This window comes from Streptopelia decaocto, assembly GCF_964273445.1.
Source record: "Streptopelia decaocto genome assembly, chromosome: Z".
NCBI lineage: Eukaryota > Metazoa > Chordata > Aves > Columbiformes > Columbidae > Streptopelia > Streptopelia decaocto.
In genome coordinates, this window is record NC_138657.1 from 35,514,207 (window position 1) to 35,586,295 (window position 72,089).

The following is a 72,089-nucleotide window of genomic DNA, read 5'->3' on the forward strand; positions in this document are numbered from 1 at the left end:
ATTTGCAAGGTCCCATTACTTCCACAGAAGTTGTTTTTCTAGGATTCAATGGAATTTTAGTTTCAAAACCTTGCCACATGTTACAGGCAATTCAGTTCAGATGCTTTTATGCTTTTTTGTTTTTTTTTTTTTTTACGATTTCAGCTTTCCTCTTTTATTTTCTTTCCTTGACACGGACTAGAGGAAATTACGCTTAGGAGAAATCCCTGAGAGATGACCTGACTTAACTTCTGTGGTTTCAGTTACTGTGTATTTGAATAAATTACTTAGGTAGCTACTACATCTGCTAGAAAATTAAATTTTAAATAAATGGAACTGCACAAGAACAAAGTGATGAAATCTGCAGCAAGCCTTACTGGATGTCTTGATCACAGAAGCAACATTCTGTATTTTGTTCCATGGTGGTTTTTGTTTGTTTGTTTTGTTTTGTCTTCTTTGTCTGTTTGGTTGTGTTTTTTTTGTTGTTGTTGTTTCATTCTTTGTGTTTTTTGTTTGTTAATTTTGTTTTGTTTTGTTTTTGTTTTTGTTTTTTTGCTCCTTTTCTCTTGCATATTTGGGGTCCTCTGCCCTGAAATTACAGTGGAATGCATGTGCCAGTATTCGCATGCTTTTTCTCCATTTTAAGTGTTTGCAGTTTCAAGTATTCATTGAAACGTGGTTAAAAAAAAATAGTGAAAGAAATCCTAACATGCGTCTGAAGAGAGATTTTCAAACTACGAATCTGTACATCAGACAGTATGCTGTGAAGTGTGATTCATTGTTTGATGTAGCTGGTGCATCATAGCACAACTTTCCCATCTGACAAAGGCAGGTAATGCCCTTTTACCACTCTGTCCACGGTCTTTTGTCCTCGGACTCATAAATCCCCTAAATTTTGTCTTTCACGCAGTAGCTAAAGCACAGCAGTACTGGGGAGCACACCTGCCATAGTTCTGCCTGCCTGAGGTGTTTCTCTGGGGCTTCTTCTCTAAACACACACTAGAGGCTTGTGAAATGAAGCCCACAATTTCTAGAGTCCTTTTCTTTTTTCTTTTTAAAAAAGTAGTTGTATTGTTAGTTTGACATTAAGTTGCCATGTTAATTTTTCTTGTACCTAACATGATTACAAACAATTTAATTCCATATTCTGGTGAAACTTTTAGAAGCTGTGAGCTTACCACCTAATGTGTGTGTATCTACAATGTAACCAGAAAGTAGTGCGGGCACATGTGAAGTTCTTACATGATCGTTCTCATTGGAACATTTGAGAGTTTTATAGTTCCCTTATAGGGGAAATTCTCTTCCTTCATTCTCCATAAGGAATGAAAATACAGATAGAAGTCTCTGCAAATCATTGCAGAAGAGTATTTATTTATCTAAGTCCCACTGAATGCCACTGAAATAAAGCAAAAACTGGCAAAATTATACAGATAATTGATCCTAAATCTTTCCGTTCAAAGAACTGTGTGCACATAGTGCAGTCCTAATTATGACTGCAATGACATATAATCAAGTGCAAATTAAATTATTTGCATTTTTATTTCTTTATTTAATCCTCTGCTCCTCCTCAGTCCACATATAATGAGCATTCCTTTCATCTCCACTCTGCACCGCAGATTACAACTAAACAACGAAAATCTGACATATATTTATAGTGGAAAATTGGTGAAAGAACCACATAGTACATTGACTTTTTTTTTACACTAATGCAAAAGCTGTCCCTTATTCCATTTGCTCTTTCTTGTATGAAGTTTAAAGCTCTCATCTTCATTCATATGCTCATTCATTTTGCATTTCATTTATTGGTTTGACAGAAGCCAGCCTCACCTCAGTTACTATTGGGCAACACTGCAGGGTCCAGTGAGACTACTTGTCTGCTTATATTTCCACAATGCATGCTCAGAGGAAATTTACTGAGGAAACAACATGCATAATTAAATACTAGTGACCAAAAAATCTGGCCTAAAATGGAAATTTTTTCAGGGACTATTTCCAGCTAGGTAAGAATTCCTTCTTTGCCCTTTCTCAGTACTATGTTGTTATACAGGAGGTCTCTTCCTTGCTGATCCAGTATAACATGTTGGCCAGACTGCTACAGAAAGTTTACTATATATGTAGCCCTTCAAATCACATCCAAAGGAATTACAGCCTGAAAGCCGTACTCTTTTTTTGCATTGTGACATAGCTAGACAGAGCTAACTGCAAAAAGCGCAGGCTTGTTCCTTCTCCTCAAAAGCACTTGTTTTTCAGGGGCAGACTTTGTGCTGAGTGCCAAAAAACCCTCCAAGAAACTGACTTCAGGTAGGACCTCTGAAAGTGTCAGGAAGAAATCTGAAGCTGAAGATAGCAACCCTCCCAAACAGAAAATGTATAGAATGGCCGACAAATATCTACACAGAAATATCAGTGCTGGCTCGTTTGCCGGTGGACAGCAATGGACCAAAGGTTTTTATCTTAAACACATACTCAGAAGGGGAAGGAAGCAATGGAATGATCTTTTCATTCTTTCCTTTAAGAACTGTCTGGAAAAAGTGCAGAGTACGGTGGAGGTCACAGCCTGATTGTTTTCACTACGACAGTTCTACTGCACAGGGAGCAGAATGACAGAATTTCCATGCTCAGCTATGGAGATGTCTTTCAGCTGGAAAGTGCAGTTTGGGGGCAGCTGAATCAATCTTTGTACAATGCCGCTGCTCTCACAGAACACAGCTGTTACTACTACAGCAGCAGGTGAAACAGTAGAACTGTTTCCATTTTTATGGCCGAATGCAGAGAATACCATCCACCCTCCCAGCTTCTACAGGCTGCAGGTTCACCAGCTGTTTATTTAATCCTGACTAATCCTGGACTCATGCCATAGCCTTTCAGGTAGACGAGATGGGAAGCTGAAGTACATACTGCCAGAAAAAAGAAAAGCATAATTTGAAAAGTAGATGCTTTTACTCCACCATCTGATGCAAAACAGATTATTGGAGTGCTGACTAAATGGAAATATTTGCTTATAATGAGCCAATTATTTAAACTTATTTAAACTTATTTAAGCTTATTGCTATTTATCTAAGTATAAAGATGTGCCCTTCCTGTCTTTCCCTCTCCTCAGATTTAGTCTTGTTGGCAGGAAAAACAAAAGAAGTCACAGGAAAGCTAAACTTTTAAAAAACTGAATACAGCTATCATAAAAGTTTCACTAGTGAAGTCTTCCAACAGAACTAGAGAGATCTGGATAACTACACCACAGGTTTACTCCATACAAGCAGGACATACATTACCCTCAAGGATTACTAGATTTCTCCTAAAGACTTGGTAGCTGCAAAATCCCATCCTCAATACTGAAGTTATGTTGCTATTCCTGCTTGTGTTAAGTACTAATTTCCCATAAAGCCAGATATCAAAGATTTGACAGTCAAACTCCAGAGTTTAGGATTACATTGTTGCAAGCAGTTTGGAAAGAGTTATCTAAGGGAGGGAAGTGGTAGGACTCAGCTCTTCCTGTAAATTGCTCAGCCTTTATTTTTAGTTTTCAATTGTCAATATTTTTTTTCCCTTTTGTAAAGGAAGTGTAAAGAACTGCCAGTACTTTAAGCTAAGTTACTTTATTTACAGGTCTAGTATGATAAAAACAGGACTGATGATGCTATGTAACATTCAGACTAGTTCAGCTCCTTCAACTGGCATGACCGCTAAGAAAAAGAATAGATGCTAATGCTAGATTTATTCACTGAAGTCGCCACAGGTTTCTTGATCTCATATTACCTGAAAAACTGCCTGAGAACTCAGTACCTGGGGAAGGTACAGGCCACTTTTCCAGATTAAACTCTTCATCCTACTTCCAGATCAACTCTTTGCGGAGGGACTTTGTGGCATACAACAGCATTCCCTATTAAAATAGCACCCAAATGCTTCCTTTACCAAAGAGCACAGGACCAGAGAAGGGGATGAATTTGGTACTACTAAATTAGAAAAGCCATGTTGTTTCACCTGAAGACCATAAAGACGTGAACACAAATCCCATCCATGCAAAAAAAAAAAAAAAAGAGTCATAGATTAAATCTATCACTTGTGTTTTATGAACATCAGGCTATAGCAAATGTACTAATACCATGCTTGATCCTTATCCTGAGGTACTCCTTCCAGAATAAAACCTGAAGAAAACCTGTATTTTAAACTGTTAAATAAAGGTGAGGGAAATCTGGTTAGAACAACCCCAAAACTTAATATTTAAACAGGAAATATTTCTTGGTTGTATTTAATGCTTTTGTTAAAACTACAGTGTACACAAGACAACAGTTCATGAAGGAGAACACTGGGGCAGAAGGCTCTAACAGACACATCTATGGTAGGAGATGTCAAAAGCTGAAGTGCTTAGAATTTTCTTAAGTGTAATCATTTAGGTGACATCTGTTCTGCCAAATTGTGTAAGCATGTGACTACCTGAAGCAGACCTGAATCTCAGCTTTACAACACCACGTCCTGCTAAGCAGCACCTCTAGTGTATCTGTACAGGTCAGGAAGGCACCTCTGCACTGTAGCACCCAGTGCTTAGGCCATACTGACCTCTTGGCTACAGCAGCTGAACTAAGGCAGATCTCAACAGGCAGTGAGACTGCTTAATCAGAATTTCCTGCCTGCTGCAAAGGATCTCTACATATTTTTTTGATATAAAACATATTTAAACTACAGTTTAAAGAACTATTACCTTTAAGGCTAATCTTTTAAGACTGATGATGCATTCTTTGGAAGAAAGGCATTTATGTCTGCTCTAAAGTCCTGCAGTTCTAGTAAACTTGAAAAGCTTAATGTGACTGAATCATTTTATTGTGAGCCTATTAAACTACAGTTTCTGTGGTAAGGAATCAACCTTTTTCCCTCCCAAGTCATTATGTGAAGGCCCCTGTAATGTTTTAAACAGTTTCAGCTAACACTTCAATTTTTGTTGGAACAATAAAGGACTCAGCATTCTGATTCAATGTGAATCACGCAAAGCCATTTATTATAGAAACAAGCCTCCTTATATATGCAACTATATTCTAATCACACGTCCACGCTCCAAGCATGGATTCGCTAAATGAGTATCATGGGCTGTCCACGCGCTGGAGTCTCACTGATGATAGGTCTAATGACTCATGCCATGTTGGGGCCCTGCACGCCCCTCTTTCTCACAGCAGATTCTGTTCTCAGCTTCTTGAAGCGGCCTTGAGATTCCTTTGAGCCTGGCTAATTCAACAATAAATCTTTATCTATCAAAACCCCTCCACAAATCTTTGCAGAGGGAACACAACAATACTTTCTGTCCTTTCAACATTATTACTGATATTAATTCAAGAAAATAAAGATATATATGAACGCAAAGCCAGCAGTATCAAGAATAGATTCATAACCAAAGCTAAACAAAATGGAAACAGAAGCTGGGGAGATGATTGGGTACTGGAATGCGAACCAATAAATAAGCATGGAATAAGGGGAAGAGGAACAGTTACTGTCACCAATAGCAAAGAGAAGTCTTTAATCACCAGCTGCTCATTAAGCAAGTTTGTGCATCTTTTAAGGTTGGAAAGGAAAATTTGCAGAAAGCAAACACCTGCCCAGACAGCGACCAACTCTGTGATACTTTTAGGCTCAATTCCTTATTGTGACTTGTATTTATCCTGGTCTGGATACACCCGGATTCCCATTTAAGTTCGTATTGAAACAAGAGCAATAAATAGGGCCATCAGTCTCTTACATTAGTAATCTTTCACGTATCGACTTGATTTTCCTCATCTCAGCAGAGCAAAACTCAGTCTGTCTTTGCTGCCCAGGAATGCACAAGGACCATAAAGATACTACACAAGAGTGTAAGGGGACTTGTTCTGAAGGCCAGTAAATTCTACCAACTTTTTTATTTTCAGCAGTTGTGTACGTTATTGAGGTGACTCATTCTGTATTTTTATTACGAATATTCAAGACGTAGGTAAGAAGGAGCACACAAATGCCTGTCGAATCCCACGCCTGATCCTGTAAATTGACATTTCCACACTATCTTTCTATTCATGTGTTATTTTTTGTTAAAAGTAAAAAGCTGAAACACAAGACAGCAGAACAAACCCAGAGCAATAGTCACATGAAAATAGTTTCTTCACTTGCAGTTTTCTCAAGCATCATACAAAGACCGCCATCTACTGTTGACATCACTAAGTCTTTTGGTACATATTTTGCATGGTAACAGTCAATACTATTCTGCATCGCTACCAAAAGAGTGAAGACCTACCAGGCCTCAGTTCCATGACATCAATTTGAAGGATAAAACCACTAGTACACTAACCCCAGAGCCTAAAGCAATGGGTCTGAGAGATGGATTTCCCCCAAATCCAGCACGCCGTGGGATATAAACCTTAATGGCTGTAAAATTTGCCATTCTTGACAGACACCCACTTAATTATTCTTGCTTAAAAATTAGTCACTTTGCTTGAGGTAATGTTCTGTTTCATTTTCTCCTTACAGCCACAACTACCTTCTATTTTTAATCCCTTGCATACCCATCTCTTACACTCCTTATGAAAAAAAAAAAAAAAGTGGGCAGGCTGCAGAGGGATGGGAAACCAAACAGAATATACCTCGTCCTTAGGGAAGTAAACAATACAAGGCGCCTAGAACAGCACATCCCCTACAGACTAAGATGTTTACACAAACAGCAGAAATTGCACTTATTTAATTCCATCTCTCGTTTGTCTGTTGCCTTCTAGCTACAATGCAGGGAGCTATCAGTGCAATTGAAAGGGGATTCCTGACAACTTAGTTGCTGTTGGCTGCCCTGCCCATGGTAGCCAGAGGAACTAGCTTTAAAGAAAAGAGTTCTTGTTGCACTGACATGCTGTGTGAGGAAGAGACTGGATGCAGGCACTAGTTTTCTGTTTTACTCAGTTGGTAAAGCCATTTCAGAAACCATATGGATACACAATATTGACATATTGGAGGCCTATTAGAAACAAACAGGATAACTGGGACCTGAAACACTGCTTAGAGGTAGTACTAGGCTACCTCACCTCGTGTATGAGGTATTCAGATCCTACTATAGTGCCTGTTATCAATGTCACACAGAGAAAATTCTATGAACAGATCATTGTGATGAATTCTGCAAGAAGCGATTAAGTCTCCTTTAAAAAAACGGAAGTGATAAGGGCTTAGTAAATAAATTCACCATGAATTCACTCTAGGCAAGTCAGATCACTTGCATCTAAGCAACAAGCCTCTTTTATTCGGAAAATGCTTCAGTCAGTCACTCTGTAATCACAAGATAAAACAAAAACCTTAAATTAATAAACCATGTGATCTAAACCGACATTGTTAAGTTAGGTTGTGGCTGGGCTATCTTGTTCTGCCATCATCTAAGAACTCAAATCCTGCCACTCCTGCTCGTTCAAAGGTGTGGGGGAGAATAAAAACACTACACACACTCTCCTATCTGTAAAATCTCAATAATTTATTCAGATAAGCCTTAAGACCTGTCTGAAACATCACAGTATACTAGTGCACAATTAATGACAGCTTCAGAAATCATGCTTTTGATGGTGTCACATTACTTCAAAGCAGCATATGATTGACAATAAACTGATAAATAAATATTATCAGGATTAAGAACTCCATTTAACTAGTATTTGGTTTTGAAAAACTCTGGGTTGCTAGGAAACAATATCTGACAACTGTCATAATTAAAAACATTCCTGGCTGAAATAACACAGTTCACCAGTGTATTTTTAAAAGAACTGTGAGTGTTGAGTTTCTGTGTAAGTATTAGTATCTTCCATAGAAGTGCATGATGATATCACAGCACACAATAACATTGGTGTCTTGGTTTCAGTCCCTCTTTTCCTGGTAACAATACTTAACTGTTTTTAAAATTTAGCTTTAACACAGGTATCCAGAGATCTCCTCACAGTATTTTAACGTTCTGGGGATTCACGCTTTTTTGATGGTTTATCAAAGTAAGGAGTATTGTCTTGTAGAAGATCTTTCCTGGGTATGAGCACTGCAACAGAAAAAAAAAAAAAGCCTATGTTATCTTATGGAAAATACTATTTAAAATTCTAAAGTTGTTTTTAAATTTAAATACAAAAAAAATGAGTTACTACAAAAAAATCAGGTTACTGAGAATCTGAACTTCTGGTAAGTGTACACACATCATGGTACCTACCCAAGACAAAATTATATTAAGATTTTTACCTTCTGTTCGTCAGGCTAATGCCTTCCCCCTTTTCCTTTTAAAAGCACTGAAAATATTTTAATAGCATTAAGAATGCACAAAAAAATAGTAAAGTGTTGCAGTAAATTTTAGCAAGTGAGAAAACAGCAATTTCATTATGCCTGAGCCACATCATCCTTACTTCAAGAGTTCAAAAAATTAATACTAAATTTGACTTAGCCCTCTCTCCCAATAACCTGGAATCTGATCTGTAATACTAATTTTGTCTTACCTATTTTAAAGGCCAACAGGAAAATAAAGCATCAAATGAATATTATGGCCATCATATCACCCCAGAAGTGCAGTGTGCTATGGTTTTCTAATCATACACCATTTTAACCTCTTCCTGACTCTAAGTTCTTGCCATCTAGCTCTTCAGAAACCATCTTGTCCTTTCTTCATGAAGGGAAGGAGAAGCTCGGTCCTGTCAGATTTGCTCCAGCAGCAAAAACTAAAGCACAAACAACTAAAATCATAATGCTGTACTTTGACTAGGTCAGACAACTGTGAAAGGTACAGTAAGCCTGTAAAACTGTGTGTGTTTGTGTGCATGTGTGCATAATGAGTAAGACTGGACTTGGCAGTGTTAGGCTAACGGTTAGGCTTGATGACCTAAAAGTTCTTTTCCAACCAAAATGATCCTGTGATTCTGTGATTATTCTGTCCAACGTGCATTGACATCCCACATTTTATAAGAAAGAAAACTGATTCTCTTGAAGGCGTGTTCCTTTTGCATCTCCGTACTGATACTGACACACTTAATAGGTTTCTAAGAGAACAGGTACGTGAAACAGCAATACCAAAGAAAAACAGAATTGGATATGAAGTACAGAAAAGCAAAAGTCCAAACAAATGAAGACTGAAAGAATTTTAAACCTTCCTTTTCAAAGCTAAGTTTTGAACATACATTACCAACACCCTGAATCAAAATCATCAAACATACTGTACGTGTGGTATATTACTAAAATGTAAGCTCTACTTGAATGAGCTTAATCTGAAATTAAAGCAAAATGTAGAGAAGAGACATTTGTATACTACTGAGTAACAGACTGAAACATGAAAAAAACAAATCAGAAAAACTGTCTAATATGACTAACAAGCTCCTAATTGAAGTTGTCTTCTCTTCTGTAAGAAAACCTCAGCCTAATTTCTTTTCTTTAATTTTTAAAGATTTACCAGTGAATCCCAACATGACTATACCCCACTGCATCTCAAATTATTTTTAAAGGATAACATGGCCCTGTGCACTGCTTCTATGACAACAGAGAATGGTTTCACTTGATTAAGAAAAATGTTCCCCTTACCAACATTTATTCTCACTATCTAAGACAAGTCTTTGGCTTTTTATTTTCAGTTATTAAATAGTTATTTTAGAGATACAGGACTGAAATTAAAAGGAAGAAAAAACACCAGGTGTAGTTAAATTGCATATTTTTAGCTATAACACAAAAAGTTAAGAATCAAAATATTCTGACAGGAACTAGTGAAACTAGTGGCAGCACTAGATTTCTCAAACATTTTACCTAGCTTTGTGGTGTTCTGGTGTTCCCTCTCCCCTCCCTTTCTTTCACACAACATAGTAACCAATCACTTCAATCTTGTTTTGGAGGGTAGAGGCAGCACGATGGCTTGGGAATAAGCAAGGAAATAGTATATTTGGGTTGCATTTAAATTAGTAAGTATTTTACTACATTGTCTTTTTTTTTTTTTTTTTCCCAAATAGGCCAATATACTTTCTATTACAGCAAAATAAATCTTCACCTACAAGGTTTCCAAAACAAACATGTAGCACCTAAGATGAAGCACTATGAAACATAAACTTTTCAACTGAGATTGCTTATTTTTATTTGCCAACAAACAGCAACTATAGCAGCCACGTTAGGGCTACACTTCTACTTTGTTGTTGGTGGTGGTAATAAATCTGTCGCAAGCCTCTCATTTAATACAAGATGATACCATAAAAGCAATGTAATTCTATTGGCACTATACAAGTCAGTGTAGAGCATAAAGATATTGATTTTGATCAGCTAAAACTTCTTTAATCAAGGCTCTACTGGAACTGAATACCCCTTCAATGTTCTAAGCAGACTCATATACCTTATATACCTACACAGGCACTCCCTACAACAAACTTCCTGCGAAAAATTGGCTCCTAGGTGCCAAAAAGCAGATCCACTTGATATTGTCATCATATACAGGCACAAGACGTTTGGAGGGGGGACAGTCGGGACACCTGACCCTGAGTGACCAAAGGGATATTACATACCACATGGCATTGTGCTCAGCAGTAAAAGCTGGAAGAAGAAGGAAGAACGGGGAGGCATTTGCAGTGATGGTGTTTGTCTTCCCAAGTAACCATTTGGTGTGATGGAGCCCGGCTTTCCTGGCTATGGCTGAAGACCTGCCTGCCCATGGGAAGTAGTGAATGAATTTCTTCTTACTTTGCTTCCCTGTGTTTATGGCTTTTGCTTTACCTATTAAACTGGTTTTATCTCAACCCATGAGTTTGCTTACGTTTTTGCTCCCCCATCCTACTGTGAGGAGTGAGCAAGTGGCTGTGTGGGGCGTAGCTGCTGACTGGGGTTAAACTACACCACCACCTAGCCATAGATTCAACTGGAAGCTGAAGCCCCACTTCCAACTTTTTTCGTCATTTTAATCTCAGACAATATTTCTTTATAAACAAGAAAGGATGGGAACAGTAGGGTGAAAGATTCAACAAAGTGAAGCAGTAGTGGAAACCACACCCGTTTATAGGTAAAATTTTACACAATACACTGATGATGCTATTCACCATAAACTGCTATCAAAATGTGCTGACGATTACCTCAACTCCCTAAAAATTCTGAACTTTTAGTTTCAGATATTTTCTAATGGCTTACTCTGTGCTACCTGTGACATTAATACTATATAAAGAGCTATACCAGGACTGCCTAATTCAGAGTGCTATATAAATAATCAAAGCTGGATTCTTAGGAAAGATGCAAACACAGTAGAAGCCTGCTCAAAGAAAGGCACATAGAAATAATGTTCTGTAACTGACCAATTTACAAAAAATATTCATTGCCAGGACCTTTAAGAATTATTCATTGTGTAAACTAAAAAAGTAATTTTTTGGTATTAGCTTTGACTGTAAATTCTAACTTTACTGAATACTCTTTACATTTTAAATTTACCAGGACAAGTAAGAATATCTATCCATTCTATGCATTTTTTTGTATTGTTCAATATTATTCTGTGAACTTCTATCATGATGCTCTGGATTTCTTTTCTAAGCATTCCTAATCTTAAATTGGTGATTCACTACATTATCAAGACAAAATACTTCTCACTTCAATATATATTCCAAACACACAGCTCTCAAACTGAAATGGCTGTTTCAAGATTATTGTATTGTTCTTACTGCAGTAAGATCAATTACAGAGAAGCAAAGCTTATATCTATCTAAAACAGATACAGAAAACAAACAAACCTCCAAAACAAAACAACAAAAAAGAAGGATTGGCAAGAGACTGGATAATGACATCTCTTGCATTCATAAGCAGGCCAAATACACTGTGTGTACAGACATATTCCACATTTTTTGCTGCAGTACAAAATTTTCCTGGTTAGTATCAGACTCTGGAAGACTTCCTTCTGCACAAACCTCACTGCCATCATGTCTCTAAGAAGTCTGTAGAATTAGGTGGTGGCAATTGTATCACTTTTTGTTTATGGTGATTTTAAAGGAGGCAATATTAAAGCTCTGCTACAGTCAAAACGGACAAACACCACTACTCTCCCCTTGTCCACTAAGTCAAGCCATTTCACTGTAAAAGGATATCAGTCAGAGAAGATGTCCCCTTTGAAAATCCTTGCTGACAATTCCCAGTCCCCAAGCCGTTCTTAGAACATTTGGAAACACCTTCCAGGAGTGGCTCAGCCACCTTCCCAGATATCAAGGTGAGGCTGACCAGTTTTCCAGATCTTCTCTCTTGTCCTTATTATAAAAAGAGGAGTGATGTTTGCTTTCTTGCAGTCCTCAGGCAACTCCTCTAATCACCATGACCTTTCAAAGATGATCAAAAGTGTCCTTACAATGACAACGGCCAGCTCCTTCATCACCCATGGGTGCACCACATGAGGTCCTGTGGATTTGTCTAAGGCCCATCTGTTCAAATGTTCCCCAGCCCTTTCCTGCTCTACCAAAAGTAAGTCATCCTCACTCCAGACATTCCCAATGATTCAAAGCCCATGACTCCTGAAGGCAAACCTTAGCAGTAAAGACTGAGGTGAAGAAGGTACCAAGCACCTTGGCCTTTTCCATGGCCTTTATTACCAGTTCCCCTGCCCTATTCAGCTGTGGGCCCATATTTTCCCTCCTCTTCCTTCTGCTACTGATATATCCGTAGAAGCTGTTCTTGTGGTCCTTTACATTCCTTGCCAAGATAAAGTCCAGGTGGGCTCTGGCTGTCCTAACCCCAGCCCTACACACTCACACAGTACTAGAATATAAATCAGTATCTGAACATGAATTCATGGAATTCATGTGGCTTTTGTAAGGGATGTTCTGCACCACAGTCCCTGCTGGAGTTCTCTGAAGACCTCTTGGAGGGCTTCCCCAACGTGCTTGGATTCCCAGAAGTCCCTCAGAAAACGCTTTTAAGAAAACAACAGCCTTATTATGACAGAAGGTCTAGCATGGATAAGTCACTGGTTAAACTGTGGAAAGTGAACAATCAATGGACAGGTATCCCAACGGAGAGATGTCTGAAGTTAAGTTCTACAAGTATTTTTGTTAGTATCTGTGCTGTTTAACAAATTTGGAAAACAACAGTCTTTAATGATCCATCCTGAATAAGAAATACATGTAAGTTGACAAGAACAAGTTCACGAGAGAGAAACCCACTGAGGATAACTGAAACAGAAGCAATCCCTGTCTCAGGAAGTGCTGCCAGGTGTAAACAGCTGGAAAATGCAAAAATTCACTTCCTCTGTTCCTATGTTTCTACTGTCATCTGCCTAGGGTCACTGTGGAAGACTCGACACTGGTTTAGACTTATCTTAGGCCTCAATCCAAATGGCTGTTCTAAAGTTAAATGCTTTACCAAATCTAAACCTGAAAACAGTTAAAAAAACTTAAAGACACCATTAAGAGAAACAAAACAATGTACACAGCTGAAAGTTTTTCCTATCCTCTATCACACAGTTGTATGCCGAACCTACTAATTCTCTTGTGTTTCGCTGTAAGATAAAAGAACTTCTAAACCAGGAACTAAAATTTCACAATTAGATACGCTTTTCATCAAAGCCATAGCTCTGTCATGAATCTTCCAAGGCATTATCTGAAACTTAAATTGTCAGAGTAAGATTTTGGAAAAGAACACAATCCCCAAATAAAAAGGTATGCCATGGAGAGCACAAATAAATACTGTATTTGCTAATTCTCCACAGGCAGCTTCTTCCTACTTGGTAGAGCACGCATTGCAGCTAGGACATTTCGGCACACACAGCAACGGATGAGCCAGTATATGTGTGCTGAATTGCTACATAATTGCTATCGCTCCTAATACTTAAGCTACCAAGTTACAACTTTTTTCTCTCTATGAGGGCATTTAATGCACGCACTGCATGTTTTCTAGCAGTCTCTGTATTTCAAAATATTTGTGTAGAAACTTTGTACCTTTGCAACCTCCACCTGTCCCAGGCAAAGCCATTAGTCAACAGGCTTAAACTAAGGGTTTGAGCAGAGAAATTGCAGATAGACAGACTTCTGTCCTCTCTGTCCCTTTACACCGTTTTCAAGTTTCATATTTATTTAGTGAACTACAAGAGTTTAAAATATATTTTTAGCATGCAGCTTTACTCACATATTTTGTCGGAATCTGTGTGAACTGCCTGAATAACAGAAGTTCTGAGAATCACTTCAACATCTGAAGCTACTTTCAGAAGCTAGTAAAAAGAAAAACACACAACAACAAAAAACAACAGAACAGAATAATTTAAATTATATGAAATTATTCCTGAAGACATTTTCCATACTAGACAGCTATTCAAATAATAAAACCAGTCAGTTCTATTACGCAGTTAGTTATGCACTATCTATACATAGCTTTTACTTTGGGGATCCTGGAATAACTTATAGGTTGATATATAACCTACCTTGACATACAGCGTGAGAAGAAGTAAACTTCTGCTCAGGAACGTACAGCAGTATAAAATATATATACCCAATGAAAACTGCACATCAAGGTGGAACCCAACTATCAAAACAAGTAACTAGCTTCCAATGACCACAGACGTTGGTGAATGCCTCAATATATTCGACTGCGCCTAATGAAAGGCAAATCTTGTTCTTCCAACATTCCTGCTCATTAAATTTGGAGGCAAAAATATGGGCAAAACACGAAAAGAATTAAGAATACTGAAGTTTCACAGAAAAGGAGTATAGGAACAAGGCCCTACCTAAACATTTGAAAAGGCACTAATATTTGGCAAAAGACCTAGGATTCTTTTCCTCATCCAGAGGAGAAGCAGAAGCACTCTTGCTAGTTTTGCTGAGTGATTAAGAGAATCCAAATAGTTTTTTATTTCTGTGTCAGAAATAAATGAAAATGCACAAATGAGACACTTTGGAAGACATGCTTACACTAGGAAGTAGGGTGTACCAACAGAAGTGGATCTTTGCAAGAGTTAGAGCTCAAGACTTGACATCTACACTGAATTTCTCCTCTCCCTTTCCAAGGGTTTGCACCAGTTACCCTATTGAATGTCTATTAGCAGCCAGGCTGCATGCTCCTGGCACACACCTTCTTCTTCAGATTCATCTTAAAGGAATTCTGCTATTTGCTCTGAGACTACTTCACAAACAAGCCAAATCCCAGGGAGTGGCGATAACCAAGATAACTTCAGAAGTGCACTCCTCATCAGAAAATGTTGCAACAGATTCAGGTGACACATCTCACATTCTGATACTGCAGACAGTCACTCCTTCCTGCTGAGGTTACTACATAACTAAATATTTGATGTCATATTAGAGGACATTTCTGACAAAATAAAATGCACATTTGGTTGGTCAATATTCATTTTTTTGGCTGCTGTACAAAGCAGAACACTAACACCCCTGTGTTTATGCAAGTGTACAAATTCCCACAGTCCTGTTTGTAATTTGATCCAGTTCATCTGCCTCTGAGTCTATTCAGTGTGTATATATATATGTTTACATAATAAATATGACAGGTTCTATGATGTTCTAGGGTTCTGTACTTGTGATGAAAGTCTAGAATTTCTTCCACTGACACATTTAATACAGATATCATAGAATGTCCTGAGTTGGAAGGGACTCACAAGGATCATCGAGTCCAGCTCCTGTCCCTGCACAGGACAACCCCACAGTTCACACCACGTGTCTGAGGGCGTTGTCCAGTGTCTTCTTGAACACTGTCAGGCTTGGGGCCATGACACCTCCCTGGGGAGCCTGCTTCAGTGCTCCACCACCCTCTGGGTGAAGAACCTTTTCCTAATGTCCAACCGAAACCTTCCCTGGTACATCTTCCTGCCATTCCCTCGGGTTCTGTCATTGGTCACCAGAGAAAAGAGATCACCATCTGCTCCTCCTCCTCCCCTTGTGAGGAAGCTGTAGCCGCCATGAGGTCTCCCATGAGGTGTCCTCTTCTCCAGGCTGAACAAGCCAAGTGACTTTAGTTGCTCCTCACACGGCTTCCCCTCTAAACCCTTCAGCAAAGCCATAGCCCTCTTCTGGACACTCTCCAGTAGCTTTATATCCTTTTTACCCTGTGTTGCCCAGAACTGCACACAGTGCTCCAGGTGAGGCTGCACCAGTGCAGAGCAGAGTGGAACAATCACCTCCCTCATCCCGCTGGCAATGCTGTGCTTGATGCACCCCAGGACATGGGTGGCCCTCTTGGCTGCCAGGGCACTGTTGGCTCATGTTCAACTTGCCATCGACCAGAATCCCCAGATCCCGCTCTGCAGAGCCGCTTTCCAGCATCTTGTCCCCCAGTCTGTATGTACAGCCAGGGTTGCTATGTCCCAGGTGCAAAATCCAGGACTTGCCCTTGTTGAACTTCATGCAGCTGGTGATTGCCCAGTTCTCTATCTAGATCCCTCTGCAACCTCTATTAACCCATGCTAAAAAGTTACATACGTGTATTTTGCAGGTTGTCATCCCTAACAAATATAGCTTTAAAAATTACAGCAAGGATTTGTTCTGTATATCTACAACAAAAAGAACATACAATTTAATGGCTCAGACACTGGAAACACAAAGACACAAGTACTGCTATAGGGGCCTAACAACAAGCAGAAATGCTATAAAGTCCTACATAAATGCTAAGAGCTATTCATGTTATTGTCCAGTGGATGGTATGATGCAAAGTTTTAGATTTACTTCTGCAAAGGACAGATGGAGGCACTTTCTTCCAATTAGTGCCCAGTGACAATGCAAATAGAATCAGTTAAAAGGCTGAATGACAAGGCCTGAATTATTCACTCTGTATGGATGTTAAGAACTAAAAATATCTAAAATACAGATGTTTCATTTCAGGCCTCAGTAAGCTTTAGAAAAATGACTCAGTAAAAACTGTTAAGATAACAACTGAGCAAAGGTAACTTACACAGTGAGTTAACAGAACATTTTACTCCTTTTAATGCACCATGAGAAAAGAAAAAGCAAAAATCCCAGTAGTATAATTGATACCTCAGTATATACAATAGTCATGATCATTTGGCTTTTTTTTGCCTCCAATGAAAGATGTTGCCTCATTTGTGATCAGGAACCAAAGCAATTCTCATGTCTGCCAGTAATTGAGCAGACTGTTTAATTTTTCTGTACTTTTTGTCTATCCAACAAAACCCAAGCAAATTTAAGTGAACACAGCTCAGATAGACATTATGAGCCAAATATAAAAAATATTTACATGAAAATAGCAACGTATACCATTTTTTCCCATAATTTTATTAGAAGCTTCAAAATAAGCATATTGAACTACCAGAAGACACTTTCTCATTATGTATTTTTGAATGTACAAAATTCTATAACATACTATTAATACCAATGGACATATCAATATATCTATAAACTAAGATCCATGTAAAAGCCTTTTCAAACTCATCTGGCTCTCATAATGTCTCAGTAAGTGCTCACATTGGTTTAGAGACCCTTTAAGTAAATATCTCATATATAAGTACTTCTATGCTAAGTGGAAAAACCAATGAAAACAGGAAGTACCTCATTTATCTTCTCTTCAGATGTCTCATATTGGTTATTCCTGAATTCTTCATTTATCTTCTGTCTTGCAGCTATATAAGGTAAACAAAAAAACCTAAAGTGCAAACAACAACAACAAAATCTATCTTGTCTTTGTCACTGCCTCAAAGGTCAGAATTCTATGTCCTTTATAGAACCTTCCTGGTACACTCTGCCTCAAGTATGTTAATATAAGATTTCTATGGAATTCAGGTGATGTTGTAATTTAAGTTGACTGTTATAGGAACATAATTGCCTATCTAGCATTCTGACCTTAAAAATAACTAACATACAGAAGTCACTACTGCAAGTTGGTTTACTAAAAAAATCAATATTTATCCCCTGAGGAGCAACCGTACATAAAATCAACTCAAATGCTTAGTACATTTAAAAATGCTTTGCTGGGCTGAAGAGAGGAAGTAAAAAAAAAAAGGGGGGGGGAGTGAGGGGAAACCAGGAAGATCACCAAGATTCCAAAAAGATATGTTTTCCTTAAGAAATATACTTTGAGTGCTTGAGTCTCACAACCAGGTTTTTGTTTCAAATTAATGGATGTCTGGTTATGGACACACAAGTTTTCCCAATGATTATGCATAAAATGTGGAAGGCAATAATTTAAAGAATGACTATGTTAAGAATTCTCTGTATTTAGAGAAGGTTCCACAGAAACATAGTAAGCATCCGCCACACAAAAAAATCTCTCTTACCTTCAAGAGCTCTGGTATCATTTTTAAAAACTTCTTGCCGGGTTCTGTGTAGTAATTTAAAAAGCTTCAAAACCTGCCAATACAACATAATAGAATTAGCTTGTTTGCTAGCAGAATTCTTAGTCAAAATGAACATGTAGTTTAAGAGTGTTCTAGTTGATCTTTCAGGTTCTTTCCATTTAGAATAGAACTTGATATGGAATCAGTATCTAAGATATTTTACCTCAGTTTCTGATCAAATAATTTGTAGCCAAAGCAGATGTGAAGAAATCAAAACCCTAGATAGTTCTCTATGCTTCAAATTAATCCAAGATGCTAGAGAGTACTAGCACCACACCCCTAAATAATCATTTGGCATGACAGGAATATAATCCTGAAAATACATTGATGCAAACATGTTTATTTTGCCAATAACAAAAACACATAACAGAATTGGAATAACTCTAAAAGTCAAGTCACCTGAAGGAACTATCAAGGGTAGATCACTGGATATTTTCAGATTGCAAAAAAAAAGGTAGAAATATAAATGGCTGCAGTATTCTCACATTTACAAGCCAACGTAAGAAAAGTGAATTTCAAAAAGATCTCCAACTGTGTATTAACTAATTCAACAATTATTTTTCATGTCTCCTTATAATACCTAGATATAATCTTCTACAGGTGATGTGGCAAAACCAACTTAAACCAAAGTCCTTCCCACACTAAAAATTAGGATTTACAATGTAGAGATAATGCACCTCAGCATGTACATAAAGTAAAACCCCCAAGAATCACAACTCACAGTCATGCTGTTTGGCTATTTATACACGCAGACCATAATGAAATTAAAGAAATCCCAAAGTCCTTATCAGAATTTGTTGATGTTTGTCAGAGATTGAAAAGAATCTGTGACAAGCACAGAAAAAATGAAACCAAACTTGATAACGAGACAAGATACATGTTTAATTATTTCTAGTACTTTCTAGTGTGTTTTTACATCTCTAGAAGGCACAATTCTGGGTAGCTTATGACAATCTTAAATTGTTTTGTCATAATTCATATTCCAAAAATGTCTTAGAAGGATGCAGAGGAAACACAGGGCTGTAACTGAGGAATAACCACCTTCTTCATCAGCATGTGCTGTATTTGTGAGTGGGAAATGCAAAACACTATCCCCTAAAGGTGAAAACCCAATAAAAACACCTCAGCAGTGCCTTGAAAAAAATGTTGCCTGTTTTAAATCTGCTAACGACAGAGAGCAGAACTGCAAGCTTCTCTGAAAGCTACTACTTCCAACAGATGTCAACACACTTTTACATTTTCAAGCTAGATTCTCACCCTCCGCTCAGCTGGTCACTTGGCTACACGTTGAGATAATTAATCCAGAAGTGTACACACACAAAAAGAGAGTTTTGTGGAAGAAGACATAAAACAGTAAGAAGAGGGAACCTTCCAGTCTACTGCTGCTTCTTTAACATAATACTACCACAACTTTAGTGCTATTAAGGGACAACTTGCAAGTATGAACAAATTCAAATCTCACTTCATGTGGATTAGACCATGTCATTGTTTCCACTGTGATTTATGATTTAGCCTCCTGTTGAGTATATGATACTGCACTACAAATGTTTATGGAAAGAGGACAAATCAGTGCATTCTCAATTGCTTGAGAGTCTCAGGAATATTTAAGTAAAAAACGTTTGTCACTTTTACAAGAGTTAGTATGTCACCTGACAATCAGTTAAATCAGCCTGAGCAGAGACATATAGAAGAGAACATGGACTCTGGTAATTCCTTTTCAGCTTCTGTGTCTTTAATAATTAGCAACTGAACAGAATAATGTTGCCTCTAATTGCAGCATTCCCCAAATGGCTGAATCTGTGGAAAGTAAACCAACAGAATTAAAACCCAGCAAATACATTTCTTGTTCTGTAGACCTATTTTAAGAGATTTGACTAAATTATTTAGACAGGACATCCTGAAGTATTTCTACCCCACAGTATTTTTTCCATCTTCGCAAACAGTAAAATTAATATTACAAATGGTTTTGAAAGACATATGTTGTGAAACCTGTAGGAGTGTTTTACGGTTATTCTGAACTCTTTGATCAACAATTTTCTGGCGTCTTCCTCTGTTATTTGCAAATTTCTGCAGACCCCTCCTGGAAAGTTCTTCACCACATTGGAGTAGATGACTTTGAAACAAGATATATTAATGCAGGCTCCCTTGAGCTCTACAGTCACCTGAAGAAACATAGAATTCCCCTAATACATCAGTGTATTAGTATCCCAAATACTAAGCTTTAGAACACTTCTAAAACAGGGGCTCAACTCCCCCCACCAAGTACTCTATATTGCAAAGATTAAAGGTTTAAATAAGTCCCGTCTTTGCTTTTCTCCATCTTCTCATCACAATTCATTCTCTTTATGTATATTAACTTCCACTTGTAGTCTCTCAACGTGTTCCTTTTTCCACGACAGACTTTGCATGCAAAACTCCATGTTCAATTACCCAGTGTCATGTCCTTTTTGGCCTGAAAGCCCCTGCCTGTTAACGCTCAGAATAAATGCCAGTAACTGCTAAGAAAAACGTTCCTGCCCTCCAACGGCATACAAGGAAAAACTCCCCTGGGTATATAATGTGTCTAGTTATCATTTACACGCTAGTGTTGTAAATTTGAGAGGGAACACAGGTCGGCGCTGCATGCACTACCACCAGCTCCAAGCACGGCGGCCACCAGGCAGCGCAGGAGGGACTAAAACCCGGGACACGGCGGCAATCACCCGCCTGTGGCACGCTGCGGAAGGAGAGACTGCCCGCTTCACGCAGGGCGCAGGCCGCACGGGGTGGGCAGGGTCGGCCCCGCGGTCGCTGCGAGGAGGGGGCCAGCAACCACCGCCGCCGCCTCAAACGGGACCGGCCCCGCGCGGGCGCTCCCCGACTCCAAGTCACTCGAGGCGACCCCCGAACACCGCGAAGGCCCCGCTCTCCCCCGACAGCCTCGGAAGACATGGCCAAGATGTCGCCGCACCAGGACACACCGAGTCCCCCGCCTCTCCCCGCCGCGCATGCGCGCCAGGCTCACCTGCCCGCGGCTCGCCATGGCGACCGCCGTTCTCTTCCGGCCCGAGGGAGCGGGGAAGTGACGAATGAACACGTTCCAGCCCCTCCTCCTCCCGCGCCGCCACGCTACCGGTGCCGCCGCCAACGGTGCCCCGCCGGGCGACACTCGCCGCCGCCCGTGTTCCGGGCACTCTCTGCCCCGCCGCGGGCGCTCCGGGGCGGCCAATCGAACCCCTGCTGCCTTCGCTGGTGGCTCTGCCAGGCATAAAATAAATAACGTGTTTGCACCTGCTTCCCTCTGAAGAAAGATGTCATAGATTCAAACGCGTGACTGGAAAGCCATCAGTTTGTGGCCAACACATTATTTCGCACCGCTGGCCATTACTTCCCAGAAGCACTTGATTGAATTTTAATTCCTTCTTCTTCTTCTTCTTTTTTTTTTTAAAAAAAAAAAAAAAAAAAAAGAAGCTGATATGGAGGTAACCAACGATTATTTACCAGAACTGATTGAACCATTTGATATCCTGCTTGATCATCTTTTCTCTTGGAGAGAATACTCTGATGGGGGCTGTATGGGGATATAGCGGAAGATTTGGCGAGGAGATTAGTTAAATGTAAATACGCTCATTTTTAATTTTTTCCAACTTGTAAGTCTCTCTCCCTTTTCCTCCTTTTACCTTTCCTAGTGGGAAGGCTGGGTGGCTTAACAGAGAAGGTCTGCCATGATTTATTGTCACCCTGCAGTAAAAGGCGACAGCTGCAAGTGCACATTGCTGGCTCATGTCCAATCTTTCATTCACCAGTACCCCCAAGTCCTTCTCTGCAAGGCTGCTCTCAATGCCTCCATCCCCCAGCCTGTATTGATACTGGAGGTTGCCCAAGCCCAGCTGCAGGACCTTGCACTTGGCCTTGCTGAACCTCATGAGGTTCACATGGGCCCACTTCTCAAGCTTTTCCAGGTCCCTCTGGGTGGCATCCTGTCCCTCAGGAGTGTCAACTGCACCACTCAGCTTTGTGCTACCCACAAACTTGCTGAGGTTGCACTTGTTCCCAATGTTTGTGTCATTGATGAAGGTATTAAATAATACTGGTCCCAGTATGGACCCCTGAGTCACATCACTTGTTACGGTGTCCATCCAGACATTGTGCCATTGACCACCACACTCTGGGTGCAACCATCCGGCCAGTTCCTCATCCACCAAACAGTCCACCCACCAAATCCACACCTCTCCAATTTAGAGAGAGGATGTTGTATGGCACCACATCAAATGTTTTATAGAAATCCAGACAGACAACATCAGTAGCCCTTCTGTATGGGGATATAGCGGAAGATTTGGCAAGGAGATTAGTTAAATGTAAATACGCTCAAGTGACTTGCACCTGTCTGTATAAAAAGCACATACATCACACTAATTGTTTTACTGACCTTGTGTGCTTGATGAGTAGAACCTCCGTGTTAGAGTGAGAAACTCTAGGCACCTTATCACTATGTTTGAGATTCCTGCTTTGCTGTGAGAAAGAGCGGAAGGCTGCGCCTGCCTGAAGCCTTGAAATACGGGCAAGCTCAGCAGGCCCAGTGATCTTCCAGCAGGGCTGAACTGACCAGTGCCTGCATCCCCGCTGGTGTCACCTCTGCCTGGGAGCTCAGGTGTGGCTTCGGAGATCCGCCAGTAGAGAGGTAACTAAAATAAAACTTGCTCTTTGCAAATGCATTTGTGGCCTCTGGCTCTTCTTGCGACGTGCCTGTGTATGTGTACACAGGGCCTGAAGAACAACTACAACATTGAAACAATTACCCTGGTTTTATGCCCTCTAAAGTCGGACATGAATCCAGCCTAACACTGGAAAAAAGCCAGGCATGGTTCTTTAGGTGACCTAAAGAAGAATCACAAAATCAGAGAATGATTGGGGTTGGAAGGGACATCTGGAGATCATCTAGTCCAACCCATCTGCTAAAGCAGGTTCACCCAGAGCAGATCGCACAGGAATGTGTCCTGGCAGGTCTTGAATTTCTCCAGAGAAGAAGACTCCACAACCTCTCTGGGCAGCCTGTTCCACTGCCCTGGCACACTCAAAGAAGTTTCTCCTCATGTTCAGGTGGAACCTCCTATGCTTCAGTCTGTACCCATTGCCTCTCATCCTACTGTTGGGCACCACTGACAAGAGGCTGGTCCCATCCTCTTGACACCCACCCTTGGGATATTTATAGACATTAATGAGATCCCCTCTCAGCCTTTTCTTCTCCAGGCTAAACAGACTCAGCTCTCTCAGTCTCTCCTTATAAGAAAGATGCTCCAGGCCCCTAATCTTCTTCGTAGCCCACCACTGGACTCCTTCCAGTAATTCCTTGTCCTTCTTAAACTGGGGAGCCCAGAACTGGATGCAGTACTCCAGATGAGGCCACACCAGGGTAGAGCAGAGGGGAAGGATAATGTCCCTCGACCTGCTGGTCACACTTTTCGTAATGCACCCCAGGATACCATTGGCCTTCTTGGCCACAAAGGCACATTTTTCACTAGTGATCAACCTGTTGTCACACAGAACTCCAAGTCCTTTTCTGCAGCACTTCTGTCCAGCAGGTCCACCCCTAACCTGTACTGGTGCCTGGGGTTGTTCCTCCCCAGGTGCAGGACCTTACAGTGCCCCTGTTGAACTTCATCAGGTTCTTCTCTGCCCAATAGTTACAGGTTTTGACACCAGATGACAGGTGTCAGGGTCCTGAGTACACTAAGAACCCTCAGGGGCCAGAACAGCCTGCTGCCCAGGACCCCACGTTGGCCCCCAGGGCCTGTGACAGCACAGGTGAGTCCGTCTCCAGCTCTGCCATGGCCTCAAGGGTGGCTTGGCCTGTGGGGGTTCAGCAATCAGCACCGTGTGTTCACAAGATTCTGTTGTACGTGAGGACATGGAGGCTCCATCCTCTAAATTTTTCTACTTTATTACAGATTACCACAAAAATCACCACTAGCAAGGGTACCTATGATTAACAAAGCAAATGCAGATCTATCTCAAGCTATTTCAAATTACTGTCAGCAATCAGTAATAGCAGCAATCAGTTGTATAGCAACATTATAGCAACAACCAAATAGGAATTTACTATTGCAGGTTACTACAAACTTCCCATGAGTGAAGCAATTTATCAACAACATAATAACAGATATATTATGACAGATGACTTGTGTGGATACATCATAATACCAGTATGAAGTGAATTTCAGAAAGAGTGGAGGACACACCATCCCAGAGTGGGGAGGGCAGACCAAACTGACCACAGAGTCTCAGCAGGGAGTCTGGAGTCAAGCAGGTGTCCACGGTGGGAGTCCAAGACCGCACAGAAAGTTTCTGCAGGGAGTTCAGCCTGTGCAAGAAAGGTGAAGTATGTGCAGCACAGGATGTTCTCAGAGAGAGAATCTGCATTTTGGAAAAAAAGCAAGTCATTTTTATATCATAGAGACATAAGAAGATGTAGGACACCACCACTGTGAGCAGCCAACAGGTGCTGTTAATTTCTGTTTTCCACCTGGAACAGTCAATAGATGATGATGTTTCCTGGTCTTTCAGATCAGTTTTATTTTGCCAGATTGTTTTCCCTTTTCCAAGACTATTTTTTCACCTTTTTCAGATGAAAAGTTGCTGTTACAGCTCCTTGTTTCTATGCTTATTGACGGTATTTGAGGATGTCTCTGTTTTCTAGGTATGCAGCTGCTTGCCTTGCCCACAGCCTACTGACCAGTCCAGCCTCGGCCCAGCCATCCCAGGGTTGTGTCTGGTACTTTCAGACCCAATTGGTGTCCTCCAGAAAACAAAACAAGCTTGTGCTTCAGTAGCACTTTACCCAGCATTAGCTACAGGAAGCAGAAAGATTTTAAACGTCCTCAACTCTACTGCTTCGCTAGACCTCTAGCTTCAATATACAGTCTATTTCATTGTTTAATTGAAATTACATTCAAAGCTAATTGAAGTGAAGGAACACTAAACTATTACTAAATATTTTCAATATTTCAGATTTCCTAAATATCATCATTTTGGACTATGTACCTCATAAAGAAACTTGATACATTAGCAGGAGAAATGATCCCTACTCATATATCCATTTGCAGGAATATTTATTGCAGCTGTGAATGAATAAATTAAGTCATCTGAAAAGGCCTTTGTGTATCCAAAACAATATAAAATTTGACATTTACATAGTGAGACAAAGATATATGTTGATGTCAACTGTATGAAAAAAATGCTTTGGCTTTTTCAGAGAAACTTCTTAAATTGTCTCCTTATGTCTTCTCTTAATATAGAAATATGCTTTCTAGACCGACTCCACAGCAGCCCGTGGAACTACTTAACGTACACTAACATGTACAGATGGAATGTGAATAAAGATTTATATGTTAAGCTGTTCCAGAGTCTATCTAGCTAGTAATATTCTTTCACAAAATGTTTAATTCCCAAGAATATAGGGCAATAACATTACTCACATATTTGCTTAATAACCATGTTTAGACAACAATAGAAAGCAAATAAATTTGCCCCTGAAGCACCAATACTATTGTTTTAGCCATCATACTCCAATATTATCCGTAGAACATATACATGTCAAAATATATACAGTACCATCAAGTGAGGAACAGAATATCCTTCCAGTGTTCCATGAGCTTTATCAGGGCTTTGTTTAGGGTATCTCGAGATACATAATTTCAGAGTTATTACTAGATGTGTATAAAAAATTTCGCTCTTTTTATAACAAGTTTGGGTAAGCAAATATATAACCATTTTAGGTTTAAACCACTTAGCAGTATTTACTCCCTGCATCCCTCCAGAATTTTCTTTCTTGCAAGATTTTTGTTGCAAGGCAAATTAATATGTCCATACTAAAATCTGCATAGATAAAGCTTGAGGGAAATCAAATTGAACCTATTTTAACCATGAAGGTTAGAAAAGGAAGCTTTTTTGTCACTCTTCTGGGTTTTTTTTTTTTTTTGCTTTTTTCCCCTGCTTTTTCGTTTCTCCTATTTTGTGATTGGTGTCATATATATTGAAAAAAAGCATATTTATGGCTAGATGTGCAGCTGTTTAATATTGTGCTGCCCTCTGTGAGTTACAGCCAGGTCATAATTGATTTTGTATTTAGGAGATGGCTTATGTGTAGAACGGCTGACATATTAAACTGCCTGTGATTTCACCTCTGCAGGAGCCATCCTGGCGCTAGCAGCACCCAACATCTCACACTAAACCCTATTTTACCACTGTACCCCCCAAAGTTTTGGGGCAGTGCCAATGTTTATAAATAAAGCATCCTACTTGGCTCAGCCCAAGCCTCATCTTGATGGGCCAAAAGGCCTCGAGACAGCAATGCAGTTTGCCTTGTGCTGTGTGCCAGGGACCACAGAGTTTTCACCTGGACACACTGCCAAGGCAAGCAGGGCCTCCAGAAGATTCACAGCAGGTTGTGTTTCTCCCGCAAACTTGTATGGAAAAGCTACAGGCAGCTCCAAGAGAAGCAGCCACTTGGCTGCAGGGCACAGCCCCAAGAAGTCACACAGATAAATCTGAGCTGAATGTGATGCGGCAATCAACAATATTTCGCTGCAACTGCCTCTCCTGGGACTCAACTTCCACGCCGCGAGACTCGAGTACAGCACACCTTTGATAGACAGTCGCGAAACCACCAACAGCCGCCTTCAACTCAGATCCCTCCGCGCCTCTACTTCGCATCAGCGAGGATGAACCAGCTAAGTGGGCGGGGACGAGCGAAAAAGACAGACGAAACTACCAATCGCGAGTTGTGCGCGGCCTGCTGCAGTGTATCGACCCAATGAGCGCTGCAGGGGGCGTAGCCGCGAGGGGAAACGCGGCGCGACGGGCGCCGTGCGGTGGGATCGGGCGGCCGCCATGGCTGACGAGATCAGCAAGGCGCAGGCCGCGCGCCCCGGCGGCGACACCATCTTTGGGAAGATCATCCGCAAGGAGATCCCCGCCAACATCATCTATGAGGACGAGCAGGTGCGGGCGGTGCGCAGCCGCCCGCCTTGGGGGTGCCGTTGAGGTGCTCGGGAGCGCGGCGGGGCGGGCGGGACAGACGCGGCCTCTCCGCAGCCTCCCGCGTTGGGCTGCTCCGGTGCGCGGCCCGGCGGGCAACGAGGCGGTTGCGGGGCTGCCGGCTCTGCCTCGGCCCCAGCCCCAGCCCCGCTCTGTCGCCGGCCTGTGTGTGGAGGAGGCCGCTGGCGTTCGCCGTGTCGCGGCCTTATGACACTGCAGGACCTGCGGGTTTTGCTGACGAGGTTTCTTACACTCGGCGTAGGAGAGTCGTGGTGAAACTTTAGATTAACCCCCCGCGGGCAATGTCCTTGTGGACTCCGGGCTTATGTGCTTGGAGTGGAGCATAAAAAACTGTTTCTGCGCGTCAGGAATACACGTCTTGATACGCCTCCCAATAGCGTTAGGGAAGTTATACAGCTGTGCCTGCCAGCCTTTGGTTGTGAGCCTCTGAGAGGGATTATTAAAGAACTATAGAGAATTACAGCTTTGTTTTTGCTCTTCACTGAAGTCTGTAACTAGTCATCCTGCAGGGTGCAGAAATAGGTTTCTGTGGTGAGGTGGGGACTGGTGGCATTCAGGGATGCTGGCAGCATGCTAGGAGCTCAGTGAAATGGTTAGCTTATGAAAAAATGCAGCTATTACGTTCAAGACATAAACTAAACTAGTATCCAGTGTAAGCCCTTTTTATTTTATTTTTTTTTTTAAATTGATGTACTGAACAGTAGCAGGGACATTTGCTTTTGAGATAAGGGATTATCTACAGACTCACAAGAGGTGCTGTTGGTCTGATTTGTGTGCTTGAAAATTAGTCATAGCTTTTAACAGTGTTTTCTCAATAGATACAGAAATGCCGCAGCTGCCAACTAGTCTGAAGACCATTAGAAATGTTCATGCTTTCCGAAAATCATGCTTATGTTACTGCTCTGTGTTTATTGACAGTGTGCATTCTTTACCCAGGTGAAAGCTACATCAGGTTTTTCCTCAGTGGTGGTGGCTACAGCAGTGTAACCTGAGCACTGAGCTTGACTGACAGTCAAGCCGTTGACCTTGATTGGTGGCTTGAGAGCATATCATCGTCTCTGACTGCTGTCAGTGCAGAATATTCTCTGGAAGAGTAGTTACCTGCAGCATCTCAGTTGATTTTCACCTTAAACTACACAGAAATGTAGAACTGCTTTCAGAGTTTAGGTGACCATAGTGGATGATCTTTAATTCATTTTGCTGACTCTCTGGAGTTGTTTGTAGACGTTGCTGGAAATGTTACAAGAAGAAATGTAAGGAAGGATTTTAATCATTAATTCACATTCAGAGAAAATGAGATATTAAAAAGTACAAAGTCTGTGTAGTTAAGCCTTATCACTGTTTTTTTAGTGGAATCTAAACTTGCAGGAATGAAAGTTCGTTTACCATATATGTACTCATGGACTTCTTGTGACTGTGTTTCTATTCAATGCCACTTCTGTTTTCTGTCCCATAGAAAATTATTTGCTACTGGTCATCTGCTCATTAAGTTCTTTGACCCAATTTGGCCATTTGCATTGTGCTGCTATCTGGACCGCATACGGTAGAAAAACTGCTTACAAAATTATCAACTCAAAGATTTATCTGATTAGGTGCAAATTAGTTCTATTCATCCATGCTTTGCTTACCACCCTTCTTCGGTTGTAAGTAAAAAACATTTCATCAGAGATTTAAAACTGGGCTTTATCTTTTAACATATAGCTTAAAATAGGACAGATTGGAGGTCTACAAGATAAGGCATTGTTAATATAAGTAAAGTTTAGGCTTTTTGTCACCTTTACTCTCAGCAAAGGGCACAGTTCCTCTTGGGAGAATTAAAAAGCAACGCAGTTGCATAGAAATTTTACTTTATTAATTCACAAATAACTGAAAGCATCTAGGAAATACATATTTTGAAGAATGTAAGATATGTGTTTATAATTATGCACTCTTTGTGGCATAACTCAACCAGTAACTACCAGATGTTTTGTTGTTAAATGTGGTAGGTTAAGTCAGAGATGTCCCTTGGTTGGCAATGGCAGAGTGCATGCTCAGCATGGGCATCTGCAGATGGTTGTGGTTGCAGTAGCAGCTCCTGATTCTGTGGCCATTTGCTTGAGGTATCTGATAATCTGCTTAAGTGTGTATTTAGTGGGGAATATTGATTTACTTAACCTCTTGCCTTTCTCTGAAGCAAATAATGTTTGAACTCTTTGCTCTTTCTCCAGTGCCTTGCGTTCCATGATATTTCACCCCAAGCTCCAACACATTTCCTAGTGATTCCTAAGAAGCCAATTGTCAGGTTATCTGAAGCAGAAGATTCTGATGAATCTGTAAGTACTCTAGAAACTTTCTGTACACCAAACTGTACCTCTAATTATTTCATAATTTGTTAGACTCTTCCTCTTTTCCCCTTGACATTTCAAAGAGGCAAATAGGTTTCCGATATTATGATCGTTTTTTCCTAGCTTAGAAGGGGAATAGAGTTAAAGTCTTCCAGTAAAAGCAGTGATAGAAAGCAAAATGTGTTTCTGGGTATGTATTTGCAGTGCAAAATGCATTGTTGTATTGGAGTGCAGTCTTGATGTCTTTTTTCATGGTTTTCAGGCAGTAGTACTTACTCGTATATGGGCTTGGGGTTTTTGACAGGTCAGAGATGAAGAAAGGGAAAAAGTGGCTGAGAGGTGATGAAGTTTTCATTTGTAACTATAAACATCAAGTTAAAAATTTTTGTAAACCTTTATATGATAAAAGAAAATTTCTACCAGAATTATATGTGTTGCCTGAAGAAGTAATGGGGGATTTAACTGTGAAATTGATTTAGATTCTGTGACACTTTTGTAGTCTGTTACTGTCTAGCTTGAAAAAAATCTATGGCTCTTTTTATTGCCCTATAGTATGCATAGTCAGTCTTATAGCTTTTCTTGGGGAGTGTCAGTTGTAGGCAGAAAACAATTTGAAAAGCAGTGGTTGAATTTCTAAGGATTAGCTTACTGGCTTATCTGAATGGTTCTCTACTCTTCCTTCTCTTCCTGCCCTCTCCCCTTTTTGTGTGTGTCCTGTTTGTTGTTTTTTTTCTTTTTTTTTTTTTTTTTTCTTCCTCCAGCTTCTTGGGCATTTAATGATTGTTGGCAAGAAGTGTGCTGCTAACCTGGGCCTGACCAATGGATACCGGATGGTTCTGAATGAAGGGCCTGAGGGTGGGCAATCTGTCTATCACGTACATCTGCATGTTCTAGGTGGTCGTCAGTTGGGCTGGCCACCTGGCTAACATTTTTACACCACAGGAATTAACTGCATGCGTACAAATTACCACCAAATAGATTTAATATGTCGCCCATCAACTAGCCACTGTTAATGTATTTTTTTGAATGTGTGTCTATGTAGGGTAATAAATGCTCTGAACAACATTCGCACAATAAAGATTTAGCATGTGGGAATCGTCTCTGTGTGGTGTGCCTTACTGACTTGCTGACAGAAACAATTCTGCTAGTTAAAATGGGGTTCTCCAGCGTTTATATATATCTTGTATTTCAGTCAGCTGTTAACAATCTTATGAGGCATTTGAAATCTGAAGATGCACCTACTTAGCAATCTTTCATGTCTTTTGGGAAGAAAACTTCTCAGCTCTTTGAATGGGGTATGTAAATATTTGTAAAACCACTGTAGGCTACTGCTAAAACTTTTTGAAAAAGTGTTGTACGTGAAATTCCGAACACGCTGTACGAGGTCTGCATCAGTATGTTGCAATGTGTTGGAAACTGTTAATGGCTGCTTTATAAGGCCTCTTCATTCTGCTAAGAGGAGGTAAAACAATAGTCTTAATGGCAGCTGTGATAGTTCCATATCACACTGGTTATTTATTTCTACATTGTGATTTTGATGGAATCGAGGACTTGAAATTAAAATATCTGACTGTGTATGTAGGGCCTTGTAAGATGCTAGAGGAATTTCATCTTGGCACATCAGCAGCATAATGTATGTATACATTTAAGATTCCAGATATTATTGGGTTGACCTTGTCCTGCAGTGAATAGTAACTTCTTATGTTGCTGCATACAGTTGTTCATGCAACACTGTAACTGAATCTCCAAGACAAGGAATTTTCCGGAAGTTAAGGTTACAGATGTGTCTGCCGGTGTAAAAATAAAACAACTCTTCTTTCTGATAAATTGAGGAGTCCCAGCTAACTGGTTTTTGTGATGGAAGATACTTGCAAGCTTTTAGGCAGATGCCATAAGAAACACCAGGGTATATGTGAGCACCACTTCTCCAGAGTACAGTTTTAACACCAAAGGTGTTAGAGAAAGAAATGTGGGAGTGTGAGAGGTGGACAGGTAAAGCCTTTATATATTTTTTTCTGAGAAGAAAAGGCATCTAGAGATTCAGAAGACAGAGATTACCTCTTTTCAACTTGTCGTAAAAGTGAAAAAGAACTGGCAATCCTGCTCACATAGGGTAAAAACCATGAGTATTATCCTGTTGGATGTCCTGTCTGTTGGAAACCCAGCGACACTTATAAAGATGTTACTGAGTAGGTTTGAGCTTCGTTAACTTGGTCTTAATTAACTTGGTTAAAACACAGCCTTACAGGAGAAGATACCCCGAAGATGTGAAGGGTAAAGGGACAATAAGCGAGGCTGGATCTCTAGTTCTTTGCCCCTTTGTCAGGAAGGATTTGTACTGTTGGTTTGGCTGAAGGTCAAGTACTAATTAGTATTTTACAACTGAGGTTTCAGTAGTGGAGAAGACTCACAGTTGAGAATAACTATATTCTGAAACAGGTGTTTTGTTGTAGTGGTAGCTGTGCTTCTGTCAAATTTTGCCAATGTAAAAGTCTTACTGTGAAGAAGATAGTGAATTCTCTAGAAACTTGATGAAACATTGCATTGATAGTCTATGTTGCTTGAAAAATGGAAACTAGATGTGGAAAAGCCCCACCCTACTATCTCATAGTGGGGAGGAGGGAAGAGTGTTGTGCCTTGCTTGTGGCTTGTGTTTAAAGCTCTCAGGGTCCTTGGAGTGTATCCTCTTGCAAAACAGGAACAGTTTTGTCCATTCATTTGTAAAATGTACATTTGTGCTACAGATACCTTTTTTTTTTTTTTTTTTTTTCTTCTCCAGGAGCAGGCAGTCTTTAAATGCATCAGCAAGGAGTTGTGATCAGTGTTTGAGACCACAGCAGCTAGCACTTGCTGAAGCAGCTGGTTGGAGCCACAGTGTTTTGGTCTCTTAAAAGGTCACTTACTCTGGCAGAGTTAAGATAGTGCTATTTATCTGTGTGCCTCTGTTTTATTGTTATAGTAAGATCTAGACTACATTGTATGTGGTATGGGTGGAATAACACTTCCAGAAGCTTCATTTCAGGAAGGAAAATGTCTGTGTGGAAAATGAAAGGGAGATGTGAGGAGAAAAGAGACCAACTAAACTGAAGGTAGTAATTGAATGGGGTCATGCTGCAGTGAAAATCTGTGCCTGTTTATGTTGTGTTAAGGCAGGAAGAGGGATATTCTCATGAAAGGCCCTTCTGCTTTCTTGCATGGCACTGGGAACTTGTGTATTTCCAGTGTTGTTCTCTCTGGGTCTTTTGCTCAGTCCACAGGTGCAGAAATCTTGAGGTGAGTATGTGTGGCTTCAGAGAGTGGTTGATCCTCTCTGATTCAGCTCGGTGTTAGGGGTCTGTCTCTGTCAAATAACCCAGTGCAAGCCAAGGAAGCTTGTCACCTTGATTTGCATCAGAGCTCATCCACCTGTGTATAACATCTTTGTACTCATGCACAGAGAGGAGATTCCAATAAGCTGTGGTGACAAAGCTAACGTTACAGTACTTAAATAGGTCTTTCTTTCTGTATGTAGCCTGTTGATTGGAACAAAATCAATTATTAGGTTGCAAATGACACTGCTGCTTATTGATAGTGCTCATTCTTTTTTCTTTACAATAATTTCTGCAAAAGGGTTTAACTTGATTTAATTTTTAGTCCAAAAACTTTACCCAGTGAATTGTGTCTGGATTTCAATTTAGTGGGAACACTTGGGTATATCCTTGGTGTAATTCATCAGCTCATCGCTACCTCTTTTATAATTAGAAAAACCTAATTCAGTTCTCAGTATTGGGGCTTTTTTATCATTTAATGACACAGCAGTGTCCACAAAATTGCTTCTGGTTTTATTCACAGTAGAGCAAACAGCATTTGCTTTTCCAGCTGTGAGATTGAAACATTCAAGTTTTGAATCAAAAGATCTAAGTGGAAGGCATGGTACAGTTCACTTTTTGCTATGAGACACCTCTCTGGATTGCATCTTGGTCTCTCTGGAGACTCTGATTGTCATTAAATCACAAGCTAGCCTGGGGCCTTCTGTTATTTCTGCACAAACAGAAAGGGAATTTCAGCTCTGTGGCCAAACAAGATGCATGGTGATTGTAGTTCAGTGTTTAGGATGCTTACTTATATCCAATGAAGCTTAGCTAAGAGAATTGTGGAAAACCTGTCATTCTGGTCTCAGAAGAGTTGTTAAACACCAGCATGAAGGTCAGGCTGATGTGATTGTTTTACAGAGGATTCTGGGAACACAAGAAGGTAGAATTATATTCCTGTGTTTTAAACTCAAGTTTTCTGTCCCATAGTAAAGCCATATGGGATATGATATGCTGACTACTTTAAATGCAAAATACGCAATGCAAGGGTAGACATTTTGTAATAATTGGAATTTTCCTTCAGACAGCTTTTCTTAAATAGAATAACAACAAAAAGTTCTGACTGTGTTTTATAACTGTCCTGATCTTGTTGGGGGCGGGGGGGGAAGGGGATATGTGGTGTCTGTGTGTGTATGTGCGTGTGTGAGGTATGCTGTAAACAGGCTTAGCACCCTCACCCTCTTTGTAAAAAATAGGGTAAACATGTAAAACAACTTGGTTCCTTGCACATTTAAGCATTTGCAGGGCAAGGGTATTGCTTTGTCTGGGTTGTTTGGATATGGATGGAGATACCTATCTGTGTCATCTTTACTGTTGTTATCCTCAGAGGTGAATGAGAGGCCGTGTACATTACAGAAACCATCTGCATAAATAGAAGGATGTGCCATCTATTGTAGAGGAATAAAAAATCATGTTTATGAAATTGTTTGAGACCTTCATGTGGGTACATTTACCTTTGTAAGAGGTTTTTGTCTGGGCTGTATTTATGATTAGTAGTAGCACTTCATCAGTGTGTTACAAAAGTGGTTTCCTGAGTTCATCCCATGTATTACTGCAGGAAAAGGTAAAGTGTGTAGTGGAACAATGATCCTCATCTTCAAAGAATGGACTTCAGCTTCTTGAGTGAGCTTGTAGATGGCATCCCATGGGAGGCAACTGTGGAGAGTAAAGAGTCCCAAGACAGCTTTTTGATTGTCAATAATAGCCTACTTAAGGCATAGGAATTGCATGTTTTGAAGTTCACACGCTGAGGTGATGTGGCAGGAGGTCCACATGGCTGAATGGAGAGCTGTGATTGAATTCAAGTACGGAAGGCACTTGTACATAGGTGGAAGTGGGGATGGGCTACATGAAAGACATAAACATTGTTCAGATGGAGTAGAAGAGGTAAGCTCACCTGAAACTGAAATTTTTGGTGGATAAGAAAGACTGTTACAGCTGCCTGAGCAGCAGGAGTGGACTAAGGAACATGTAGACCTGCTGAAGAAATGGGTGGTAGGTCTCGTGAGAAAGGAAGTAGAAAATCTTGAGTTACTCAACATCTTTTCTTGCTTTTTGTTTACTGGCAAGGTCTGCTGTCAGGTCCCCTAGATCTGGGTGGTTAGAGGCCAAGTTTGGGGCGTGGTAAAAGAAGATTGAATTAGGGACTTCTTAAGCAACCTAGACATACACAGAAATTCGTGGCATTGAGTGAGATGCATCCAGTGATACCGAGGGAGTGTCATTGTGAAGCCTCTCTGTGTGATATTTGAGAAGACATGGTGCCTGAGTGAAGTACCTTATGACTGGAAGAGGCAAGCATTACAGCTATCCTGAAGAATGCTAAGGTGGACTTGGGGAACTTCAAGCCAGGCAGCGTAACTGAAGTCTCCAGGAAGATAATGGAGCCGTTATTCCAGGCACATCAGGAGAAGGTGATTTGGAATAGCAGGCACAGATTTACCTGGCCAACTTGTACCTGACCAACCTGATTTCCACGTACAAGGATATGATTAGCAGTGTGAGTATGGGAAGAGCAAAACTTCTGACACAGTCTCTTTTTATCCAAAGTGGAGAAACATGCACTGGTTTGGCAGATTACCAGGTGAGTGGAAAACTGACTGGACCGGTAGGCTCAAAGACTAGGAGTTCAGGATAGTGGCTGGTTAGGCATGGCCTTCTTCAAGGCTTTATCGTACTGATGCTAACATTTAATGTCTTCATCAGTCATCCAGAAAATAGGATGAGTACACCCTTAAGAAGACCACAGATGACACCAGATTGGAGAGGGGAATGGCTGATAAGCTGGAGGTCAGGGCTCATATTCAGAGCTACTTCAACAAGGTGGAGAGGTGGACTGATGGGGACCTTTTGAAGTTCAAAAAAGTCAGGTTCAGACTTCCTACACTTGGAAGGGACCAGCCTCCTGCAACAGGTACACTGGGAATTGATGGCTAGAGAGCTGCCATGCAAAGCAGAGTCTGGAAATTTTGGCAGACAGCAAGCTGAACAACATGCCATTGTAGCAATGAAGGCCAAGCCCACTCTGGGCATCATTAGCAGCATCTGAACTGGGGGAATTAATTAACCTCCTCAATTCATTACTTGAAAGATAGCATCTGCAATGCTCTCTGCAGTTTAGGGCTCACCAGTACAAGGAAGATGCAGACATCTACAACTACAGGCAACTACAGGCCTGTCAGCCTGACCTCGGTGCCTAGCAGGGTTATGGAGCAGATCATCCTGGATGCAATCACACAGCACCTTCAGGATGGACAAGGGATCAGACCCAGCCAGCATGGGTTTAGGAGGGGCAGGTCCTGTCTGACCAACCTGATCTCCTTTTATGATCAGGTGACCCACCTGGTGGATGAGAGGAAAGCTGTAGACGTGGTCTATGTAGACTTCAGCAAAGCCTTTGACACTGTCTCCCATAATACACTCCTGCAAAAGCTGGTAGCCCATGGCTTGGACAAGTGTACTCTCTGCTGGGTTAAGAACTGGCTGGAGGGCGGGCCCAGAGAGTGCTGGTGAATGGGGCTGCATCTAGCTGGCGGCCAGTCACTAGTGGTGTCCCCCAGGGGTCAGTGTTGGGTCCAGTCCTCTTTAACATCTTTATTGACGATTTAGATGAGGGGATTGAGACCATCATCAGCAAATTTGCTGATGACACCAAGTTGGGAGGGAGTGTCAACCTGCTGGAAGGCAGGAGGGCTCTGCAGAGGGATCTGGATAGATTGGAAAAATGGGCTGATTCCAATGGGATGAAGTTCAACAAGGCCAAGTGCCGGGTCCTGCACTTTGGCCACAACAACCCCCTGCAGCTACAAGCTGGGCACAGAGTGGCTGGAGAGCAGTGAGGCAGAAAGGGACCTGGGGGTACTAATTGACAGGAAGCTCAACATGAGCCAACAGCGTGCCCAGGTGGCCAAGAAGGCCAATGGTATCCTGTCCTGTATCAAAAATAGCGTGGTCAGCAGGACAAGGGAAGTGATCCTTCCCCTGTACTCTGCATTGGTGGGGCCACACCTGGAGTATTGTGTTCAGTTCTGGGCCCCTCAGTTCAGGAAAGATATTGAAGTGCTGGAGCGGGTCCAGAGAAGAGCAACAAGACTGGTGAAGGGACTCGAACACGAGATCTATGGGGAGAGGCTGAGGGAGCTGGGGTTGTTTAGTCTGGAGAAGAGGAGGCTTAGAGGTGACCTCATCACTCTCTAGAACTACCTGAAGGGAAGTTATAGCCAGGTGGGCATTGGTCTCTTCTCCCAGGCAGCTGGCAACAGGACAAGGGGGCATGGGCTTAAACTCTGCCAGGGGAAATTTAGGCTGGATATTAGAAAGAAATTCTTTACGGAGAGAGTGATCAGGCATTGGAATGGCCTGCCCAGGGAGGTGGTGGACTCACTGTCCCTGGAGGCTTTTAAACTGAGATTGGATATGGCACTTAGTGCCATGATCTAGTAAATGGACTGAAGTTGGACCAAGGGTTGGACTTGATGATCTCTGAAGTCTTTTCCAACCCAGTCGATTCTGTGATTCTGTGTGACATGCTGTAGGGAGTCTGGTTGTGAGCCACTGAGATGGAGGCTGGAGCCCATGAGTCTCTGCATCCCAGAGTCTTGAGGGAATTGGCTGATGTAGTTGCCAAACCACTCTCCATGACATTTGAGAAGTCATGGCAGTCACATGAAGTTCCTGGTGACTGGAAAAAGGGAAACATCACACTCCTTTTTAAAAAGGGTAGAGAGGAGGACCCTCTGAGCTACCAGCCTGTCAGCCTCACATCTGTGCCTGGGAAGGTCATGAAACAGATCCTCCGGGAAGCTATGCTAAGGCACATGGAGGACAGGGAGGTGATTCGAGACAGCTAGCATAGGTAGCAAGGGCAAGTCCTGCCTGACAAACCTAGTCACCTTCTATGACAGAGTAACAATGTCAGTGGACTAAGGAAGTGTGTACACATAAGCAGGCATGACGCAAGAAGAGCCAGAGGCCACAAATGCATTTGCAAAGAGCAAGTTTTATTTTAGTTACCTCTCTACTGGGGGATCTCCAAAGCCACACCTGAGCTCCCAGGCAGAGGTGACACCAGCGGGGATGCAGGTGCTGGTAAGTTCAGCCCTGCTGGAAGATCACCGGGCCTACTGAGCTCGCCTGTATTTCAAGGCTTCAGGCAGGCACAGCCTCTCACTTTTTCTCACAACAAAGCAGGAATCTCAAAAATAGTGATAAGGTGCCTAGAGTTTCTCACAGGCCTATGTTGTCTAGCACGGAGGTTCTACTCATCAAGCACACAAGGGCAGTAAAACAATTAGTGTGATGTATATGCTTTTTCTACAGACAGGTGCAAGTCACTTGAGTGTATTTTCATTTAACTAATGTCGCCAAATCTTCCGCTATATCCCCATACAGAAGGGCTACTGATGTTGTCTGTCTGGACTTCTATAAAATATTTGATGTGGTGCCATACAACATCCTCTCTCTAAATTGGAGAGGTGTGGATTTGGTGGGTGGACTGTTTGGTGGATGAGGAACTGGCCAGATGGTTGCACCCAGAGTGTGGTGGTCAATGGCACAATGTCTGGATGGACACCGTAACAAGTGATGTGACTCAGGGGTCCATACTGGGACCAGTATTATTTAATATCTTCATCAATGACACAAACATTGGGAACGAGTGCAACCTCAGCAAGTTTGTGGGTGGCACAAAGCTGAGTGGTGCAGTTGACACTCCTGAGGGACAGGATGCCACCCAGAGGGACCTGGAAAAGCTTGAGAAGTGGGCCCATGTGAACCTCATGAGGTTCAGCAAGGCCAAGTGCAAGGTCCTGCAGCTGGGCTTGGGCAACCTCCAGTATCAATACAGGCTGGGGGATGGAGGCATTGAGAGCAGCCTTGCAGAGAAGGACTTGGGGGTACTGGTGAATGAAAGATTGGACATGAGCCAGCAATGTGCACTTGCAGCTGTCGCCTTTTACTGCAGGGTGACAATAAATCGTGGCAGACCTTCTCTGTTAAGCCACCCAGCCTCCCCACTAGGAAAGGTAAAAGGAGGAAAAGGGAGAGAGACTTACAAGTTGGAAAAAATTAAAAATGCTTTACTAATGCTAACAATAAATAGAGAAAATAATACAAACTATACAAAAGCAACCTTGAATTTCCCAGACCTGCCTGCGGCAGGGCTGGTGTTGCTCCAGCGTCTGCAGGGCAGGCACTTAGAAGTCCTGGGCTGGACTCCGCAGTAAACTGGTACTGGACTCAGGGATGCAGGGTCTTGAACCAGTCTCAGATTGCAGACACGACAGGCAGGGTCCTCTTCAGATGCTGGCCATCGTCAAAGAGAATGAGACCCTTGTGATCTCCCACTTTTATAGGGTATATGATGTGTATGGGATTAAATACTTAGTTCGTCCGTTTTACTCACCTGTTCTGTCTTCCCCTCCTTGCAAGTAAGCCCCTCTCACCTATGGGATGTGCGAAATTTATCAGTAACCTTGGCTGCCATAGCAATAAGTCTATACCTGTGGCTCTTCTGCACACCATTGCTACCATTATCAGCTCCAGAGTGAACTGTGTCTGAAAAAACATGCACCCAGATTCAGAAAAGTGCAGTTACTCAGAAGAACTTAGCTGAAAGGAAAATTCACTGAAAGAGAAACTGGGCTTGTTTTAAACAAAACTGGGACAGCAGCCCTTCAGGCCTATTGTATCCTGGGCTGCATTGTGGCCAGCAGGTCGAGGGCCATGATTCTGCTCCTCTGCTCTGCTGAGACCTCACCTGGAGTCCTGCATCTGGCTCTGGAGCCCGCAGTACAGGAAGGACATGGACCTGTTGGAGAGGGTCTAGAGGAGGCCACCGAGATGATCAGAGGCTGGAACAGCTCTCCTGTGAGGACAGGCTGAGAGAGTTGGGGTTCAGCCTGGAGAAGAATCCATGGAGGCCTTATTGCGGCTTTTCAGTACTTAAAAGGAACCTATGAGAAAGATGGGGACAGACTTTTTAGAAGGGCACGTTACAGCAATACAAGGGGTAATGATTTTAAACTAAAAGAGGTGATTCATGCTAGACACGAGGAAGAAATTTTTTACAATAAGAGTGGTGAAACACTGGCAGTCTGCCCGTAGGGGTGGTAGATGCCCCATCCCTGGAGACATTCAAGGCCAGGCTGGATGGGCCTCTGGGCAACCTGGTCTAGTTGAAGATGTTCCTGCTTATTGCAGGGAGGTTGCACTAGATGACTTTTGAGGGTCCCTTACAACCCTAACTATTTTATGATTCTATGATATACAGAGAGACTCTGAAAAACTGGGTTGTTTTGTCTTGAAGAAGGGATGGCGTGGAGGGTGCTTTCTAGTTTATGTTTTCAGTGATCTAATGGGTGATAGTAGAGAAGACAGGTTCCTGGAGGTGCAGAGGGAAAGGATGAGAAGAAATGGGCTAATATTACAGGAGGAGAAATTCTGAATAGATATTAGGAAAAAGTTGTTCACAGTGAGTGGGGGTCAAATGCTGGAGCAGGTTGTTTTGAGAGGCTGTGGCATCTTCATCCTTGGAGATGCTCAGAGCTTGACTAGAAAAGCCCCTGAGCAATGTGGACCTGACTTCAAAGTTGTCTCTCATCTGAGCAGTAAAGTGGAGTATGCAGTCTCCAGTGCTGGAGAGAAAGAGAAGGTCTCTTCCAACATTCTTCTATGGTTCCATTAGCAGCAGCATAAATGTGTTAAAAAAAGATTTACAATGAAGTAATGGAAACAAAAAGAGAGCCACAAGGCAAAAAAGCAAAAGGCAAAATTGCAGAACTGAAATAAAAAGTGTATGAGAGAGAAGAGTCAGCTGTATTTGAAGTCCTGTAGTTTTGAAAGTATAAATTTGCATAGGTAAGACTTTATGTTTGTATAGAATTTATGACATCTTACTCCTTTTGTTTTGAGACTGGGAGAAAAGCCATATGAAGCTGCTTGTTGTTAGCCACAATTAATTAGAAATCAGTCTCTGGAAACTACAGGATGTTTCAAAAAGATGGCCCCCAAGACCCTCAGACATTACACCCTTTGACTTTTTCTTGTGGGGGTACATCAAATACCATGTTTTTGTGCCACCACTACAGACTAATCTGGATGAGCTGAAAAACAGAATCACAGCAGTGGTGACCTCAGTGGAAGAAGACACTTGGAGAGGCATTTAGGACAAATTCAACTATCATCTCGATTTTGTCTGTACAGCAGGTGGATGGAACATAGAACATTTATAAAAAGGTTACTGAAACTTGATTATTCATTAAACCATTTCACAGAATCACAGAATCACAGAATCGACTGGGTTGGAAAAGACCTCAGAGATCATCGAGTCCAACCCTTGGTCCAACTCTAGTCCGTTTATTAGATCATGGCACTAAGCGCCATGTCCAATCTCAGTTTAAAAACCTCCAGGGACGGCGAGTCCACCACCTCCCTGGGCAGGCCATTCCAATGCCTGACCACTCTCTCTGTAAAGAATTTCTTTCTAATATCCAGCCTAAATTTCCCCTGGCAGAGTTTAAGCCCATGCCCCCTTGTCCTATTGCTAACTGCCTGGGAGAAGAGACCAATCCCCACCTGGCTATAACTTCCCTTCAGGTAGTTCTAGAGAGTGATGAGGTCACCTCTAAGCCTCCTCTTCTCCAGACTAAACAACCCCAGCTCCCTCAGCCTCTCCCCATAGATCTCGTGTTCGAGTCCCTTCACCAGTCTTGTTCTCTTCTCTGGACTCGCTCCAGCACTTCAATGTCTTTCCTGAACTGAGGGGCCCAGAACTGAACACAATACTCCAGGTGTGGCCTCACCAATGCAGAGTACAGGGGAAGGATCACTTCCATTGTCCTGCTGACCACGCTATTTTTGATACAGGACAGGATACCATTGGCCTTTTTGGCCACCTGGGCACACTGATGGCTCATGTTGAGCTTCCTGTCAATTAGTACCCCCAGGTCCCTTTCTGTCTGACTGCTCTCCAGCCACTCTGCGCCCAGCCTGTAGCGCTGCAGGGGGTTGTTGTGACCAAAGTGCAGCTCCCGGCACTTGGCCTTATTGAACTTCATCCCATTGGAATCAGCCCATTTTTCCAGTCTGTCCAGATCCCTCTGCAGAGCCCTCCTGCCTTCCAGCAGGTCAACACTCCCTCCCAACTTGGTGTCATCAGCAAATTTGCTGATGATGGTCTCAATCCCTTCATCTAAATCGTCAATAAAGATGTTAAATAGGACTGGACCCAACACCGACCCCTGGGGAACACCACTAGTGACTGGCCGCCAGCTAGATGCAGCCCCATTCACCAGCACTCTCTGGGCCCGGCCCTCCAGCCAGTTCTTAACCCAGCAGAGAGTACACTTGTCCAAGCCATGGGCTACCAGCTTTTGCAGGAGTATATTATGGGAGACAGTGTCAAAGGCCTTGCTGAAGTCCAGATAGACCACATCCACAGCTTTCCCCTCATCCACCAGGTGAGTTACCTGATCATAAAAGGAGATCAGGTTGGTCAGACAGGACCTGCCTCTCCTAAACCCATGCTGGCTGGGTCTGATCCCTTGTCCATCCTGAAGGTGCTGTGTGATTGCATCCAGGATGATCTGCTCCATAACCCTGCCAGGCACTGAGGTCAGGCTGACAGGCCTGTAGTTGCCAGGGTCAGCTTTGCAGCCCTTTTTGTGGACTGCGGTAACATTGGCCAATTTCCAATCATATGGGACCTCCCCAGTGAGCCAGGACTGTTGGAAGATGATGGAGAGAGGCTTGGCAAGTTCTTCTGCTAGCTGCCTCATCACCCTAGGATGGATCCCATCTGGTCCCATTGACTTGTGAGGATCCAGATGGCTCAGTAAATCACCAACTATTTCCTCCTGGAATACAAGGGGCCTATTTGGGTTCCTATCTCTGTCAACCACCTCCAGACATGAGTTGTCCTGAGGGCCACCTGTCTTACTGGTAAAAACTGAGGCAAAGTAGGTATTAAGTACCTCAGCTTTCTCCTCATCTTTGTTAACTATATTTCCCTCAGAGTCCAACAGAGAATGGAGATTTTCCTTGCCCCTCCTTTTGTTGTTAACATATTTGAAGAAGGACTTTTTATTATCCCTGACAGAATTGGCCAAATTAACTTCAAATTGCACTTTTGTTTCCCTGATTTTTTTTCTGCATGATCTAGCTATTTCCATAAATTCTTCATAAGTAGCCAGCCCTTTTTTCCACAGTCGGTAAAGTCTCTTTTTATTTCTGATTTCATTCAGAATCTCCCTGTTTAGCCAAGCCGGTTGTCTTCCCCGCCGGCTAGCCTTTCGGCACACTGGTATAGCCTGTTCCTGCGCACTCAAAACCTCCTGCTTGAAGCATGTCCAACCCTCCTGGGCCCCCTTATTTTTAAGCATTGTTTCCCAGGGTATGCTCTGAATTTGTAAGTTTTCGTGTAGTTGTAGCGTGTTGCCATTGTGAAATACACTGCTTTGAAATTGAGTCCATCTTTTTGATGGACCATGTTAATCAGAATGTGGAATACACTTATTTCAAACACTAAAGGAAAAGAAATGGAGAAAAAGAGAATCAGAGCTGTTATGAACAGACTGCATTTTCTGTTTTGAAAAATGCATGATTGTGTCTAGCTTACAGGACATAAATGGTAAGAGAATGTGGATAATGTCCCCTGTCCCCTTTCTATCCCCTGATGGACTGCAACTATCTTGGGATGTCAATCAGTCACTGTTAATCCCCGTGTGAGCTCAGACAATAGTGCGATTTTCAACCTTGTTACCTGTAAATGAGCATGCTCTCATTTTCTCAGCTGATAGACCTGATATTTACACTGATAATGTTGATAAAGTCAGATAATTAGTGATAGTGACTTAAAAAAAAACAAACAAAAAAACCACCCTAAAATGGTGCAACTTGCAGTCTACCTAAAATTTTCATTTTATAAAATATTTTGAGAGTTGAGTGAGCTGGTGGCCATCTCAAATGCTCGCTTGATTTAAAATATATGCATAATATGTACATGTGTTACTTGGCTTAAAAAAGAAAGCAAAATGTAATGTAAATGAGTTCTTGTTTGCCTTTACACAGAGGTGTCTGGACCTTTGTCGGCTGCACAGCAATCCCAGTGGACTGCTGTTTGGATAGCAAGAGGCCAGTTCTGCGCTGCCTGCCAGATTGCCCGCATCAAAGAGAACGACAACATTTCTGCTGCCAAGTCAGGTCAAAAGTTTTTACAAGAGAAGCAGATTTTGAAATAAAAACTTTTGGTCAGATTCATGTGTTTAACACGTTCTGCCTGATGTTCTTGTCCTCTTGTGTAGCTGCATACATTTAAATATGATGAGTTATCGAAATAGTAATTTTTTAATTGGAAAAAATGATGAATGAATGTCTACATGTGGTTAAAAAGGTAGATTCTTATGTAGTTTTGTTTTACAGTACTTTTATAATAAACTTTTAAAAAATATGCATGAAGAAGTATCAGTACATAATTTAACTGTGAAAAGGTACAAAGCATATTTATATATGTTGTATTAACGATAAGCTGTCCGGGAGTGGTTACAGCCAAACAAAAAGCTGTTCTGTTAGTGTGGCAGTCGAACTTCAGCCCCCAAACTTCAGGTTGAATCTTAGTCTTCCTATGTTTTCCTGTATCTAGAATATTTAGGAAAGCTCACTAATACTTTCCTTATGTTTATGAAAAAGTGGAAACAAAGGTGTATACCTGATGTGAATATACTTGCCAATACTGTAAATTGTAAATCTTTGCAGCACAACATTAATTTGTTTGGTTGCTATTGTGATGTAATCACAGGATAAGTTAATATTTTGTGTGTTTTCTGGATTTTTCTCTCTTTTGAACTTCTGAATCGGGAGAACGTGTAGTGTACCTGGATTAAGGAATTGAAAAATTGCAGTAGTTGGTGGGTGCAGGTATTTCAAACATTCTTCACTGTCCTGAAGGAACTGATCTGTGACTGTTCCCTGGCTAATCTAGTCACTTGAGGCCAGCCATTAAAATTCTACCTCTTTTCCTGCCCCAAACAAAGTAAGTTATTGCTGGCTAGCTCTGCATTTTTCTTACTTATTATGGTCAGCCTGAACTTGATTGGAGTTCCCATTTTGAAAAACACTGGGATAGATTTAAAAGCAAAGTAACTTTTGATCAGTCTTTCACAAGGATATATTTTATTAGTTGCTTATCTTGAGCTGCTAAGACTTATGAAATAAACTGCATCTGATGTGTTTCAAAGGTAATGTGGCAAAATGAGGTAAGAAAATAAATACATTCTAAAAATGAATACATTGCAAATGGAACAATGTCTAACTGAACAAAATAGAATAAGAAAGATGGGGAATAATCATAAATGTAAGGATTATGTAGTGTAATGAAAAGGAAGAAGGTGAATTTTAAGACAGATAAGAGGATGATGGGAAATCAGGAATGAGAGGCAGGAGATTAAACAAATATAGCTTACTGAACTTGACTTCCAGCCAAGATGTTAGAAGATTACAGTAAGTGTAATTTTATGTATGTTTTATTGAAGCACTTTTCAAATGCTCTTAACAAAATTTTGCCTTTGTCATTTACACAGGCTTGAGTTGGAACTCTCTGAGCACTTCTAAAAATTCCTTATGGCCTGTCTGGCCACACTAGGACATATTAAAAAATTCTTGTGGTAGTGAAAAACACATTGGTTCCCAATGAAAGACATCCTGATTCTAGTGTGTGCTCTATAATTGAAATAATGTGTACTTTGGCAAGTGGGTAGAACGAAAAATGCCACACCCAGGTATCAAGAGTGAAATATCGCTGTCTCTTTGTTACAAACTGGCATTCTGTCTTTTCAGTTAGAGAATAATCTATTCAAAAGGCAGATAGAATTTCTGAGCAAATTTTCCTAAATGTGCTTCCTAGGTCGGACCACTTGAGGGCGGCATCAGGCTATTGTTAAATTCAGCCTCTGGTGTTTCAACAGGGGCCTGCTGTGTGAGGGCTTTTCACTTAATCGTAACAGAATGTGAATGCTAATATGAAGTCTTGTAAAAATAAGTGATTCGGCTTTTAACTGGCTTCTTCTATGATGCAGAAAATTTATTGTTTGCAGAACAGCATGCATCAGTTCAGCATGGTTGATGTGGTTAGATATCCTCTTCCAGAGTTTTAGCTTTTAATTAATGCACGATACAATCTTAAGAGCTGCTGTGTGATAGTTCAGAAAAAAATCTTGCTGGTGCCCTTGTGCATCATACATTTATTGGCTTTGAGAATTTGTCATGTACACTCATGTTTATATGAATCTGATATGTTATGGAGGGTCTTTCCGAGAATTACCAATGCAAGTGGTATCAAAATTATCTTTGTTTCATGTTTTGGAGGTGGAATGTGTAAAAACTTACCTTGATATCCAATAAATTGTCACTGCATGCACATAAAACATAGCCGGTTACATAGCACTTTCCTGTAGAAATTGTGCTGTTGCTGTCTCATTATTCAGACCAGTAATGGATTATTGCAGTGTGTCATTAAATTTCTAGAACTGTATTCAGAACATTCAGGGGGAAAGGACCATAAAAAAATCTCTGAGTAATAACTAGAAGTAGACTTAACAATCACTTAACTGTGTTTTTTTTTTCTTAACTGTGATTATATAACAAAGTAGTCTTTCTTTCAGAAATGCTTTGGATATAAGCAAAATATTATAAAACCCCCTCCTGAATGATGCTGACAGTTGCTTAACATTGATCAAGTTTTTTGAAATCACTCTTTAGATGGAGGGCTGCATTTCAGTCAGGAGGAGCATTAACGTGTAAAATTAGTGACTGAATGCCACGTGTTGTCAACAGTATTCTGAATCTCACTGGTCTTTTTTTGTTTTCCCTTTCCCCTTCAAGTGGGCTTCTCATGTCTAATTCACTAGCTCCTTCCATATGTTTTGATTTAAGCTACTGGTGCTGCGATGCATGCCTCAAAACCTTAATGAAGCAGGAATCATTCCTGTGTATTTCATGGTGAAACACTGCAATTAACTGAGAGAAGAAATAATTTGACTTACTGTATCTGCTAAGTAGTAATGATTGTAAGCAAAGGTCTTGGGATATAGAGATCGGGAAAAAAAAAAAAAGGCAAGCTGTAGAAAGCTGCTGTGTGAAAGTAGTTTTGATTTTGAGAGAAAATAAGAAAGTGAAAACAAATCTTGTAGTCTAAAGCAGGACTATGAATGATTCTAGAATCAGACAAGAGTCAAGTTTGACTGTTATTTTGCCGTATTATTAGGGGTTAGTAACTCTCAAATGAGCAGAGACTATCTCTTAAGAAGTCCTATTGTCTTGGGAGACTGTGGCTTAGAGTAAAAAAGACCATATTCTGTCCCTTTTTTCCTAAAGTTACACTACACCTAACTAACTATCTGAGATTGATTGCTCAACTGTGTGGTGTATGGGCTGGGCTGTGACTTCTGCAAATGGGAAAAGCATCTGCCTCAATACTGTCAGATGCTATCTGACCCAGTGGAGTAGCAGGAGATTTATTGTGACCATTAGTGATGGTCACTTACTACCTACCTGCTTGTTGCTGGACAATGAAGTTCTGGAGCTGTCAGTCTGCTCTCCTTAGGAAGTTTAATGTTTGCATTGAGATATTCAAGTACGGAGCAGCTCACAAGATGAGGTCCTTGAGCTGTCTGATCTTCTAAGCAGAGGGGCCTGTTTGTTTGCCAGAGCATCATGAGTATATGTGGTGCTAAATAAATTATTCCAGATAAATGAAAAAAATAATGCAGAAGTGCTGTCTTTAGGTTAGCTGCAGACCTGTCTTTGAGTAGAAAGCATAGTAAAGAAATGTGTCATAATTCTGAAGTTGAAAGTTGTAACAGTAAGTAATAAAAACTAATCGAAGACTTGTATTTCAGGCTATACTGCTTCATTATCTGAAAATATCCTTCTCAGTCTATAAGAAAAATATATTCTGTTTTCTTTTGTGCTTTTTCCTAGTTGCTGCATATGTGTGTGTCTGAACATTGCTGCTGTTAAAACAGCAAAAGCCACAACATACAACTTATTCAAGGAATCACGAACTGGATGTGACTTTCAACACAATATGCATCTCATTTCCACCTTTAAGATGTCAGTGGTTTGAAAAGGTAAAAATGAAGTAGAGAAAGATATGTTTTCTGAATCTTAATACCTACTTCAAAATCCCTTGGGAATACTCAAGATGCAAAATGTTTTAAAAAAATTTAATATTTGATTCAAAATACTTCAGGAATACTTCTTTCAAGATGTACGTTGTCTTAAGGGTTTTGTTATTGGGTGAAAAAAACCAACAGGAACACCAACAGCAAAAAAAACCCAACCAGTGTAGTGAAACCTGATATCCACAGTTTGTCTGTCTGAAATGAGGAATGACTTCTGTGGCTTCCTCTCCCTCACTGCGGGAATCTATTGACTCCTTGCAACTTTTTCAGGTTGCAGAGGTCTTCAGGGCTTGCTTTATACATGGCTCCTGCACTCGACAGAGCTCCTACCAGTTTGAAAGAGAACACATTGCTTTAAATACCTTAATTCACTGGACAAGATTTTCCATTCTCTGTAGTGCAGGTGCTTTCAGAATATCAAGAAGTGGTAGGTGACAAGCAAGGAAGACTTGGGAAATAGGTGAGACTAAAAGGCATTTAAATTTGAGGTGTAACAGCAGCTCAGGAAAAATATTTTCCAGTTAGCTCTTGCAATCCTTGTAAGCCATTAGAAGGTGCTGCTGGTGAAGCACACGTCTGAGTGTACTTTTATTTCCTTCTTGTACATGATGCAGTAGGAATTAAAGCTGAAATCTTAATTATGTTTGGGCCTCAAAGTAAGACCTTGAAATTTTGCCCAGCTGCTTCAAAAATATCCTGTGTCTACAGAGCAGCATAGTTAATAAAATAAGAAAAGTTGTAGGGACATTTTAGTATTTGATTAAAACAGCTGGTATGAGAGGGAAACAAACCAGCTTTTGTTCTTGGAAGCTTTCTTCATGATTGCTGTAAAAGCTGTAGAACTGTTTCTTCTGCTATATGATTACTTGCATTAACAGCCTAATCCAGGTGATAGAAAGCCCAACCAGATGAGATGCATTACTGGATCTGTTGCTCACCAGTGTTGAGAAACTTACTGAAGGGGTCTAGGCTGATAGGAGCCTGAGCTGCAGTGATCGTGTCCTGGTGGAATTCATGATCTTGTGGTATATGGGCCAGTTGAAAAGTATAGTCCAGACCTTAGGAAAGTGAACTTTCAGTTGTTTAATGAACTAGTGCCTGGAACCCCCTGAGAAACTGCAGTCAGGGATAAAGAAAAAGAGATCTAGCACCTATTTCTATTCTATTCTAGTTCTTTTTAATATCTTTGTGAGTGATCTGGACTAGGGGATTGAGTGCACCTTCAGTTAAGTGGGTGCAGACACCACTAAGTTGTGCAGCAGTGTTGATCTGCTTGAGGGCAGGAAGGCCATACAGAGGGATGTGGACCAGCTGGATCGTTGGGCTGCGGCCAGTTGTAGGAGGTTGAACAAGGCCAAGTGTTGTGTCCTGCACTTGCGTCACAACAACCCCAGGCAGCTCTACAGGCCCAGGGAGGAGTGGCTGGAAAGCTGCCTGGTAGGAAAGGACCTGGGGATGTTGGTCAACAGCCAGCTGAACATGGGCCATCAGTGTGCCCAGGTGGCCAATAAGACCAACAGCATCCTGGCTTGTATCAGGAATAGTGTGGCCAGCAGGACTAGAGAAATGATTGTCCCCCTGTACTCTGCACCGGTGAGGCTGCACCTGAGATACTATGTTCAGTTTTGGGCCCCTCATCATAAGAAGGATATTGAGATACTGGAGAGAGTTCAGAGAAGGGCAACGAAGCTGATGAGGGGCCTGGAGCACAAGTCTGATGAGGAGCTGCTGTGGGAGCTGGGGCTGTTTAGCCTGGAGAAAAGGAGGCTGAGGGGAGACCTTATCGCTGTCTACAACTACCTGAAAGGAGGTTGGTCTTTTCTCCCAGACAGTGAGTGATAGGACAGGAGGAAATGGCTTCAAGTTGCACCATGGGAGGTTTAGATTGGATACTAGGAAAAAATTCTTTATGGAAAGGGATGGTAGACTGCCCAGGGAAGTGGCTGAGTCACCATCCCTGGAAGTGTTTAAAAGATACGTAGATGAGGTTCTTAGGGATCTGGTTTAGTGACAGTGTAAGGTTAACAGTTGGGCTCTTGAGGGTCTTTTCCAAACAGAATGATTCCATGATTCTATTTAACAAATTTTTTCTTGGAGCACAACAGCTCTTGAGTCTCATGTGCAAGTAATCAGTTAAGAAAGGCAGGACACCTGCATGGCTGAGTAGTGGACACAGGAATGCGCATCCAGGGCATATAAAGATAGGATCAAGAAAGCTAAGCCAGAGCTGGAGCTAAATTGGGCAAAGGATGTAAAGAATAACAAGGGCTTCTACAGGTATGTTAAAATAGGAAGACAAATAATGAACTCTTCACTCCTCCCCCCACCCCCCTGATAAAAGAGACAGGAGATCTCATGACAACTGACATGAAGAAGGCTAAGGTACTCAACAACTACTCTTCCTGAGTTTTCACTGGCAATTGCTCTTCCCATGGCTCTTGAGTCCCTGCATGTCAAGGTGGATACTAGGGAAATGAAGTCCCACTTACTGTGAAGGAAGATCAAGTTCAAGACTATCTGAGGAAACTGAGCATATACAAGTCTATAGGACCCCGTGAGATGTCTCTCAGGGTCCTGAGGGAAATGGCAGATGTAGTCACTGATTCAATGGCTCAGTGACCAAATGGAGACCAGTAAAGTGTGGTATCCCTTAGGGGGTCTTTATTAGTTCCAGTACAGTTCAATATCTTTATTAATAACATAGGCAATGTGGTTGAGTGCACCCTCAGCAAGTTTGTAGATGACACTAAGCTGAGTGTTGCAGTTGAAATGCTAGAGAGAAGGGATGCCATCTAGAGGGACAATCGTAGGCTGGAGAAGAGGGCCAATGTGATACTTGTGAAGTTCAACAAGGCTAGGTGCAAGGTCCTGCACCTGGGTCAGGACAATCATAAGTATCAGTACAGGGTGGGTGGTGAATGGATTGAGAGCAGCCCTGGAGAGAAAGACTTGGGGATATTCATAGATGAAAAATTATTGATCTGGCAATGTGTACTCACAGCCCAGCAGGCCAGCCGTGTCTTGTGCCGCATCAAAAGAAGCGTGGCCATCAGGTCAAGGGAAAGTGATTCTCCCCTTCTTCCTCTGCTCTTGTGACCCCATCTGGAGTACTGCATCCGGCTCTGGGGCCCCCAAATTAAGAAGAACATCGACCTGTTGGAGCAAGTCCAGATGTGGGCCACGAACATGATCAGAAGGCTGGAGCACCCCTCCTGAAAAGACAGACTGAGAGAGTTGGGGTTTTTCAGCCTGGAGAAGGCAAAGCTCTGGGGAGACTTTATTATGGCCTTTCAATATGTAAAGGAGGCAACTTACAAGAAAGATGGAGAAAGACTTCCTGAAACTGAAAGACGGTAGATTTAGATTGGACATAAGGAAAACATTTTTTACATTGAGGGCGGTGAGACACTGGAACAGGTTACCCAAAGAGGTGGATGCCCCATCTCTAGAATTGTTCAAGCTCAGGTTGGATAGCATTTTGGGCAACCTGTTCTAGGGAAAGATGTCCCTGCTAGTGGCAGGGGATTTGGACTAGCTGATCTCATAAGGTCTCTTCCAGTGCAACCCATTCTATAATTCTGTGTTATTTGCTGGGAGCAACTCAGATTTCCTACCTCTGCTTTGTGACTGGCCAGCTGAAAAGGTACAGTATTGTGCTTGCTTTTTCTGGTTGGAATGTGCAAGCTGGTGACTGGGCTTCAGTAGATAAGTGCAGTTTTTTCACAATTTAAGTTATATGCTTGCTTGATTTTATCTCACTCACACACCAAAGGTTTGCCTTTTATGAGCATTGATGGGAGCAGAGTTTAATCCTTGAATTAATATATGTGAAAAAGTAAACATGACAGAATAGGAGTCAGAATTAGCAAAAATGTTAACAGAGTCCTATTCCCGCCATTTTGCTCAATACATCTGGGCTGTGATTGCTCTAGCTGGAAGAGCATAAACTCGTCTTTGCAATAACAGTAGCAGTAAATGAATGTATTTTAAGTAATATGTGTGACCATGAATAAAGAATGTATTTTGGAATAAGCTTTTTACTGAATTGCAAATACAATATTTTTTTTTCTTATTTAGATTTCTACTTTAGGTTGGTTAAATGAAAGCTGCAGAATGAAAAAACCCACTGGTTTAGCTCTGACACTTTTGACCACTATAACAGGGAAAATTAGCGTTCAGGTGCAGCTTTGTTATTTTTATGTTTTCCCAGAGAAGAGATGTGGATGAGAGACTGAAAATGGAAAATTGATTTGGGAACAGTCACTTTTCATTTACCTAGAACCTCTAAATAGATTATGAAGGCACTGGACCTGTAGGGAAATACAAGGCAGCCTTGGGATGCCTGGCAGTTCAGGAAAGGGGAGTCATGAGGGGCAGTAGCTCTGTATGCTGACCTGAAGGACTGTTCAAACTCCCATGAAAAAATCAGTCAGAAAACCACGGCTCTATTTTGCATCTTTCCAGAATGTGTGAATTTCCACATTGTTGCTCATTTCTGTGTTCTTTTTGAAAAGCCCTGACTTTCTTTGTGCTACAGTGGTTTCAAGTGTTTGTATCTAAAAATGTGAAGATACTGGACTCCCTTTATTCTTCTCCAGTGATGTGGACCCAAACCCAGACTGCTGCTAGCGCTTGCCTTTCTTTTAGGTATGCTCTGAATCATACAGGAGCTTGGACTGTACCAAGCCTTACTCTCTTAGAGGAAATGGGTTTTGGAGTAGCCTGGTTGACTAAACTTATTTTGTAGTGGAGGTATTTTTGGTGACCTTTTATCACTGACTGAGAAGTTCAGGCATCAGTTGTTCACTAGGCAGCTTTTGGATAGTCTTTGCATTCAGTTTGTCTTAATATGAAATGCTTTTTCTCATCCTCACTTGAGGTAGTTTTGATACTAAGCTGTTGGCTGATTCATAGTTTTTAAATTCGGATACAGCAGAGTGCCTCTGTGGGAAAACAGGATTCATTCCTCCTTCATATCCTGTTGCTGGCTTTCATGAGGCTACATTTGTAGGAGTGTCAAAAAACATGCACTTATAAGTAAGAAGCAATTTGAGCTTACAAGAATTCTTTGTAAGATATTCAGAACCCAGCTCTGCTAATAAATGAAAATAACCAGCACCCTATTTAACACTGGATCCTGGCAGGGAAATGAGCAGAGCACTACTTGAGATCAGAAAGGAGACAATTACTTTAATAAGAGCTTTGTCTCGCTATTAAGTGCAAGCTGTCTTCCATCTAAGTTGGAGCACTTGCAATGAAGAGACTGTTAGCAGGGTTAAGAGCATTTCACATATTACAGTTAATGCTGCTTTTTCCAGAAAACAGCAGATAGCTATTGTAAATAGAACACACACACAAGCTATGGATTATTTTCTGTGTATTTTTATGCTACTTCTAATGTGAGCATTGATGTATCCATGTTCACCAAAGTATCAATCACTACCATGAAAGCTAGTTGTGTGATTTAATACTAGGTGCTTCTCTGCTAATTTGTGTTTTAGTAATTGGAATTACTTTGGGGTATTTCAAAGATGCTGACCAGAATGCTGAACCTACTGAAAGGTTTTGGTTATCTGTATGTAAAGAAGTATGTTAGTGTGGGCTTCTCTACACTGCTTCCCAATATACCTGATCATAAGAGTGAATAGCTAATGAATGTGTCAGTTCTTGACCTGTCTGCCACCAGTGGCAAAGTGATAAAGTTTGTCAGTGATAAAGTTTGCCAGTCTGTTTGATATAGGTGAATTGTTTTTGACCATCTGTTCAGGGACGTAGTTGCTAAAAAGTATGGAAACAAAGAGTATATTCCTCTGGGCTTGTATGTGCTGATTGGAAGGCTCAGGGCAGCATGAAGGAGCCAGTGTCAAACTGTCAGAGGCCCTAGTAAGGCAGTTCATGGGGGGAACCCATCTAGCAATATTTGGGGTGAGCCAGAGGGGGGGTTGGGAGTTGGGAAGGTATATCAATAGCAGGCCCCACTCTGGTCTGACAACAAGAACAGCTTGGGAGTGCTGCTGTGACTTTGAGAAGAGCAAAGACAGTCTAATTTATCAGAAGTCCTTGTTAGTCCCTGGAGAGGAGCAAAGAATCAGAAGGTTGCTCTCTAGTAATTTTGATATCCTTTCCCAGGTTATTTGTTGCTATTGGGCAGCTCATTCTGCATCATGCCTAACAGAGGAGCTACTCAGTTTCTAGAGCCACCCTGTATCTGCCTGTGCTATTGCCCTTTGTTTTGTCAGCAACCTTCTGATAACAAGTTTCTGTAAATGAAGCCCAGTGGTAGTGAGGGAAGAGACTGTGACTGAGGTTTTCCCAATAAGACTAATGGCAACTATGTTTTCTAATCTGGGGAGGAATTTATCCTCTTGTTATGCTGGCAGAAATGAAGGAATTCTGTCATTTGGGGAAATATTCCTAATTTACAATCTGTGTGATAGACCATGACTGGTGCTTTCCTGCAGACACAGGTGGAAGTGCTAGGCAAGGGTGATGAATAAAACATGGAAGCTAAGGTTTACTCTATGTTTCTGATATGGCAATTTGTTCATAGTATTTCCTGAAAATTAATTAATACACAGGAAGCAAGCTGATTCCTGATTGCTCGTACATAGTGCAATCCACAAGGTGGAAATAAAATAATTAGACAAGCTTCATTGTTATGGGAATGAGACTAACATTTGTTTATCAGTCTTTGAGGTATACTCCTACCATCCTGCAACTGGAATTCACAGTTAAACAAAACCTATATTCATCCCTCTAACATGGTATTTGATTGGTGTGTGCTGTGAGCCTCGAATAGTTCCCAGCGTACGTGCTGCATGGGCCACAGTGTCTGTCTGTACTGAATCCACTGTAATGAACTGCCTTGTTTTTTGTGATCTGGTGCTGTGAACAATATATATTGGACTTTCCAATTATTTTTTTGCTATTGTTTCTTTCTGTTGGTTAAGCCGTAGAAGTAGTCCCCCTGGGTTACAATATAAAAAAGAATTGTGTTTATTGTGCAAAATATGTTTGATGCCCTATTTTTTTTTCAGCTCTGAACTATTGTCCCTTTGTAAAGGCTGAGTATCATTATCATGGCACCAGAAATAGAGATAGACTCTCCTGACAGAAGGTAATTTCAGCTCCCATCCTATCTTTCCTCTAAGGAAAATTTTGCATCCTTTCCAGACAAGTGATAACCTTAAACTGAGTTCTATAATTAGTTTGTGCCTTTAAAATGAGTATTTGTAAAATAGGAACAAGTGGTTAGGACAGGTAGAATTTAATTGGGTTATATAAGCATCTTGCCAGGGGGCTAAATTTTATCATGACTCTCCTATCAGAACTGTCAGATCCTCCTTTCAGTGCATTATGATTTCTATAAATATAAGAGTTTAACTTCATTATATTTTTCATACGTCTATTTAACTCCTGTGAAGACAGTCTTTTTGCTCTGTATTAGGAGACCAAATCCAAAAGTAATTTCTGGTTTTGGGCACTATTGCTTTTTTTTTTTTTTTGATCCTATGTAATGATCCAACATATGGTGACACTGAAATTGTCTGAAATCCTCTTAACCTGGAACACCCTAAAATAGGTATAAATAATAGAATATGTTACTGTGATTTGAATGTGCCTCCTGTAGTTATACATAAGCTGAGTTCTAAATGAGTGTTTAGAATAAAAAAAAAAAAATTTTGTAAATGTTCTGCTTTTTTCCAATTTAGGAAAATTTGGTGTTTCATAAAAAGTTGCATGATATCCAATTAAGTAACACAAAATTTAAATGAGAGTCTTGTAAGCAAGAGAATCATGCAGAAGAAAGTAAGGGATATTAGGTAATTGTATTGAGGGGTGATTCTTCTTAACATTAACCTGGTTCTACTCAAACTAATGAGATTTTAAGGTCCATGTGAACATTTTTTTGGTAACGTTTTGGCAGTATGTAAGAATGTATAGCTTTTTTCTTTCTTTGTCTCAGGGAGCAATATTGTAATATACTGTATGTCTGGAGGTTATGTCTTGCCTGTCAGAATTTGTTCTAGATCACTAGTTTGCCTGATTATGATGGGGTCAAACTACAAATAAGGGAAAAGTGTCTCAGCTGCCAGTTGCAGTAATAAAGTTCCATATGAAAGAAAAGTGTTAAATCAAGCTTGATTCTTCGTATTTTTATAGCTCATCGAGAACAATCTCTGAATGCAGACAAACCTTTTTTAAAAGTATATTACACAAAAGAGTAAGAGTAATTATAATTTTAATTTGACACATGGAGCAACTTCAGAATTAGCTCATGTGCCCTGAGCTGCTTGGAATGACCAGAGTGTTTTTCATAGTTGTCCATATCAGTCAAATACAGAGAGAAATACAGAAACCAAAGATTTTAGGGACTGGGAAGGAGTGAAATGAAATTAAAGGACTTGTGAAATAGCATAATTCTGGAAACATATTTGTGCCTGCTGTACTTCCTCACAGGAGGTGAGAATTGCTGGATGTGTATAAGGAAGCCCTAATTCTTTCTGGCTTCTGGACATGCTTATTTCATGGGACAGAGCACAGAGATAATCTGTTCTGCACTGATGTCTCCTTCTTCAGAAATTTTGGGTAGTAAAACAAGTACGTGGTATTATTACAATGCTGTCATTACCAGGTTCTGATGTTAATTGGCATGATGGCACTTACAAAGCTGTTTAAACTGCTGCTTAATGTTATGACGCTCAATAATTCAATGACCGTAGCTAGTTAATAAGACTTAACTTCTGCAGGTGTTGCAACAAATAAGTGTGAATTCCAGATGCTTGAAAAAAACAACTAATACAGTCTTCTAGAGGATGGAATTTAATCCTGTATGGAGTCTAGCAGTAATAAACCAGAAAAGAACAGTGACAGAAAAAATTAACTGTTCTGACCTTTGTATGTTGTGGCTGTTTTTCTGAAAGTATGCTTGACAAGTACAGTGTTGTATATGTACACAACTGTTTATTTTTATGAAAATATGTGAATAAAACCAACTTGACCTCAGTGCTCTGAAGCATCTGACTTAAATATGAACCAGACTGCATGTGTCTTGCTTTATTTTCAAAAGACAATTTTTGGTATTTTTCTGCTGCTCACTCCTATAAATATATAAATAATAACAATATAAATATCTACATAATAAATTCAGCGGCTGTTCAGGGTGTCTTCTATCCAACAGTCTTGCCCAACTTTTTTGGAAACTGCATTAATTAACCTTTTCTAAACAAGCTGAATGAATCTAAGAACCCAGTGTATAAGGTCGTCTGTCTTCCATCCTCCTTGAGATTTATCTTTTCTAGTGCCATTTCTTCAGCTAAGGAGACTGTAAAACTTTTCAATATGCATTTATAGTTCCCAGTATTGGCATAGGCTGTTATTCATCTGCCTATTTACTCTGTTCCTGAAAGTGGCCAACTCTTATGAAGAAGTTAAAAAAGGTAGGGAGGAGTGCGGTGATATTCCTCAATATGCGTTTCCAGCAGTCTGAGGCTGAAAGACCTGGTCCAGAAGTAGTATGGTTTGGGGCTTTTTTGCTTTATCAAAACTTTTTTTTTTTTTTTTTTTAAAAAACAGTGGATTTGTCCAATTTCTTTTTGGATTTTAATATGCCTTTGTTATCCACAACATTTTGTAGCAGTGAATACCTCAGTTTAGGTAGGTGGTAAAAGGCCTCTAATAATTAACCTTTTAAAACCTGACACTTTGTAGTTTAATTTGATGCCCTTAAGGTTCTGCTTTATGTGGAATAGGAATATTCACCTTTTTTATGGTAACTCCTGATTTTACTGGCCTCTCATCCCCACGAGATTTTTACTTTCTTCTTGTACAGAAGCATTTCTTTGTCTTTGTTCATCTTTGATGACTTTTTTTGAAGTTGTTGTTCAAATGTTCCCTTTTGTTTGAACTGCACACAGTATTAATAATGAAATTGTACATTGACAATGTTTTTGTGGTGTTCTCAACTAGAAATTAGGAAGTAATGTTTTATTTTATTTTTTTAAAATACTCCTGAACAACGAACTGACACTTCTAATACAGAGAGAGAGAGACAACATAAGTTCAGAAAAGAATCACCACTTAAAAAATAAGAGGAAAGGAGGGGTGGGGAGATAAATGCCTTGCTTAATATGTGTAGTTATGAATATCTACAATATCCCTGAATAGATATTAAATTCTGTAAGCCAAAATGTGTTAATTCAAATTTCTAGGCTAGATGTGCAAGTGGAGTATAGTTGTTGTAATATACAGCTCACAGATATATACTTACCAGTTTCTTTTATGTCACTTTTATATCATATATAGGTAAAATTAATAGCCTAAGCAATGAGCTTAATGGACATCAACACATAGATTCAATCTGCTGCTTGAATCTGTTAGGAGGAAGTGCCTGGAAGGGTTTAACCACAGGACAGAGAGAGGTAATGTCTTCTGTTTGGGATTCATGGATGCAATTCCATGTGTCTGTGACAAATCAAATGGTCTCTTTCTTTCAAGAAGAAGAGGAGACAGGATGTTCTTTCTTCTTGTGTAACCATGGATTACCCACGGCAGTAAAGGAAACCATGCACCATTTAAAATGTGTGTATTGTGGATGTCAGAAGTGAAGTGAGATTGACGCTCTAGATGGGGGATTCAGTTAAGCAGGAGAAAGCAGCTGAGTAGGGGCTTTGTGAGTGCCAGTACTACTGATCCAGTGGATTTGGGGTAGACGTGGGTTTTGCTGCCCTTGTAGTTTTAACCTAAAGGTCTAGCAAGAAGACCTCTGGCTCTGTCTGGTATTTTTTGATACTACCAGAATATGAATAATAAATCTCAGTAAGAATACACTACAAATATTAGCCCTTTTTAATCAGTCTTGCCTGCTTCCTGCTCACTGGAGGAGTGAGGCAATAAACTTCTGTCTTTGTATCTTGACTTTGGGAGAGGTTAAGAAACAAATAAAAGGCTATAAATTAGCATAGCACCACTTCTGGTCACATGGGATTTTACATTCAAGAACTGCAAAAGGCTGAAGCAACAACTAAGTACGGCTTTGCAAATGTTCAAATGCTGTAGTCAAACTTTTGAAGCAACTTTAGGAGAGGTCCTGAAGCCTGTTACTTTTGTTTGAGATTAGTTTTCCTCCCAAAGATGAAAGATGTTAAATGCTCAGTTGAATGATTTTGTAAAATTCCCAGATCTTATTGTCCCTGTGGACATTGCCACTAGTACCTAAGCTGTATCCAAAGTTGTCATTTTGAGTTTGGCCTTTGTATGCCTTGTCTGTCCATTTTACTGCTTGTGATAACTCACAGTTTTTCCATTGACTCATTTGCTTTTAGACCTTCCAACTTTGAGTTTATAAAGTTGCAGTCTGCAGCTGAAATATAACCATAACTGGTTAGAAAACGCAAAATGTGCCTTAGAGGCACCAAATCCTGGGGTGACTGTTAAGCAGAAACTAGGCCACTTTACATGCAGCGACTGCAGGTTTTAACATGTTCCAGTGCTACAAACTACTGCTGCTGAAGTAAGAAATTGCCAGTGCATCAGGACCTTCTTGCTGCAAATCCTTATCCCTATAAACTGTTGTCACAGAAAGAACGGATAGTGTGTACATAAGCTGCTAAACTGTGCTTCCCTCCTTCAGGGGTGGTGGTCCAGTCCTGTGTTTGCTACTGAAATAGGCTTTAGGTCAGCTCTGTGCGCTGCAGATTTCTTCTGTTGTTGTGTGAGTGGTGTGGAAACTGAAAAAGCAGTAAGATAAACCACTGCTTTTTCTAATTTGATTTTTTTCAGTTTGTGTGAATGCATTTATTTAGTAGGATCAAACACACATAAAGTAGATGCTATAATCCTGTGTTCAATATTGTTTTGTTAAATGTTAACTCTTTGGAGTGGAGCCTGTGTTCTGTGTTTTATAAATCCCCATGTACCTTCAGTGATGTAGAAATTCTTAGTCTTAGTGGAAGAGGAAACTGTAAAAAAACGTCATGAGAAGATCTATGCATCTGGAAGCACTAAATCTAGTGAAAGGATTTCTGAAAGCTCCCAAGTCCATGAACATTTCTAATGGCTAGAGTTAATGTTCTTGCACAACATGGGTCTAAGCTGATCTTTTCCAATGTTCTCATTCCAAAATGAATCATCTTTGGAGGTCTAAAGACAAATGTATTGTTTTCAGGCAGGGGTCTAAATATCTCAAACACAATTATACACACATAGATAAATCTATTTATAGCTGGCTATGGATCAGTTCCATTTTCTCTGTTTTGTGTGTTTGTTACTTTTTGCAACTGCAAAAATGTTGGCCTGCTACAAAGGAACTTGCTTTTTAATAATCTTAAAACATATTCAAATTGTAAACAGGCAGCTGTACACTTTAAAACTTTGTAATTAGCTAAAGATTTACTGAGCTTAAGAGGTGCATGTTTATCTAGTCTAAGGAAGGCTGCCCTTCCCCTCTCCTTGTCTTCCAAGGTAAGGTGATTCTACTGGATAAAACAGTCATAACATCTCCTGCTGGAGCTTGGTATAAAGTATGAGAGACCCATGAACTGTAGAGTTTGCTTTACGTTTGGGCTGATTACATCTTCCTGTAGATCCGAAGTCCTTTAAAGAGCTTTAGGAAATGCTGTGCAATATGGTCTTCTGAAGATGGCTTTGTCTCTATTGGAAATGCAATTCTCTTTTGTTTGGGCATGTGGAAGGAGTAAGTTGCAGCATGCTTGTGTGTTAGACACATATGTCTGTCTCTGGGATTGATTGTAAATGCAAAATAGTAAAGAACAATACTCTTTCAAGAGTGCTGAGAGATCTCTATGAAATAGACCAGCTGTCTTTTCTGAGACATGTAGGTATACCACAAAAGTATGTATAGTACGTGAAAAAAATACTCTGTCAGAAAGCTCTACATTTTGACACCACTCTGTAGACATAATGTCATATGAAGGATGACATTTATTTAGGCTTTCTTTGATCTCATTGATACTGGTATTTTTTTTGTAGCCCAAGATGAAATATCTTCTAACGTATTTTGCAGTTGCATTTAGTCTATCCTCTGGTCTGAATTTTTAGGCTTACAATTTGCAAAGCAAGAAATTCTCCCTACTGAAAGAATCCCTTATTTAATGGTAAATACAGTGTTACTAGCGTGTAATTATATATGCATCCAATGGCTTTGAGGGCAAAACTTTTATTGACTTTGATGTTAGTGAGCTAAGTCCCTTTGTGATAACTCAATTGTGGAGTGATTTTGTGTTAAGTTAGGAGAGCTTTGATTTTGGCTGTTCAGAAGTGATGGATTAAATCAAAACCCAGTTCTTGATGGTGAGTAGCAACTGAGATAATAAAACAAAATGTCTTTTAAAATAACATTAAACAAAAAATGAAATTATTTAAAAATGCTATTTCATATTTGCTCTTCTCACTTTTGAGTGGCAGTTAGTTGCCTACTACTGTCTGTGAAGCTTAGGATGAGGCTGCAAGTTCAAAAGTCACGCAGAATCACAGAATCACAGAATGTTAGGGATTGGAAGGGACCTTGAAAAACCATCAAGTCAAATCCCCTCGCCTCCTTTTCTCCAGGCTAAGCACCCCTGTTGCCTTAACCGCTCCTCATCAGACTTATGCTCCAAGCACCTCAATCAGCTTTGTTGCCCTTCTCTGAACTCTCTCCAACACCTCAATGTCTCTCTTGAAGTGAGGGGCTCAAAACTCAACAAAGGGTTTGAGGTGGGGCCTCACCAGCCAAGTACAGGGGGACAATCACTTCCCTAGTCCTGCTGGCCACACTATTTCTGGTACAAACCAGGATGCTGTTGGCCTTCTTGGCCACCTGGGCACGCTGCTGGCTCATGTTCAGCTGGCTGTCAATCAACACCCCCAGATTCCTCTACGCCAGGCAGCTTTCCAGCCACTCTTCCTCAAGCCTGTAGTGCTGTCTGGGGTTGTTGTGACCCAAGTGCAGGACCTGGCACTTGGCCTTGTTGAACGTCATACAATTGGCCTCAGCCCATTGATCTTGCTGGTCCAGATCCCTCTGTAGTGCCTTCCTACCCTCCAGCAGATCTACACTCCCACCCAACTTGTTGTCCGCAAAACATGTTAAGCACATCATTGATGCATACTTGGATGTCAGGTTTACAAGAGACAAATGCTTGTGTTCTCCAGGCTCTGCTCTGCCCTTGCTGCATGGATGTATGCGACACTGCCAATAAGCTTTTGAACCGCTGCACTGTATATAGCATGATGTTTGTTGCAGGGTAATCTTAACAGATTTTTTCTTGCCTTTGAAGAGTAGGCTACAAACTGTGTTGTTCTAGGGGCTGATTGGTGAGCAGCGTGATTGAGACATGTAGACTTGCAAATCTGTGCCCTCCTGTGGGATGGGTTTCTTGATGTTTGAATTTACAGAGACTGGTTGTATGTCTAGGAGTGCCCATAAAGTAACTGGATATTGGAAGCAGGGAGGGGAGGCTCTTCTTCCTCCACAGTTTCTCATGTCAGAGGGACATGTTTCTGTGGGGCAAAATATAGTCCAAAATATGCTTTCACTTCCTACCCCTAGGCTGTCACCACCTCTCCTGAGCTGGTAATCTGCTTTGTTTTCACTGAGGCTTTCTGGCTGTGGTATTCCGTCTTTAGGAACCAGAAAGACATGTGGCACTGCAGAGGAGTGAGACATGAGGGTTTGAGAGTAAGTGGTACATTTCTCTTTGTATAAATAAGTGAAGGACACCATTCCCAGAGCTGGAGGAGCAGATGGGTGGGAAATGAGAGTGGCAGGAAAAAGATCAAACTTCGCCTCTTCAAGAAGATGAGAAACTGTACCAGCATGACTAGAAAAATCATCCAGGGAAAAGAAATCCCATCTCAGATGCTCTCGATTTTCGGGTGTCTTTTACCAATGTGATTATGACATGAAAGATTTTTTCCATGCCAATACGTGCATGAAAACTTGTTCTCTCAAATGCTTATAGAACTGTGGTTTGTCTATATTGAGCCAAAGGGAAGGACAAACAATGAAGAGGCTGGGCAACCATCCCAAAAGGATCAAGGGGAGAGAACTTAGGAGTTTCTCAGCAGGTTTCTTTAGCTCACTATGTGACACCAGTTGTAGAGAAGTTTCTGGTTTGTTCTTACAGACTGTAACACAATGCAGCCTTCAACAGACAAGTCTATGGATGGGCTTGATCTGCCAGCCTTGAGTATTTAGGATCTGATGTGATAGATCCAGGAGCTGTAATGGGCTCAATAATAGAGAAAACCTGTGTGAATGACAGACTACTGAGACTCTTAGAATTTTTATCAGTGACATGGTACTTGTGTTTGTAAATATTTTTCTGCTAATTTTTTATTTAAAAAAATATCGTAATAGTGACTGTAAAATAAGATTTGTCTGGTGACTAGTGATGTACTTTTGTCTTTGTGTTAGGGTTTTTTACTGCTGTGTTGCATTGGCAGATAGGAAAAAACAGTTGCTGGAATTTACTGTAGTTATCTACAAATATCTTGGCAAACTTTGGCTGTCTTTAGCCTACTTTTTAAATACTACTTCAATGTTGGGATCACTGGATCAATTCAGTATTGGGCAGTGAAACTATAGACAACAAAGATACTTCAAGGGGTATTTAATCTCTGTCTATATCTAATTATTAATTTTAGTAATTTCTTCAAGGTCTGCCACAAGAGACACAGATCTGAACTCTGTCTTTAGGTGCTTGTTTCTAGAAAGATAGAAGTTAGATGAAAGCATGCCAAGAGATAGAAAAGGTAATGATAACTTAAGACATTTAAAATATATTTTAGAGTGAGTACCACATTGTTGTTTTATTATTTGAGATACCCTAAATTTTCCTTAGCACTGAACAAGTAATATTTAATAGATGTAAATTAAATCCATGAAATATAGGTTTCTAATGTAATCTTCATTATGAAATATGACTTTATTTGCTTGCTGGTCATGATAGGTTTTCAATATGTGTTGGAGAAACAAGTGCATGCATGCTGGATTTGTTAAGAAATCATTTTCTAGAACAAGATTTAGTAGGATAATTGGGTGGATAGCATTGATTGATCATACAAACAGATGCCAAACCACAGCTACTTTTGATACAAATATGTCATTGCAGGAGAAGTAGCTGTAGAGCAAATTTGCAAGCATTAATAAAATTTATGAAATTTCTGATACATTTTAAAGCTTATGGGAAGGAAAAATAATATATTTCCTCATTGTTTTATGTCACAGTCTGAAGCGGTATCAATCCCAAAGTGAAATTTCACCCAGAGACAGTTAAATATGATTTATTATATTTGTCACAAAGTCTTTATATGAGACAAAATAATTCACATAGTTATTAATTGATTTATCATACAACCTCTTGGTTCATTGCCCTATAATTAAAGTTGGAATATGTTGTTTGTAAATTTAGCCTCTTTCCACGTTATAACGGAATGTGCCTAAGACAAGAATCACATTGGGGTAGTAATAATGAAGATTTCTGGAAAGAAAGAAATGTGGTGCTTTGACTTAGATTTATCCTGTCTAATATTAGTTATCTCTTCATATGGACTGCAACATACTTCTAAGCAAACTTTGGTAACTCTGTGAATCATATTATTTTATGCATCATCATCTTTTTTTTTTTTTTTGCAGTCTCACAACAGCGGCGTGCAACTGTGACAACTATTCAGAGAGAACAATGTAGACTAGTACTTAGTATATTCTTGGCATACTTAAGTCATGTATTACTTTGGCATTTTCTAAAAACTATAAATCTTACTGTATACCTTTCCGTTAAATGCCTCCACCTTCTTGTTTTGAGGTTTACATCTATTAACAAGGAAAAGAGCTAGAATCATGTGGTCAGCCAGCTCCTTATAGGTTAGTTATAAGTGTTTGGCCAACACTTAGAGGTCTACAGAGGAGGACTGACTTGCCTCTAAATACTTTTCTCCAAAACAAAAAAAATTTGAAGATCCCTGAACCAAAATGTCTCTGAGAAAGAGATGAGCTTGTAGTTTATGGCAATTACTCTTCCTTGCCTTTTTTTTTTCCTGTAGCCTTGCTAATAAAGCCCGTTAAAAATGGGCTGTTGGCCATTACTGGTCATTTAAAAACCCTACATTCCAAATAAAAATTAGAATTATATATTTAATGAGATATAAGAAACTTCGTAGCTTCTTTTAGCAGAAGACATGTAATAACATGTGAAAGCTTAATTAACTTATCTAGTGTTTAGTAAGTAGGAAAATAGATGTAGGTATTTTCTTTCTGAACAGAGCTGATTACCCATTTGTTTACAGGAAATTAGTTTAAAAGCCCATTTTTTCATAGGCTTTATAACTAATGCCTTTAAGGATAAACATATTAAGAAAAGAAAGGGCAAAAGTGTGTGAATGGCTGAAGTTCAAGAATGTGAAAGGTGATTTCTGGAAGAAGTCTACAGTCCTTGGAGTGTTGGTGTCGTTGAGCCTGCTTCCCAAAGGAATGAAAAGCAGAGCAACTGCTGTAGTCTGAAAATCCAAACCCCATACTGTATAAATGTAGGAGTAGTTACATTTGTACAGTCCTAAAATTACATTTGGCCCTTTGAAGGCAACTGTGAGGCTGATGTGGCCCCCGGTGAAAATGAGATTGGCACCCCTGCTAGGAATCAAACTGGAATCTGTTTTTTCCAAAGGGCAAGAGATGCCACATTGTATACTGTCAGAACACAGCATGAACAGCTGATAATGAGAAGTCTAATCTCTGTGATGCACACATCATTGGTAAATGACCATTTGAACTGATTTGGGAATGACTTTAAGAAAAAGCTAGTGGTTTGATATTGAATTTTTTTTTCTTTATCTTTTTTGTTTTTTTAAAGTAAAGGCATGGTCCATTGAGGTATACAGGCTTTAAAAGCTGACATTCTTCTCTGTGTATTGCCAGTCTTGTTTCAGTAAAATTGCAGTGTTTTCTAGTCTATAATGGGGTATCTTGGGAAAGGTACTACAGAATAGAGAGACTTGTGGCATCTCTCATGCTGTAGAAGTGCTCATTGCTGCTAAAAGGCATGTGTTTTGAAGGAAGAATGCAAATTAAAAATAATGGAAATTGCACTGTGAACACTTTGAAAAATGGTGAATAAGCCCTTAACAGAAAGAGAATAAATGAAAGAGATTAACAGAAAGCACATAATAGTGGTATCTGTGTTGTCCTGGTCAACTTTGAGGCTTTTGTTCTGCTGTGGGTCTATTAAGAAACAGAAGACAGCTTTGGAGATAGATTTTCTGCTAGGTGGCATAAAAATATCAGGTTCAATCCAAAATTAGTGTATATTCAGCTCTCCAGTTCAGCAAAAAATTGCTTAGTTGACCTTCCTTTGAATTAAAGTGGAAAAGTTCCATTGCATCATTGACACTATTGACAACTCTTCTCCCTTGGCTGATAAGTTGCCTCGTTGAGCACTTTCTTCCAATGAAAAAGTATGTGTAATCCAGTTTTTGAACAGCCCTAAATGTTTTCCTTCTCTAAACCTTTAAGTAGTAACTATTTTTTTTTTTTTTTAAATATGCTTTAGTGTTACTGGTAACATTAAAAAACATGATTCTTGAACACTGTAAAATAACTCAGCCCTTTAACATGTATGAAAATATCAACCATAAAGTATAATTTTGACTAGCACAAGTGTTCCACAAAGAAATAATAAAAATTAAATTAAAATAAAAAGCTATAGGAAAAAGCGGCTATTTTTAAAAGAAAATTAAAATTATTTGGAAGAATACTTATATATTAATGGAGCAGAGGGAGACAAGTCTATTCCTGCACCTCAGAAAGTCTCATATTGATGTGGAGAATACATTTTTAGGATTACTCCCTATTTGTAATAGTTATAATCACAGTAGTTTCTTTGTCGTGCTTTGACAGTACTCACACTATATGGTGTGTCTCATCTTCACAGTCCAATTGGTGATTTTTTTGGAACTTAGTACTTACTGATGATTACTTCAGTGACTCAGAAAATGTAAGGGCTAAATTTTACTCCTCAGGTTTTTCACTACAAACACAAAGATCCATCTGTAAATGCATGAGTCAGCTTTTGCCATTTTACCTTCTTAGAAGGTTAACTTCATCCTGTTTCTTGATGATAATATTTTGTACATTATGACAATATGTTGCAAAATAAGGACACAAAGTGTCTTCCTATTCAGCTCATGCGTTCTCAAAGAGAAGAATATTTTTATTAGTAGCAATAGTTTCATCTGTTTTCATTGCGTAGAAAAAGAAACCTGCCTTTGTCCTTGTGTTATTTTTTTCCTTTGTTTTTGAGAGACAATATTTTCAAGTATTTTGACACTTTATTATCAGATAAGGAAGACTCAGCAACCTATCCTTAGCTGTCTGCCCAAGAATAGTCTTCTTGCAATGAAAGACTTTGTGAGGGTCCCCATTTGTGTGGATATTCCTGGTCAGAACAACCCATCACATCTAACTTGCATGTTACAATCACTCTTATATTGCCATTTGAAAACCCCACAGGAATAATATTGTCATTTCTGTTTTTTGCAGTTTGCATAGTTTCCTCTTCAAAAAAGCTGACCAAAGCAACCAGAGAGACTTACTTTTTAAATAACTGTATTTTCAGTGGTATAATGCTGAAATGGGAAAGATTATGTACTTCATGTATTTATACAGTGATGATGTACCAAACCATTGTATTTGGTTTCTTTATCTTTTCTCATCAAACTGTGTGAAAATTGAATGAAATGGCAAATAGAATCATACTTTCATGTAATCATGAAATTAAAAAACAAGGAAAGAAGTTTTGCAGCATTGTCTGAAATCTCACATTTTCTAAAGCTTGACTCTCCAGGCACCCTGTTGACTGCTCATCAAAGAGATTTTCTTCCATCTGTGTGCTTCCTTTGTAACTACTCATTCACCATAGAATTTTAATGCAAAATGCAGCTGAAATTTTATATGTAATCATAGAGAAAACCAAGGCTACACTGATTTTGTATATTGCTCACGTTGAGTGTCTGTGACTTGACAACAAACAAAATATTTGTCAGTCAGGCAACAGACTTTGCTGTCCCAGTTTTCTCATACTGACATCCCAACAGCTTCCCCACCCTTTTACAGTGCCCACTGTCTTACTGGACCAAGTCAGGACCTATCTGTTTCCATTCTCCTTGTTCACCCCTACCCTTAATTTCCTTGCAAAGTGTCCCAGCATCTATCCTGGAATTTGGAAGCAGAGTCTGACATCCATTCCTGTAATTGTGGTCATATCAATGAGAGTCTGAATCGACCTCTGTACTGAACATAAAGAAGCCCACTCCCAAGACCTGCGAGCATGCACTTAACAGGAGCTGGAAGCCAGTTACAAATATCCCTCCCCTGGTCTTCGAGGTGAGATGTGTACCATTGAAGTCAGGGAGCTTCCTGAGCTGGAGGTGACTTTACAGCATAAGAACTTCCTCACTGCCTCCCACCTAGGCTCCTTTTCCTTTAAATTTTCCTCTAAGGGTGCTTTCATATGAGTTATCTTCACACACTTCCAAAGCAGATGTTAAAGGGCATAAGCAGTGTAAGCTAGGGAAATGCAGCTGAGGGTAAGTAGGGGTGTGAATGTCTAAAATAGCATTGGCGCAAGAAAGGGAGGAAGTTATGACTGCAGATGGTAACGATGCATTTTTCAAGGCAATAATATTCTCTCTGTGTCTGGAAATTCGGTGACCTCCTGGACATACCGTTCAAGACTTTCTTTGAAATGGCTGTAAAATGCTTTTTTTTTTTTGCAAGATTCATCATGAAAAATACCTCTGGGGCTTTCTTGAAGGCCACTTGACAGATGATAGAGCTGTTACTAGCAGGTTTGAACTGATGCTTCTTGAATTTATGCTTGTAATGATACAGCAGTGAGCTGTGATCACGCTGATACGTAAGTGAGAATAAATTGTTTTCATGGTTTTGCAGTGCAGTAGCTGACCAGGCCAGCATGTGTTGTCTCACAGATCTCTCTTCAATGCAAGACCCTGAAAGAATAAAAGGAAATGTAGTTTACTGCTGAAAATAGCTGCAAATTAGCATCTGCTTCCTGTAAACTCAGCATAACTGATTTTTTTTTTTGCTAAAAGGTATTTTACGAAGTTCAGAAAGTGTCATATTTTCAAGTCTAATGAAAAATTTGCAGGCAACTACAGGAAGGAAACACTGCAAAGAACAGAGAAAGAACCTTTCCCTCTGAGAGAAGGCAAAGAAGAGTCAGCAGCTGATGTAGCAGAGGTCTCAAATGGCAGGGGGAGGGAGGATGTGCTCCTGTACCTGATAGTTGCGAGAGTACTCTTGCAAAAGGGATGCTGGCTTATTTGGATTGTGGATGAAGCAACATACGCATTCAAGAAGATCCTGCATGGCATGGAGCTAAGCTTTCAGAATGAGAGCTCTGTTTTTTAAACCAGAATAGAGTGTGCTTTCTAGGTGCTGTGGTAGATCTTAATTCAGTTCAGTGCCTGTTGTTAGTGAGGTTTTAAAATCTCAGTTAATACAGTTCTCTTTGTAGATCTCTAATACTGGAGCTACAGAAAGCATCTTAATTTTAGTCCTTCCCCTTGCATGCAACAATCAATATTAGTAAACTGCTGTAATCTGCATGATCTGTGTTGTAAACTATAAAAAGGTTACAGTTACAAAATGCAATTTTACAGAACCTCTAAACAAATAGTGACTTAAAAACCCAGATACCATAATAGAAAGCCTTTCTTCTGTCCCAGAAGAGCAGAATCTCTGATGTACCTGTGAAAAGGTTTCATTACTACAATTACAAAGACTAATTGCTTAAAATATTCAATGACTATTAGGTGGTTGGATTGTTCTGGTGTTATTATTTATCACAATACTAAGTGCAATTCAAACAACTCAAAAGAAGTCCAGCAAAGAATGATTGCTTGTTTATTCCTTGATGTGCTGTCACATGAACAGGCGTGCAATTTACAAACAACCCTCCAGATGGCTCTTGTAGCAGGCTGGAGCAATTTGCGAGACCGAAGTAATGCCTGATAATGAGGACAGCAGCTCAGATTGACTAACGTAAGCAGTGCTGAGGTATTGATATAGTTGTGTGTCAGAGCTTGAAAACTTGCATAGCTTAGTGCTGCAAAAGGACATGAAGGTGATGAGTTTGGATCACTACTTAACCAGTGCTGCAGACTGGGGGATGCCATTGTCCTGATGCAATGAAGAAAACAGACAGTTTACCACTGCTGGTAAACTGTGTTCCCAGTGGAGTTTACAGACTTTTGTGTGACTAGGACTTCTTCTTATTGTTTGCAAAACTTGCATTAATCTTAATGCAGTTGTAAAACAGCAAGTCAGTTGTTCTTACTTCTTTGCAGAATTGTACTCTTTCTTCTTGAATTTGCCAGCTTTTGGTGGTGTTAATTTCTTGGTTTGCCCCGGAAGGTGTTGGGGATATGTGTTTTTTCCTCGTGCAGAGTTTGTGTTAATATTCTAAAGTGTTTTGGAATTGAAAAATGTATTACAGGAGCATAAAATAATAATGTCATGATAATAGCAGGTTGGAGAAGAATTTAATAGGGTAAGAGGTAACAGCATTTCCTTAGTTATGCCTGAAGTGGTGCAGTAAGAACTCACTCTGTACAAAGAATGCTCAAGTAATGAAAGCCCTAACAGAAATGCCTGCCCATGTGGATTCCCGCTTGTATAATTCCTCTGACAGCTACTGTGTGCAAATTTTGCACAGCATGTAATTATCTGTACAGCTGGAGTAGCCTTGTGCTGGTCTGAATCTTGATCTTCAGCAGAATGTTCTTTTCAGTTTATGAATGAGGTGATCACGAGCATGTTAGCTTTGACAAGGTATTCCTTCTGCTATGGGATTGCATCACACTAACAAAACAAACTGCTGTTATAAGAAGTGAGTTTTGCATGGTAAAGAGAAAATATGTTTTAAGGCTTTACAAAGATAATGGAAATCTATATACATTTTAAGCATATGTGTTGTGAGCAAAAAGGCATTTAAAATGTATTTATTTGGGAGTGTGAAGGTTTTGGCACTTTTTAACTGACTCCTGCTGTTTTAATTTTTCTCTAAATCTGACAGATACATGCTGAGGCACTGCTGCATCAAATTTCAAACCAATCTCTGTTTAGTTTTCATCGAACAAATAGTCACATTAATATCTTAAATGCCTGAATATCTTCATTGAATCTGCTGGGGCTGCAGGCATTGCGCACATGAGTAACTTTGTACTTAAGTCTCCTGTGCCAGATGCTTGCTGAATGTCGATAGCATTAATACATGCACAAAAGGGCAGCTGTTTGGAGAAAATACAAAGGCATGGAATGGCAGAGAAGGGGTGGAAAGGCCATTGCCTTCTTTTGACATTCTCCACAAGCAGCACTCAGGGCACTCAGTGTGCCCTTGCCTACCTGACGGGCTGCAGGCACATGGTTGTTCTGCTTTCTCTTCCATCTGACTTCGACCTTTCTGGGCTGATTGCAAATCAAGAATGAAGACCAAACAAAAACAAAAGCTGTCTCAAAACAAGTATCTGGGACAAATGGCCGGCTGAGAGCTCAGAAACTGGATTTCCTGCTTCTGATGCTACTGAGGAGGATGCAAAAGGCCACTCTTGCTTCTGAGAAAGACTGTGGTCTCATCCACCTTGATCCTCCACATGAATGTAGAGGTGGCAGCAGCAGCTGTAACCAAGGCCTCTGTATTTAGCTGTGTGGGTAGGAGGCAGAGAATGAGGTTAAGTGCAGCATATATTGGCTAGTTGTGCTGGATAAGACAAAAATCCGGCTGGCTGAAGTAGGCAAAGAGGTAGGTAGTTCTTACAGAGCTGCATTGAACCAGTTTGTAATAGTTATATTTGCCTGTGCTCAAGGGTATTTTGCAGCTTTGCTGCAACTTAGCAAGTATAGAAACAGACTCTTTCAAATGGTTATCATCCTTTTTAACAAATTTCTGATGTGTACCTGCACTTAGTAATGGCT

At 40.5% G+C, this 72,089-nt stretch overlaps 2 protein-coding genes across 2 annotated transcripts; one reads left to right on the plus strand and one right to left on the minus strand.

Moving 5' to 3' along the window:
* Positions 1 to 7,101: 7,101 nt before the first annotated feature.
* LYRM7 (LYR motif containing 7) lies at positions 7,102 to 21,295 on the minus strand. Its single transcript, XM_082074993.1, has 5 exons — positions 21,216 to 21,295; positions 18,152 to 18,224; positions 17,427 to 17,497; positions 14,047 to 14,128; positions 7,102 to 7,984 (listed from the first exon to the last, which is right to left on the minus strand). The coding sequence occupies exons 1-5, from the start codon at positions 21,231 to 21,233 to the stop codon at positions 7,899 to 7,901; spliced, it is 330 nt and encodes a 109-aa protein (XP_081931119.1). The 5' UTR covers positions 21,234 to 21,295; the 3' UTR covers positions 7,102 to 7,898.
* Positions 21,296 to 27,022: 5,727 nt separating this feature from the next.
* On the plus strand, positions 27,023 to 30,668 carry HINT1 (histidine triad nucleotide binding protein 1). The gene is made up of 3 exons (XM_082075447.1): positions 27,023 to 27,190; positions 29,455 to 29,559; positions 30,333 to 30,668. The coding sequence occupies exons 1-3, from the start codon at positions 27,080 to 27,082 to the stop codon at positions 30,495 to 30,497; spliced, it is 381 nt and encodes a 126-aa protein (XP_081931573.1). The 5' UTR covers positions 27,023 to 27,079; the 3' UTR covers positions 30,498 to 30,668.
* Positions 30,669 to 72,089: the final 41,421 nt, after the last annotated feature.

Coding starts and splice junctions, on each gene's coding strand:
- LYRM7 (XM_082074993.1), bottom strand. Junction 17,498..18,151: donor TGATACCAGAGCTCTTGAAG/GTAAGAGAGATT, acceptor TACCTTATATAG/CTGCAAGACAGAAGATAAAT. Junction 14,129..17,426: donor CTGAAGAGAAGATAAATGAG/GTACTTCCTGTT, acceptor TCTTTTTACTAG/CTTCTGAAAGTAGCTTCAGA.
- HINT1 (XM_082075447.1), top strand. CDS start 27,080: ATGGCTGACGAGATCAGCAAGGCGCAGGCCGCGCGCCCCGGCGGCGAC. Junction 27,191..29,454: donor TCATCTATGAGGACGAGCAG/GTGCGGGCGGTG, acceptor CTCTTTCTCCAG/TGCCTTGCGTTCCATGATAT. Junction 29,560..30,332: donor CAGAAGATTCTGATGAATCT/GTAAGTACTCTA, acceptor TTCTTCCTCCAG/CTTCTTGGGCATTTAATGAT.